Below are 69,727 nucleotides of genomic sequence, written 5' to 3' on the forward strand. Positions count from 1 at the left end.
AAAGGTTTGATCAACTCGGCCCAATCCGCCTCCTCTAGCTTCCCCTTTTCAGCCCAAAAATCCTTTGCCAGGTGAACTGAACTTTTTGGTTCGCTACCAAAGAGGTTTTTATAGAACTCTGTCACATGCGTTTTTAATTGCTCTATTTCTGTGTATACGTTCTCCCCATCCTCTAGTCTTTTTATGGTGCATTTTCTTTTCCTACCGTTCACAATACCATGAAAATACCCAGTGTTGGAATCTCCTTCTAGGAGCCAACGTTCTCCTCCCCTTTTCTACCACCAGATTTCATCTTTCCTATAAATCTCCATCAGATCCTCCTTTAATTTATATCTAGCTTGCCACTCCTCCACTTTCAGCTCTCTCACCTCCACTTCTTTATCGAGCTGCTTTAGGTTTATAAGAATATTCTGCTTCATCTTTTTTTGCTCACTCTCTATATTGGCCCCTCAACCTTTCAACTTCCTACGCAGTTCACCCAAGATCCAATGCCAGTGGTCTAGAATATACTCCTCTCTCCTTGTTGGTCATTTATTCAGCATCCAGTTTTTGAACCCAGCCTGCAGTAGCCAACTAGGTTCAAATCTAAAATCTCTAGTTCGCACTCCAGTACTTAGTCCTGAATCGAGCAAAAGAGGATTGTGGTCAGACCCCACTTTTGTAATCACCTGAACAGTTGCGAGGGGTAACATTTCTTCCCATTTTGTAGACACAAGAATCCTATCAAGGACGACTCTAATCGGCATATCTTGGTTGTTGGACCTGGTAAACCTCCCTCCAGCTCTGTGTAGTTCTCTCAACTCCATCTTAGAGATACAACTGTTAAAGGCATCCATCCACTTCTTGTTGACATTCTGGGATGATTTCTCCTCCACAGACCAGATCAAATTAAAGTCTCCTCCCATAATGATTGATTCCAACCCCTCCTCCACCATTTTTTGGAGTTCATCTAGAAACTCTTGTTTCATTCTAGTCTTAACATGGCCATAGACATTCACAGCTTCCCAGCATAGCCCGCTATCCTTATCCTTCAGTACCATGCTATGTGAGAACTTTGTCTTTACTTCCTTGATGATTTCCCAGAGGTCTTCTTTCACCCCAATCAACAGCCCCCCGAGTGGCCTTTTGAAGGGATCCAACTCCACAAGAATTGCGCTTGAGCACAGAAGGTTCTCAGCTCATGATCAGTAAAATTGCTTTTAATAGTTTCTTGCAAGAACACTCCATCAAGTTGGTATTTATTAATCATCTCCACTAACTGGGACTTCCTTTCTGACCCAGCCCCTGAATATTCCAAAAAAGGAGCTTCATGAGGAAACTGTAACAACCCCCGCCTTCCTAGCATCAGGGTTGCCTCTCAGAGCAACTTCTGGGTAGGTAATGAGATTCTCCTCCAACAAACTTTCAATAATTCTGATGTGATGTTCATTATCATTATCGTCATCGTCATCCTCATCATCTGACACCTCCTCCACTACTACCTCCTCCATAGGTCGTTTATCAACTTTTTCCTTGGCCTCCAAATTTTTTGCTTGGGCAATCTCTCTAGCTTTCAATTGATCGATGCATCTGTCAATTTCCTCTCCACCGTCCCCGAGAACAACCCTCATCTGAGCAGCAACTTGGGCAAGAATAGAATTTGCAACTTTAGAGAAGACAGCATGGGGGTGGGACATACCTTCCAAGTTTGTAGATCCCGCCTTTTTTCAGCTCTGTTGAGGATGGGAGTCTCCCCTCCCCCCGCCGTTCTGCACCCAGCTCTCGTGCCTTGGGCAGGGAGCTTTTCTAGAATTAATGACAAGTCAGCAATCTTGCCAGAGTTGAGCTCAGCTCCTCCCAGCCCCTCCTCTCCCACCACAGACTGATCACCACCCTCACCCATGACCACCTCCGATTTCTGGCTATCCATTAATACGTCTTGCTCCATCATCTCAGTTTGTGACAGCAGCCCATCACCCTCTAGCTTCATGTTAAAAGATTCATCCTTTCCCAGTAGCTTGTCCTCCATCATCACATCCTCTCCCCCAATACCCTGGGCTAAGATGGACAACCTCTATTTCTTAGCTTTGCTATCCTGGGTTTGCATTGGTTTTTGTGCTGGAGCTTCCTCCTCATGCCCAACTTGGCCAGCCTCACTGTTTCTACCCACCACTTCTCCCATGGGAGTGATGTTTGCCGATCTCTTCACCCCTTCACATCCATCATTTTTCTTCTGCCCATCCTTTAGAGAAGTAGACCCTGCACCTTTTGTAGATGTGTCAGACAAGTACTCTTCCACAAAAGGGCTATAACTGTCAGAGTCTTCCTCCTCCTCCTCCTCCCCCCCTCATCTTCTTGATTGCTTCGGTCATTCTGCATCTCTTTGTGTTTCTCCTTGTCCACCTCCACAATCCAGGTTAGTTTAAAACCCAAACCATTAAAGAACCCGGTGCTGGAGTCATTGATTTCGTTTGGGTCTTTGCATGTCACTTTAACTCTCACAGGCCCTGTACCTAACAAACTCTGTTTATCCACCAGTTCTGGATCACCAATGAGGAAGGCAGTCTCCTCAATTGTTTTCTCCTTTCTGGCGCCCAGTGGGGGACTCCCAGGATTCTGACCCATGTGCTCTTAAGCTCCTCCACACACCCAGCGGCCAGACTAGCCTTCTCCACTGTCACTTTCAGATCAGAGCTTTTGCATTGGAATTCCTGGAATTTGGTGAGGAGCGCCAAATCAGCTTTTGATGGGACCACAAACTCGTACTTGCCATTGGTGAGCTTCCTGACCTGCCAATCCCAAGTTGAGCTGATGAGATATTTTAATTCAGTTGTCACTTTGGCCACTGAACCAGTCCCCTCTCTAACTTTGCCGTGCGTTTTTAGTTTTGGCACACGGCAAAGATCTCGTTTGCCGTGTGCTAAACGTTTGCCGTGTGTTTATTTTCCTGCACTCGGAAAATGGCTTGTTTGCCGTGTGCCCGACAATTTGCACACGACAAACTTGGTGGCACACGGCAAACATGCCGTTTCCGGTAGTGCATGATCGCCCTGATAGGCTGCTAGTTGTCTTCCTCCTCCTCCAAAGGCACATGTAAGCTATAGAACATTTGACTAGGTAATCCAAAACCACAGAGCTTCAACCCTCTATTCACCTTGACTCTCGGGCAGTTTGAAGCCATATGTCCTGTATCTTTGCAATTGTAGCACAGCGGTGGATTCTTACAGTCAGATCTATGGTGGCCTTCTTGATTGCATCGATATAGCAAATGACCGGCTCTATGTGCTTCTCCTTTTTGTCCCCATTCCAGGGAAAACCCCTTTGATCCTCCCTCCAGTGACACTGGTCTCTGTAGAATATGCGCCCTCCTCTCTCCTGGTCCCTAGATAACTTGAACCTCAAATCGTTCTCACTTAAGTCTTTCAGCTCTTCAATCTCCCCCAACCTTCTTTTCTGAAATCGAGCTTAGCCATCACCCCCAACCTGAAATCTAGCACCACTTTCCCCTTCACCCTCGAATCCCCTACTACGGTACTCAGCTCTGCCCTGGCGTCGCCCCCCTGCCCGGCAGAGCCAGAGTTGCAAGACTCACCAGCACGCTGATATGTGCCCTTCCGGTCCCTCTCATCATTGCTGCGGAACTGCTCACTAGCGGAACCACGTGCAGACATCGGCGGTCTCTGGATGTTGCCTCTGCCTGGAGGTTGGCGCCGATCCATTCTGGGAGAAGCGGCTACTTCGGCAAAAGAGCGATGATCTGTTTGTCATGGGTAGGCTCTCTCAATTCTCCTCGCGGTGACGCCGAATCGCCGGATCTCCTCTCTCCTCGCCAGGAACCTCTCTCCTCGCCAGGAAGCCCATCTCTGCCGCCTCTAGAACCCTAGTTTGCGGGACCCAAAGCCATATCTCCACAGCCGGTTTGGAGTACGAGTGTGAGAACAGATCCTCCAGACATGATCCAAACTGGAACCATCGCTGCGGGCTGGGCCGCTTCTCTTGTTTTTGGGCTTCCTGGTGGGCCTCTAGATTTCCCTCCTCCACCTTCCCGCTGTCGCTCGAACCGCCCCCAGCCTGCAGATCCTCACGGGGAAGCATGTTCATCCTCTCCAACTGTCCCTGAGATCACAATCCACCCCCTCCACACCCGAGAACAGAGCCTGTTTGATTTTATTTGCTTGTCTGGTTCTCTCCTGCGCACGATCCCATTCTAGGAAATGCCGAGGAGGGGCGTGACAAGGGGATGAAGTAGCCACGCGCTTCTCCCGTGCTCTCCGTTAGCTGCTGCCGTCCCCCGCGCAAACATGTCAAATTATTTACAAACTGACTAGAATACCCTTGGCCAAAGGATCGAACCCGACTGTTCTCCCCTCCCCCACTCGAAGTCCAATTACCGGCGGGGGGAAACAGAGCAGAGCAGTGCTCTGCTTTTGCTGTGCCCCGCGGCTCGGCGCATATATGCACGATGCCGTGGAAAACATTTTGTTTTCTTTTGGGGGGGTTTGATGGGTAGCTGCTGCTAGGTGGGCCCTACAGCTCCGTGTTTCCTTGGCATGCTGCAAAGTACCAGGTGGAGGCTGCAAGACTAATCATGTATTAATTAGCCGGAATAGTGACAATATTAACTAATTCCATTTATTACAAAATGGTGACCCAAGGAGGAGGTCTTTTTTTTTCAGGTGGCTGTTACCACCGTTTGTACATCAAACTGACGGAAGTGTCAATTTTGGTGACCGAAGGAGGAGGTCTTTTCCAGGTGGCTGTTACCACCGTTAGTACTTCAAACTGACGAAAATGTTAATTTAGGGATCAAACTAAGTTGTGTGTGTCAAATAGGGAACTTCTTGAAAACAAGGGCTTAGGAAGGAATTAGAAATTTTATGTGTCAAATAAATAATTTTCTCAATAAAAACATCCTAACTCTTTAAAAAAAATGAGAGGGAGTACAAGTCAATACCTAGGGTGACGTAGACACCCCTTGGATGTATTTTGTTAGTATATGTGTCTACACTCCGATGGAAAATATAAAAAATAAATATGAAGTCAGTGATATCTGTTTGTAATTTGTATCCTAGTGTGCTAGTGGGCACATGCAAGCAATTTCAAAACTTAAAAGCTGTAGTTTTCAAACCATCAATCAAATTCAAATTCTGATTGCATGACTGTATCTTTTTTGAAGAGACCTTCAAAATAAGATTCCACTTGCATATATATATATATATATATATATATATATATATATATATATATATATATATATATATATATATATATATATATATATCGACAATATTTTCCAAAACACATAAATTTCTTTACGTATAATAGAAGAAAATACCAAAATAAATTAGTTAAAATCTCATCCGCTAAAGTTGCATATTATTGTTTAAACAATAAGCATTCACCTACCCAATAAAGTTGTTTACCCCCATCTACTAACCACACCAAATAATCTATCTTTACAACATGAGCACCGATATCCACTTAATTGAACTCAGACATGTGAAGCAACATTTTGTAACGTTATAAGCAATTTTTGCAAATATCATAAACAAATTAGTATACACTAAAAAGTATTTTCTCTCAAAAAATACATCACTGAAACATAGTAGCGTGAGATCTTATTTTGAAGCTCTTTTTGAAAAAATACGATTGTGTAATCGAATTTTAATTTCGATGCTCGATTTTGAAATTATGATCTTTTATTTTTGAAATTATATGTATGTGCATGGCTACCACCTATTTTTTTCCTCCCTCGTATACATATGCATGCATACACTTAGGTCATTCCGTTTTTCCTTCTTTCCTTGCCCCCTCATAGTTAGACTGACTTCAACAGCAAAATTGCAAATCGGAGAGGCAAATGGGAATTGCCTTCCGTGAATAGTAGTTAAAACTGTGCATTTTTTTAGTCTCTCCAACAGTTGGAGAGGCAAATGCAGTCGACGCTTCCGCCGGCCATTCGGGTCCTCTGCTCCTCCGCGCCGCTTGCCGCCCCCATGGCCACGGCCGCACAGGGGAGGGGCTGTCGTGGCCGCCGCGCGCCGCCGCGTCGCCATCTACCACTGCCTCGCCGCGCTGCACCGCCTCGACGGCGACGTGCACGCGCTGGCCGTCGCCCGGGGCCTCCTCTTCACGGCCTCCGACAGCGGCCGGGTTCGCGCCTGGGCCGCGCCCGGCTGCTTCAACCGCGGCTACCTCGACGTCAGCCGCGGTCGCGTCCCGGCGCTCGCCGCCTGCGGGGGCACGCTCGTCACCTCCCACAGCGGCGGCCTCTCTCTCTCCTGTCCTCCGCGCCGATTGAAGCTCCTCCGCGCCGCCCTCCACGCCGATTGAAGCTCCTCCGCGCCGATTGAAGCTCCTCCGCGCCGCCCGCCGCCGATCTCCAGTGGGCGGCGCCCCCGAGCTCCAAGTCCGGCCCGCCGAGGCCGACGTCGCCAGCCCAAGGCCGCGCAGCGCGAAGCTCCCCGCCCGCAGTCCGCAGCGTGGCTCGCCCGCCCAAGGCCGCGGCGGCCCCGGGCCGAGCAACCCCGCCGCCGGGGGCAGGGGCAGGGGCCGGGACGACGCCTTCGCCATGGCGCGCGGGCTCCTGCTCCGGCCGCCCCTCCATGGTCTTCGCTGCCGCGCGCGAACCTCTGCGCGAGGCCCGCCGCCGCGAAGACCTTCGCGCGAGCCTGCCGCCGGATCCTCGGGCCGAGGAGCCCCGCGCTGCCCGCCCCGCATCCGCCGCCCAGGACACGCCGGATGCATTCGAGGAGAGAGGGGATGCATTTTTACATCTCCTCTCTCCTCGAAGGCAAAATGCATCGCGCCGATTCCTTCTCTGTTGGACGCCGATTTCATGATGCACAGTACTCCGAGGTGAGGCAAAAATACGTTTGCACTATCTGTTGAAGTCAGTCTTATCGTGCCAAAAATGCTATGCAACGTATGTGTGCGTGCAGTCGGCCAAAGTCTTTTAATTGGATAGTTTTATCCAGCCACGCAGACATGCTAGTTTATGGCTGGTTGTCACGTCCGATTTTACATCTACCACAAACATATAGTGTCCTTGACCGATGCTCGCAAGAAATTAAAACAAAACAAAAAGGCCAACACTTGGCCGAGAAGGCAAATCGTCTTCCTCCTCCCCGCAATCCCAATTACGAACCCGGATGCTCAACAAATCGAGTGTGGACACTCAACTGGTGAGCCCAAGTGAAAATTGAGAGGAAAAGCGAAGAGCAAATTAAACGCTGAGACGAACAACAAGAATCGCTGCGGATCTGAAGAAGCACCCGGCCACCATGGAGGTGGAGCCTGGTAGTGGAGGTAGTAGTAGGTGTCGTGCTGCCGAGGGGGAATTGCAGGACGAGCAAGGGGACGCCTCCGTTGAGGTCCAACTCGATCTCTTCCCGGGCCCAGCTCCGCGGCCGCTGCGCGTCAAGGAATCTTCCTCGTCGGATTCAGGAATCACGTTCTCCGTTGGATCCCAGTCCAGCAAGAAGGGCGGCGGCGGTAGCAGAAGCCGAGGCGACCGGGCACCGCCGGCGACCGCCGTTGGGAAGCAGCACCTGCTCGACAAGGTGCTGACGCCGGCCGACGTGGGGGAACGGTTGGTTATCCCCGAGGAAGATGCGGTCTGTTGGCCCTTCCTGCCGGGCATCGTGTTTACCTTTGAGGACCCCAACGGGAAGCAGTGGAGCTTCCGCTGCTCCTACTCGGAGGAGCTCCGGGGATGCTACATGACCAAGGAATGGAGCCGCTTCGTCAGGGAGAAGGGACTCCACGCCGGCGACACCGTCTCCTTCTACCGCGGCCTCGGCGCGGCTGGACACGGCCGCTTCTTCGTGGACTGGAAGCTGCACGCGGATGGTGCCCACCGTCGCCCGAAGCAGCCGCCCATGGCTACCCCCAATTTGGAGCTCGCTGACCCCTGCTCGGCCTCCTCGATCAGGCGCCTCTCCCAGCAGCTTGTTCATGTTCGAACCACCATCTCACCCTCCACCTCCAGTGGAACGCAGGTGTCCTTTGCCTGGTTGACTAACGTTAGGAGCTTGGCCGCCGACGCCGAAGACTGTCTGCAAGATCTGCACTGCAGGATGATGCAGGCCGTTCTTGTAGTTGGGAGCCACGAGAAGGTGAGAAGGCCGTGTTCAGTTCCGTTGCAAAAAAAATTTCAAAAGAATCTTACTAATTTGAAATAATAAATGAAGTCTATTTATAAAACTTTTTACACAGATGAGTTGTAAATCGCGAGACAAATCTAATGATGCTAATTAATCCATAATTAATTAATAACTAGCGGATGGGTACTGTAGCATCACTGTTGCAAATCATGGATTAAGTAGGCTTATTAGATTCGTCTCGCGATTTACAGCCCATCCATGCAAAAAGTTTTATAAATAGACTTCATTTAGTACTCCATGTATATTTCGAAATATTCGATGTGATATTTTTTTTTTCATTTACGGGATTGGATCTAAACAGGACCCAAATGTGTCTGGGAATTCCTCCAAAGCAACATCCAGCAGCTTCTTCCAGTCAGCTTCCCCATTACAACTTACCGTCAAATCCATTGGTGATAAACTTGAGGGCCTCCAACATGGAAGACCTGAATTGTCCGTTGCAGCTCCTCACAATTCAAGTAAATTGATCTCGGTTAATCATTTGGTCGTGCGTTGCATCCTTCTATGTCGCGGTATCTTGGGCATTATGAGCGCAGCTGGAGCTGACGAAGTGAAGGCGACCCGGGAAATTCCAGTGTTTGCTTCTGATGATCTGACATACGCTGGCCGTGCAAATGTTAGTATGATGGACTCCCCGAAAATGCCAGCAAACGTGACTGACCCTATCTATTTGTTGCCCACATTTATCAGGAGCCTGCTGTATTTGGATCTCTCAAACTGCAGCAGCCTTGCACAGGTGCATCCTTCCCTATGCACCCTGCATCATCTGGCTGCTTTGAACCTCTCCCGGTGCTATTCTCTTCGCACATTACCGGTATCACTAGGAATGCTGCAGAAGTTGCAGATTCTTGTTCTTTCAAACTGCCAGAAACTGCAGAATCTTCCAGTGTCGCTTTGCGACCTCTCCAAGCTCAGATTGTTGGATCTGTCGGGCTGTTCCAGACTTGAGACCTTGCCATATTCTTTCGTCACGCTTCGCCAACTGGAGATTCTGAATCTGTCATACTGCAAAGGATTGAAGGAGCTTCCACAACCATTTGGCATCCTTCAAGGACTGAAGTACTTGAATTTATCAGGCTGCCATGGTTTAGACTTGGATGTTGAGTGTAAGCTGGCCAATTTGATGTGCGCGACTCTGTCACCGCATAGCAATATTCAAGGTTTCGCTGATTCCTTTCGAGATCTTAAGAACCACCTGGACATGTCAAGATGGTGGAAGAAGAGCCGGGTCCATCCCCAGTGCAACCCAAAGGTTTGTAAATCTCATCTTACTAGTTCCATTTGAGAATAAGTTGATTTTCGAAATAACTCACTGTAAAGTTATCAATCTTTTTTGTCCTTTAGGCCGTTCCATTTCATACATATAAGTGCCACGAGCAAAGTATTATTGAAAGGCTACTGTCTGTTAATTTTGATGAGAGTGTTGTCACTGGTGATCATGTAGTCATTTCTATTTGCGTAGTTGGTGAAAGCGGCATGGGCAAGACTGATCTGATTCATCGAATTTACAATGACAAATTGATTTTGGATACTTTTGATTTGAGAATATGGTTACCTGCGTGTGACAAAAAGATGCTACTAGGGAAAATTGTAGAATTTACAACTTTCTCCTACTGCTGTGATTCCCCAATGAGCGTTCTCGAAGAAATTTTAACAGAAGAACTTACTGGCAAGAAATTCTTACTTGTACTGGACGACTGTGATAACGAGAGCCCACAATTCTGGAATGAATTACTGAAACTATTTAATGTTTGTTCAAAAGGAAGTGCTGTCATTACAACTACTAAGAACAAGGAAGTCGCTAACCATATGGGAGCAACGCAGACCTATTACTTGAGTTCTCTACCGAAAGAAGACTGCTTTATGATTTTCCACAGACATGCGCTTGGTAGTTTAGATATGAAAAGTTACCCTCCGTTAGAAAGTGTTGGCTGGAAGGTTGTTGAGAAATGTGGTGGTAATGCACTGTGCATAAAATCCCTAACTGGGTTATTGTGTCATTCAGAAATTGGCTTGTCTCAAATGGATATGCTTGTTGATGGTATCTTACCAGCACTAAGACTTTGTTATGATCTTTTGCCATCACACCTTCAGCAGTGCTTCAAGTTTTGTTCCTTATTCCCCAAAGATTATAATTTTAGCAAGCATCACATCGTCCGATTATGGATAGCTCAAGGTTTTGTCTTCCCTGAAGAAGGTTGTCAACCAGAAGAGACTGGCCTGCATTATTTCGACGAGTTGTTCTGCAGGTCATTTTTTCAGCACTCTCCCTTTCATAATGATAATGAAGATAAGTTTGTTATGCATGAGCTGTTTCATGATTTGGCACAATCTGTTTCAAGGAATGAATGCTTCAGATCTGAGGAACCCTTCTGCAGTTTTCCTGAAAATATCTCCCACCTCTCGCTTGTTCCATCAGATTTTAAGACTGTTGCTCTGATTAAAGAAATTAAAAATCTGCAGTCCTTGTTGGTTGTTAGAAGATTTTTCCCAGTTGTTAGAGTTTTGCATGGTGATCTTTATGTGAAATATAGATTCTTAAGGGCACTAAATTTGAGCTCTACAGACATTCTACAGCTGCCAAGTTCTATTCGGAACATGAAATACTTGAGGTTCTTGGCTCTCAACAACACGAAGATCAAGGCCCTTCCTTTTGAAATTGGACAGGTAGACACTCTGCAAACATTGGAACTCAAGGATTGTTGTCGCCTTACTGAGTTACCAGGAAGCACAAGTAATTTGACAAAGCTTCGACATCTTGATGTGCGACAAGAACCGGGCAATATTAGAGTTAGCATGCCACACGGTATAGGACAGCTGACAGATCTCCAAACCCTGACAGTATTTAACATTGGGAATAATTTATTGCATTCTTCAATTGTGGAATTGAAGAATCTGAGTGGACTCTTGGGGCATGTCCATATAACAGGGCTTGAGAATATTAAAACAGCCGATGATGCCAGAGAAGCAAACATAGTCGGCAAGCACTTCCTAGAAGCACTGACATTGGAGTGGTCTTACAGCGAAGGAGACATGGATGATGAAATGGGAGAAGTAATTGCTAATGATATTCTTCAAAATCTCCAACCTAACAGAAACATAATGGAACTTGTCGTTCGAAATTATGCTGGAAATCAGTTTCCTGCCTGGATGCAGGACTCTTACCTTTGCAATCTCGTCTCAGTTACACTTGATAACTGCCATGAATGTAGTGAGCTCCCATACCTTGGTGATCTGCCATGTCTTAAATCTCTCTTCATACAGAGAATGAATTCTGTAGAAAGCTTTGGAATTGAGAGTAATTCTCTGGCCATTGAAGAAAACCATTCTCTTAGATTCCCATCCCTGGAGGTGCTGACTTTACGGGAGATGTATGATTTGCAGTTTTGGGTTGGCATTACTGAAGGAGATTTTCCACGGATTTGTCATCTTTCTATCAGTAGATGCCCAAAACTCACAGAATTACCTCCTCTTCTTTCTCTAGTGCATCTGTCAATACATTGCGGTGGTCAAGTGCCATCCTTTTCAGAACTCCCATCACTCGAGTCACTGAAGATTGAAGGATTTAATAAGATTCGGTCTATTATTTTCCCCCATCAACTGACAACGTTAAAGAAGTTGGAAATTAGTGACTGCAAAGAGTTGTCATCAATGAATTCATATTCCTTATCTGTTTCGAATTTAAGAGTTGTGAGGTGCCCAAAACTTGATTTGGTTGGAAGTTCACTGGAAGATCACCACAGACAGCAAGTGGACAGTGGAAGGTAAATCATTTCTCTTCCACATCACTTAAATCCATCATGTCGTTCTATTTTCTTTTACTATTCGGCATGCCATTTAACTGTATAGGGCAGTAATTCATATTGTTATATTATTATAAAAATATAAACTTCTTAGGACGCAAACATATTTTCATGCCCCTGCCCTGCTTACATGCCAATAAAGACTCAAAATATGTGTGTTTCCTTCCTCCCAAAAGCATGATGATCCACTTGTCATATTGACACTCGGTAGTACAGGTTAGAGTTCCTTTTCTTCGTTGTTGGATCAACAATACTGAAAGGGATATCAGTTCGTGAGATGCCATTGAAGCTGTTTTTACCTAAACAATGTGATGTTATGCGTGCATTCCAATTATATAGTAGAAAAATATGTGAAAAAACTAATCTGTGTTTTACCTCGTCCTCCTTGTCTCAAACTTCAACTAACTCAGGGAGAAAGGTAAGTCACGACCTCACTACCTAGGGTCCAACCATGATATTATTGTACTAGTATAGGGAATTAGAGAGGTAACAGAAGTTAAATATAAAGAGGAATAATTTAGCAGACATTGGAATTACGTTCATAGTTTGGCAAAAAAAAAATTGAACAAAATTGTGTGTTCGATTCTGAAATGGAAGCAATATTATTATCGTTAAATTGTTGATTGCAATTTTCTACTTTTCTAGGAATAATGCAGTATGTTATTTTCTCTTTTTTCTGCTAATTGTTTACTCACATATACAGGAATATTCCCACAAGGTGGTCTATGGTGCTAAAAACTGCAACATATACAGATCTCCAAGTTGACAGTTGGAAGTGGGAAAAGCATGGAGAAAAGAATATATTTGGGTCCAATCTTGCAAGGTAAATTAAACCAAGTTATAGTTTAGAGGATTATTCAGACTTTGGCTACACTTGAAGGGAGTAAATTGAACTTTTTCCTCAAAAGAAAAAAGTCTGAGAAATATCTTATTCTGTATTACCATCCTAATAGTGAATACCTTTTCTGTTACAATTTTATACTGTCTATACAAGTGCTCTATAAATGCGATGACATTTACAGGTATCTAATACAATGTCTGAAACATTTCAGGTCATACTACAGGTGCCTTCACAGAAACTCAACAGGATGTTGTGCAACGAAGATTTTGCAGCCCAATGACACTGATCCCAACATGCTGTCTGCAATGTATATATACGAGCACAACCATGAATTCCCCAATGAACCACACCTTGAACTGTCAGCCGAACCTGCAACAACACGTAAAAGAAAGGAACCTGATGTACCCAGTGATGAACATACGTCAAAGAGACAACTGAATTCTTAAGAAGATCGATAATGTAATTAATAATAAGTGCATGCCGACTGACAAGTGTACAAGTGGCAAGTCACCTGGCCCCCGAGAATGTTGTTTAAGTACTCTGAGAATTTTCTAAATTACGCAATGTCCGTAATGTCCCTGGTTTTATAACATTGTCGCGTGCTCTAAATTTATATCCACAAATGAACACTTACCTCTCCTAAGTTATTAGCAAGAGAATAACTTGTGCATAATGTCAAAAATTTCAAACACTAATTCAACAAGCGGGAATAACAAAAGCAATTTAAGTCCACGAATCATTTTGCAAACAAATAAAAAAGGTTTAATTAAGAAGAAATTTGCAAACAAATAAAAATAACTAATTACACAGCATAACTATTTTATACGAGACGAATCTTTTAAAACTAATTAGTTTATGATTGAATATTAATCATCAAATAACAACAAAATGTGCTACAATATCAAAATTCAAATTTTTTCGCGAACTAAACACAGTCTTTGTCGGCTACAGAGAAAACAAAACAATGCCGTGTTTGGATGGCCCCTGAAAAAGTTTTGAGGAAAACTTTTCGGTGCTTTGACCACTAATTAGAGGTCTTAAATAAAGTCTAATTACGAAACCACATCCACAACTATGATACTGTAGCAGTTACTGTGGATAATGAGGCCTTCGACCGTATGTTTAGGGGATGATTAGGCGTGGGTACTATAGCATCACTGTAGCCAATTATGATGGAATTTGGCTCATTAGATTTATCTCGAAAAGTTACATTCATCCATAAAAAAATTTCATAAATAAATTTTATTTAATACTCCGTACATATATTCGTCTTTTTGCGAAAAAATTTCGCGTTTTCCTCCTAACACGGCCCAAAAACCAGTGGCTCCCGCTCCCCTCATCCGTCCCCGCTGGGGACGCCATCAACTACCAGCACCACTGAGTTCAAAAAAAAAAAACACTCAGTCTTCGTCAACGCTTGCCAAGAACCACCTATCCCCCTTCTTCTTGCTCAGTCCACTGATCGATTCTCCCTATCCATCATTGCGTTGCGTTCCTGCAATGGCCGACAAAGGAGAGAAATCAATCATCCACACGCTGCGAGATGCGCTGCTTCACTTCGCCGTCAAGTCCAAGAAGCTCGCGTCGCCGCTGCTCGCGCCTTTCGGGCGCGCGTCGTCCGAGCCGGCCACCGTCGGCGACGACGAGCTGGCGGCGCTCCGGTCCAAGCTGCGCCGGATCCGCGCCACGCTCCGCGACGCCGAGCGCCTGTCCGTCGCCGACCGCTCCGTCCAGCTGTGGCTCGCCGAGCTCGGCGACCTCGAGCTCCGCGCCGAGGACGTGCTGGAGGAGCTCGAGTACGAGTCCCGCCGCTCGGCCCAGCTGGAGGAGCTCAAACTCGACCTCCTCCGCGCGGTCAACACCGGCAAGCGGCGCCGGGAAGCGGAGCTGCTGTTCGCCGCCGCGCCGGTGAGGCGGCTCCGCCGCAAGATCGACGGCATCTGGGCGCGGTACGAGGAGATCGCGTCGGACAGGAGGCGGCTCCGGCTCCGCCCCGGCGACGGCGCGCCCCGCCGCGGGCCCGCGGCGAGCGCGCTCCCCCGCGGCTGCGGCGGCGAGCTCCATGGGCGGGAGTGCGACGCCGAGCGGGTCGCCGCCCTGGTGCGCGCGCCGCCCGACGACGGGCGAGGCTACGCCGTCGTGCCGGTCGTCGGGATGGCCGGCGTCGGCAAGACGGCGCTGGTGCAGCGCGTCTGCGGCATGGAGGCCGTCGGGGCGCACTTCGACACGACGCTCTGGATCTGGGTCTCCCTGGAGTTCGACGTCGTCGGCGTGGCGCGCAAGATCGTCGAGGCAATCACCAGATCTCGCCCCGACTGCGGCGAGCTGAGCACGCTTCATGAGCTCATAGTTGAGCACCTTGCAGGGAAGAGGTGCCTGATCGTTTTCGACGACGTCTGGGATGACAATCCCAGCCACTGGGACTGCATTACGGCTCCCCTGAGCCGATGCGCGGCGGGGAGCACCATCGTCGTGACGACAAGGAGCAAGAAGGTTGCCAAGATGGCGAGCCCAAAGGTGTACCATCTGAAATGCTTGTCAGATGACGACTGCTGGCTTGTATGCCGGCGACGGGCACTGCCAAACGGTGACACCAACATTAAGCAAGAACTTGTCGAGATAGGTAAGCAGATTGTGAAGAAGTGTGGGGGCTTGCCATTGGCAGCAGAGGCAGCTGGTAGTGCCCTCAGCAATTCCATCAGCTGGGAGCACTGGAAAGAAGTACTGGAGAATGGACTGTGGGCTGGCAGTGAGGCGAAGAATCTGGTACTGCCGGTGCTGAAGGTGAGTTACGATCACTTGTCGATGCCGCTAAAGCGATGCTTTGCGTTCTGTTCATTGTTTCCGAAGGGCTTTGTCTTCGACAAAGATGTTCTAGTCCAGCTGTGGACTGCACAAGGATTTGTGGATGCTGAAGGAGACCGCAGCCCTGAAGTTATCGCCAATGGCTACTTCAATGATTTGGTGTCAAGGTGCTTCTTCCACCCGTCCCCAGCTCATGGTATCGGTGAAGGGAAGTTTGCCATGCATGACCTGTATCAGGAGCTTGCTCAGTTTGTTTCGGGCAATGAATGTAGGATGATACAGCACCCTTGTTCCATGAAAATTGATGAGAGCCTTCGGCATTTGTCCTTTGTCGGTGAGGAGTCCTATTCTGTTGAAGAAATGCACTTGAACACATTTCGTGGTCATCATGATCTGCGAACCTTCCTGTTCATTGCAAGGACAGAGCAAAACCTTGAGGAGATTACATTTAGAACAAAGATTCCTTCTGAACTGATCACGGATTTCGAATGCTTAAGAGCTCTAGATTTGAGCAACACAAACATCATGGAGTTACCGAAGTCCATAGGGAGTCTGATACATCTACGTTATCTTGCTTTGGATAACACCGGCATCCAAACATTGCCTGACTCAATTTCTGCTCTCTTCCACCTGGAGACGATCAAGCTTAACCATTGTTCTTCTCTTACTCACTTACCTCAAGGTATAAAACTCCTGTTGAATTTAAGGTTCCTAGAGATCCCACATTCAAACATACAAATGCCTTCTGGGATAGGAGAGTTGACTAGGCTGCAGAGATTACCTTTTTTTGCCATTGGAAATGAGCCTGCTGGATGTGGCATAGAAGATCTGAATGAACTGATCAACCTTAGAGGACATTTTCATATCACAGGTTTAAACAACCTGGATGGTGCCCAAGCTGCCGCAGCCAACCTCTGGAACAAGTCGGGTATTCAAAAGCTTACACTTGAATGGTCTGAACTTACCAATTTTAACAAGCCTCTTTGTGATCCACAAGGAAATGCAGTGAGAGGCGTGTCACACAGACAGGGCCCTGGATTTAGTGCATCACAAGATCAGGTGTTGAAATGCCTCAAGCCTCATTCAGATCTGGAAGAGCTCAGTATCAAGCATTATAATGGATCCTTTTCTCCGACATGGTCAGGATGGCTGCCCTTGGACAGGTTAGCTTCTATTGAACTGAAAGACTGCCACAATTGCGAAGAACTACCACCCCTTGGCTGCCTACCATCTCTTAAACACATTTTGGTACAATCACTGCCACGTGTCAAGCTAGTTGGGCCCGAATTTTTTGGCGATGTTGCAGATATTGCTTCAAGCAGTGATAGGAGAGTATGTAATGTGTTTCCTGCACTGGAGTCGCTAAAGTTCAGGAACATGAAAGCTTGGGAGGAACATGAAAGCTCAGTGAGCACTTTCCCAATCTTAGATATCTCAGCATTTCTAGGTGTAGCAAGCTCAAGCTATTGCCCAAGTTCACATCAGAACCAAAGCTGAGAATCCGGCACTGTGACCTGCTGCAAATGCAATTCTGTCAGGTAATATTCGAAACTTCAAATGACTGCTATGAGCTAATAATACACATGCTTCAATTTTCCATGTTCCATATGCACAACTCATTATCTTTTTTCATATTTCTGCAATTGTTTTTCTTTACTTCACCACCAATACTGTATTTGTTCTCATCCATGAGAACAGCATATGTCTCCTAGATGTTACATTCATTAGAACAACAAAAGTATATGAAGTGGCACCTTAGAGTTTCCACAGTCATGCATATGGATTCAATCTTATTTGGATCAAGTGGATGCAATGATATTCCAAATTTTATAACAAGGGCACAACGACCTCTTTCTTGCAAACATCAAAAGTTTAAAATCACAAATTTGATATCACTGCTAGGAGTTTCGATACAAACCCCCACAAGGATATGTAGCTATACTTGGATTTTTTTTTTTGTTATATAGCCTGTACTTTTCTGAATCTGAATGGAACAAAAAAGCATGTCAAAGTGTTTTTGATAATGTTCAGAACACATTTGTTTTTCATCTTGTTCAGAAATATCGGAATATGGTGAAGCACATACCAGCTCAAAGTGAAATTTCATATACATGCATCACAGAAGGTGACATTTTAGTTCTTGAAGCTTCCTGTTCCTATGGTGCATAAAAATAGGAAATGGTCAATGATCCACTGAATCAGGTATTCCCCGTCAGATTTTTATTTCAACACTAGGCTGTAGTTCCACTCAATATGTTCTGCTGATGTGGATTTTCATTCATAGGGTGCATGCAGTGCAAAGATGTCTGCATCAATTCAACCCTTGAGCTGATATGATTGATGCACTTCCTCGATGCATGAGACTTCCGCAAAAATTGGGCACATGTGCAGTATGAAGAAATGATTCAAAATACAGAGAAAGATGGAAATTATCTGCGTTCAGTGATCTTCATGAATGGGTCCAAGCTCTCTCGCCATGGATTATGTAGGGACAGTAGGAAGAAGGAACTTGTGGCTGTTTGCACCATGCAAACCAGCTGAGTACAAATTGTTGTGGCCACTCAATCTTGCCACCCCTACCTCTCAATGTTATGTAATTTGAATTGTTCAAAATTATGGCTACCTGCTATGCATGCAAGTTTCCTCGTTATGCCCCTTATTGTTACATTCAGTTTGGTACTTTCAACCCGTTTGAACAATTCTAAGTTTGTTTAGACTGTATACAAGAAAATCCCTGGATTTGAATTTCATCTTAGAAAAAATGAGAACCCAAGACATTGTAATTTGATTATTTGAATTTCTTTAATTACTTTTTACTGGGCCGAAATTTTTGCAATAGCAAAGCATGCAGCAAAATAAACTCACGATGACATTGAACTTGGCTATGAGGACTGCCTGCTAGCAACTGTGGCAACACCTAGCCATGGTGGGACCTTCTCCAACTTGAGGAAAAAGAACAAGATGGTGTTATGTGTGTGAAATAACCATGCTTACATTCAAGCATTGACTCTTGGATAATCATTTAGAGCATGAGTCATTAATATGAAAATGAAGGTGAAGGAGCTCATTTACTAGTACAATTAAGAACAACGAAAAATGAGGATAGAATGATTGAGAAGTAACTCAATAGTGTAGAACTCAGCATTAGGAAGAGGTGAGGAAAACTAAAACGAATTGCGTTTTGGGATGAAGTACACCGTTTAAAACTGTACAGAATGGCCCCTTTCCAAAAGAAAAAGAATACAATCAGGTTGTCTCATGTATTTAGCATTCATACCTTCACAGCTGAGTCAATACTGTCACTGACCGAATGCAGTTGTTTTTTCTTTAAAGAACGAGGCAGCTAAGGTCAAGGGACCTGTTCTACATTTTTCAGAAATGTTCTTCTAAAACTATAGAATTTCACCTTCCACTGTATAACTGCGAGAAAACGGTCCTATAAATGCCTCCTACAGATGAACTCCTGAATATGACCAACCACAGAAGTGCTGGAACACCAAAGCAGTAGACGGGTGCATCCATGAATGGATTAACCTCATATGCCCTGACGATACCTCTGAAATGCTGCAGATAAGTGCTTGTTAGTGTGGAAGCTCACAGATTTGCTTGCAGTTTACAAGTATGTGACCACCACATAATAAAATAACTCAATCAATCGGAGGGAAAAAAACAACCTTATTAGGAATTAAATAATTCCCACAAAATTATTCACCGCTCAACAAGTGCCTACCACCTGCTACTAGATTCAACATTCATTTACTCTATGCAATTCTAATGAGAAGCCATCCTCTTCGATCAGAAATTTCCTCATAGGGACCATCAAAATTCGCAGCTGCCCAAGGTCACAATCTCATGAAAGGATAGCTTATCACAATAACTCCATACTGTACTTACATTCAGAGAGCAGCAAAGAAAAGAAAAAAGGCAACGACGGCGATTGGGGTGCATGGCAAATCTTTCCATGCACAGAATAGCTATAGTATTTAATACAGCCTTTGAAAAAGGCAGTCCTTAACTTCACCATTATGGCAGAACCATCCGAATTAATCCGGCTCAAGTGCACTAACCATCACCATAAAGGTAATCCCGACTAACACGCACTTCAAACGGAGTAATCCGACAGTCCAGTCGGGTAAAGTCCCAATGAAACCACCTGAGCGGCAATCGAAACCCAAAGCTTACATGCAACTCACATGAAGATGAGTCCAGAGAGTACAATATTTCATAAATATATTACATTACTGAGTCTTAACTTAATTATTACAAACCAAGTTCGAAATCTCAGAAAGGTACGTGAAATTCAAATTTAAAGTAGTTTAGATTTCAACTACAGCGGAAATAAAGCGAGTTCTAAACGACGATACAAGATGTCATGATGAAGCCCGTACATAACATCACTCGGCATTGTCATCGTTGGCCGGAGTCGAATCCCACTCCACCGACCAACCAGGAGGTAAAGTACACGGCCAAGTCAAGCTAGCTATCTGATCTTCAAACGTATCACCTGAAAACAAAGTTGAGCCACAAGCAAGGCTGGGTATACTAATACTCAGCAAGACTTACCCGACTATGGGTATACTTAGCCCACTACCTAAACATACAAGATTTTTGGCTGGAGGGGTTTGTTTCGCCGAAAAACAACTAAGAGTAAATCCTTAATTTCCAATTTTAGCTTCAAAATTCTAATTCAATTAACCATTCTAAGTGAGCATCTATCCAATAGCATACATGGTGGAAAACAATTATTTTTCATCATTCAACCATATTCATCATCATCATTGTTCCACTTCTTACTCTATGTGGCAAAAGTGATAAGCAGTCTCATTGTCCGTGAGCGGCGAATCGATTCGAATCGAGTTTATTAATCTTGCAAGGCAAACCTAACACACACACGCATGGGGAGCGAAGTCACCCATGCAACATTTTCCCTTTCTTCTCGTTTCGCGGGACAGGCTCATCGCCCTCGACTACAAGTATGACGACTCTGCACCCGCTGACGGTGGGGTGGTATGTCCCACGCCCCGGTCCAATCAGGTACTTAAGCTTACCGATTACCATATTTCTCGATATGTGGTTAGTACGTTCAAACGCTTAACAACCACTACCACACACTGCGGCCTTAGTACATTGTCACTAAACCGACGGAGTCCCATGATCCCGCCGTGAGCCTTATGATTGCAGTATGTAGTAGACATTCAACTCCTATAAGCTCGCGAGTGACAGGAAATCACTCGACTTCTACTGAATCATTAGCTTAGCTGTCTAGCGACCTAAACCTACTAGTGTTCAAACATAGGTACCTAGGATCATGCAACTAAGGTTTCAATCAACTTCTGTAAATTTAAATGCACAAGTATATAGAAATAATAAGTTGCATAAAATTGAAAGTAATAGGTCATACTCCGGGGCTTGCCTTCCTGAGCATAGCTAGCCTTGGTCTCTTCCGAAACTTGGTTCGGGTCTTCAGTGGCTTCAGTTAGATTCACTTGAGCTTCACACTGCTCACTCTTGGACTCCGGCACCAGCTCGTACGTACCGTCAGCGAGAGTAGTCGTATCTATATAAAATGCACATGTATGAGTTGTGTGACGATAACAATTTATTATTTACTTCACTATAAAGTTGTAAAACATTTCATTTACATCTCCTTGGACAATCGTTTATAGAGTATTATCTAGATTAACTATTTCACATTAAATAAGTGAGGGTTTTGACTTTTCATAAAAGCTATTTTTCAAGAACAAACATAGATTATTCATAACTATTGCTAAAGATAGTTTCCTGTGCTGAGATTTTTATCCAGAGTACTTTGCTTAGACACAAACCTACTGTCAAAAATTTCAGACATTTTCATCAAGCAGATTAATCATTAAAAATAGTGAAAGCTGCTACTACTAGAATACAAATTAAATTGTACAAGCCAAACCATGATAGTAATGGTAATAGACCTATGGTCCAAATATCATGTTTTTCCAAGCATAGGAACTATTTTTCTTGATTTAAAGTATTTCTCCATACCAAAAATCATTTGGTCCAGTTGGGGTAAACTAAAAATTCTCAAACTTTTTCTGTAGAAACTGGGAACCAGACTAAAGGTACTGTAAAAGTTTAAATCCATGAATCATAGCAGAACAATTTGGATAAATAAAACTATTTATCCTAGGCATACATAAAGGCCTAAATAAAATCTATAGCTAGGAGTGTCAAATGACGACCAAACTTTTACACAAGGCTAATCTTCTAACATGCAACATACTGACCGAAAATGGTAGCCATCCAGTTTATAGAACTTGAGATCTAATTAAGTGCCTAATAAAATTGTATTTAATCTAGAACAAGAACCAGTGAGCAAATGAAAAAGGGCATGTAATTAAAGTTGTAGATCTAGTAACAAGGAACTCAGATCAATTGAGTTTGCATTTTTCCAATTTTTCTACAAATTTATATCGATTTTACAAGTTCGCTGTTTTTGAAAACAAAAAGAAAATAAGGATTCGCGGCTAGGCCCCTGGAAAGATTTGGGGACTCGCATCCATGCCCTTGGCCGGACATGGAGCAGGGGCGGATGGTGCGGGCCGAATTCCGGCGAGGGGCCCGTGGGGGAACAACTCGAGGAGGTCGAGAGCTACCTCGTGATGGGTCCAATCGGGGTTAGGGACGGCCGGACGCGGCCTGCCCACGGCGAGCATGGCCGGCGGCGGTGCGGGTGGTGGTGCAGCGGCGGTCCGGCGGTGCTGGGCGGTCGAGCTCGGGCCGGGGAGGTCCAGTGGAAGGTGGAGAAGGTGGCTGGGGTGTCGATTTGGGACGAGGTGGGGTGGAGGAGGGGGCTCCGCGGTGGCAGGCGCCCGGCGGCGGCTCTGTGTCGCGGCGGAGGCTCCACGGCAAAAGAGGAGGGACGAGGCCCGGCCGTGCGACTTCAGTAGGCCGGTGTGGTGGTGGTTTGGAGCTCGGTGGAGGCTGGAACGGGGCGAAGGGGTGGCGCCACGGCGAGCTGCTGCTCGCCGGCGGAAATGGCGAGGGGCGGCGGCGTTTTGGGCGCGCAGGGGCTTCGCTGGCCCTTTTGTAGCGATAGAGGGGAGGGAGGAGGCTAGTGGAGGGGCTGGGGGTGTCGGTGGCGCGTGGAATTGAAGGCCGGCCGCGGGCAGCAGCTCGGGCAAGCGCGCGTGCGCCATGGCGTGCGGCGTCGGCACGTTGTCTCGTCGAGCTGGGCAGGGGCGCGGCGAGGAGAAAGCGGCGTCGCAGGGGTGACGGGGCTAGGCGCTGGCGTGCTCATCATGGAAGGCCACGAGTAGGAGCGCAGCCGGCAAAGCGGCATTGGCGAGCGGCGGCAGGCATGCCACTCTGCTCCGCTCGTTGGTCAACTGCGTGCGTGCAGGAGCTCGGCTACCCGCGGTTGTCGTCGAGCGTCCGTCGGGGTGTGGCTTTCGGGGCGTGCAGCAGCAGGCACTCATGGACGGGCTTGGGTCTCAGCGTGGTGGCGGCAGTGGGCGTAGCGACGGCACAACGAGCGGCGGCAGGCCTAGCGCCGCTAGCGCTGCCGTGGACAGGAAAACAGAGGAGGGAGAGAGAAGGAAGGAGGAGAGAGAGAAGAGGGTCAACCGAAGTTTGACTCAAATTGATTCAATTTTTTGTATTGAAACTTGAAAAACGGTGAACATCAAAGTTATAGGAAATTTAGAGATCTACAATTTTTGTGTTGGGCAAAATTTTATTCGAGTTATGGTTTAAAAAATATTTTGAATTTCCAAAAACCGTGATTCGAATGACCTATCATTTTATGTGCAAAGTTTTGTTTTCTCCCCTGGATTCCAACTAGTCATTTGTTAATTAAGACAAGGGGAAGGTGCCTACTCAATTTCACATGCATAAGTGGATTGATTTGAAAATTACAACGATTTATATGTCACTGCATTCGTACTCTTACACATAATCACATATACGTATATGAGAAGCCTGATTTAATTGACTTGGTCATTAGATGTTAATTGCGTGTTTAAAACAGTGCTAAACACCGGAGGTGTTACAACCATACCAGAGAAAACAAAATGAGGGAATATTGATGGCCCTATTCACCCTAAACCTTGCATGAAGCAAAAGACAATGTGAAGCTAAACTCCATAGCAACTAAACTTTATTCATAACAAAAATTACTTAAGTCACTTCTGGAAGAAAAATCCAAGAGGGACCTCTAATGTCATCTTACAACTCACGACTAAGCCACTAGAGCATTATATTGGCAACACAAAAGGTATACACAAGTTCAAAATGATTCTGAAAGGTCAGGTTTGTAAATTACTCTTTCTAAACACACACATAATTTAAGGAAAGAAAATATCACTCCTTGAAATTTTATATTCTTCATAAGAGAGTTCATGAATTTGGGAACAAAGAACTACGTTGTTCTAAGGGAGATCAATAGGCAGCACATAACTTAAATTTGCATGTATATGAGTTCAAGTTGAAAGGAAAGCAAACCTTCCAATGCTTCCAGACAATTGATAGGCATAGAAGTATTAGAATCTTTCTAAACCAATGAAGCACGCCAACATAATTTGTGTACCATATCTTTTTATGGTGATCATCATCCTTCTTTGCCATCTGGGAGATATCATGACCTAGACACAAAGCTCTTTCTGCTGCTATAGCTGCTATAACAAGAAAGGCTGGCAAAACCACAAAAAGAAGATGAGGAAGAACAATAACCATCACGTCAGGGAAACCAATATATGGCCTTTTACTGGTGTTCGCAAGACACTTAGTGCTCCAGCCTTTGTAATGCAAATACATCTTATTGTGATTCTCCATAACAGCATAGCCACTAAACCATGGGAAGACGACCAAATATAGCAAATACAACAACATTCCAGACCAAATGATATACATCTTCGAAAGCTCAGCTGCAAAAAAATCAAAATTAACAGGTGAAAAGCCTCCTGAACTTCTTCTGATCATCTTTGGTCTAAGGAATTTTAACATTAATCGATTCTCAAAGAATGTGAGTGAAGTGCAGGGAACTAGAACCAATGAAAAAAGAAATGTAAGGGTAGTCCACATAATTGGGTACTACAGTTGATTCCATTGGCATCCCATTACTCTAAATTCCTTCCATGTCCAACTAACTTTTGCACTTAGACCATTAACTGAAAATGGCCTTAGTTCGCTGAGGTAAACCTCCCCACTCATGTCCACTGCTTCTATCTGGTGCCAGTACCGATCTGGTGAATCATCTAAAAAATCTCTCCAGTTCCATGTGAATGTATACATAGCTCCTCTAGCTCCCTTTCCACTAGTTCTTTCCATTTCTTTCTTTAGTACCAAATGAAAACTTCCATAATGTAATTCATATACTTTTACAGTTACAGATTCAATCTTGTATCTTGAAAAGACAAGGGCTCTCACAGTCCCAAGATGTGTGGTACTTGTCTCTTGGCAAATAAAATCAAGAGGATCTGAAGATCTCAGCATAAACCGTGAATCCACCGGAAAGGTGGGTACTACGATCACATCTCTAGAACCAAATCTGAAATCTATGTCAGCATATGAGACATGACCAGAATCAATGACTAGAATCCTCATGCTCCTGGCACTTCGCCAATCACCCATCTCCCACTCCCAAAATTCTGCTACAGACTCCGTCCTTGCAGAACAATTACCATTACTGACAGCTGTTGACATAACTTCGTGTACATCAAATTGAAAATACTGTTTAGAAGAAAATTGATGCTGCTCAGAAGTATGATGGCATTTCAGGTTTCTTCCAAAATTTGTATGAAGATGCCCACACAAGTAAGCGGAGAGTGAATGCTTCAGAAAAAACATCTCTAATATTTCTTCCTGAAGTTGTCGATGCAGAAAAGGATATAGGGAAATGTTCAAAGGCGATCTTTGTTATCTGGGAACTTGAAAATTGATTATCCTACTGTGAAAGTGCTGCATCTAAATCAGAAAGTAACTGATTTGTAGGTTGCCCAAATATATTTGTTGGGCTTCGGAGACCAGCACCCATTGCACTGTCAAATCCAACAAACAAATGCTTCCTGCCACCATTCTGCAAAAATTAAACCAGGAAAGATTATGTAAACTCAAAGCAAACCCATAGTGAACTTATACTAAACCATACTAGCAACAGTAGTCATAATATGCATCATTTCTTGGTAAGATTAATTGGATTTGGGCTGACTGGAACCAACCTGTAATGTTATACTTTGGACAGCACCTGTCCGTCCTAATCTTGCATTAATGCTGTGCTTTTTGTAGAAATCAAACATGCCACCAACCTCAGGAACTCCATATGAATCATGATTACCTCGTAAATCATAAAATATTTCCTTGTTCAGCCCACTCCTATTAACAACATCATCAATAACTCTTGCATACTCAATCCATTCAGACTCGTCTTGCCTTGACGATAACAAATCCTTGTTTTTTGCATCTGAGCATAAGAATAGAAGATAAAAGAAAAATAAGCCTTTCTACATCTGAAAGAACAGAAAATAAAACCTATATTCTGTTACTTTCTAAGCCTACATGATACATATTATTCTTTTGGAAAAAGTCTATATCACCCCCCAACCTATGGGGGTGGAATACATAACCCCCTAACCTATGAAACGGTCTATATCACCTCCTGAACTTTTCAAAACCGGTCAAATTACCCCTAAAGCAGTTTCGAAAAATAATAGTAAATCACAGGAAAATCATAAAATGAAAAATTCAATTGTGTTGGGCTCCAAATGAGTAGATCTACACTGTGAACATATAATATGGTATGCTTTAGTACATTTTTTTTACGGCTATGAAGAAAAGCATAGATCTAAAGCTACAACAAAAAAATTATACTAAAACATACCATATTATATGTTCATTGTGTAGATCTATTCATTTGGAGTCTAACACAATTGGATTTTCCATTTTATGATTTTTCTGTGATTTACTATGATTTTTCGAAACTGCTTTAGGGGGTAATTTGACCGGTTTTGGAAAGTTCAGGGGGTGATATAGACCATTTCATAGTTTGGGGGGTTATGTAGTCCACGCCCATAGGTGAGGGGGTGATGTAGACTTTTTCTTATTCTTTTCATTTCCCTTTTCGATTGACCAAATGAGCACACACACTGCAAAGTTGCCATTGATAACATAAATCGACAAAAAACATTTTTTGCAAGCATGACATTTGAGATAGCATTTCAATAAATTGAATGCACATATTAGTGCATACTCAATATTACAGAAATTGATCTTGAAAGAGGAAAAGTGTAATAAATATTCTGCGACAATACTGATGTTGATCATGCCAGAAAAAAGAGTAGTTGAAATGTCACTACGACCAGGTAAAAAGCGAAATAGAACCATTTCAAATGACATCAACTGTAGTCAGAAATGATGGGTGCCATTATTTGACAGAACAAATTGTGGACTATTGGTCAAATCAAGCTGTAAACAAGCATCCTAGGTTATAACATCATTTCAACATTGGAGCATGAAAAAGTGTAAAATTTGTTTGACTCATTGCCTGTCATAAATGGTGCATTAGTTCAAGAATAATTCTGAACTATGTTTGACACATTGCCTATCATAAATGGCACAGTTGATTGAAGCAAATTCATAGGTTTAGTAGGAACCCAATTCTGACACAAAAAATGACAATCAATGGCAAATTCGTAGCTTATCTATACTCTATGGCATGATGAACACAATCCTATTCTTTTCATTCCACTCTTTCACCCAACCCACTCACTTGACTTCACCATAAAACCTCTCTCAGGACTCACAACCCTGAGTGTTGGATTGTTGCATTGCAGCTTATCTCCATACCTCAGTGTCTGAGAAGCACAGCACAGCTCTGGGCTGCTGATTGCAAATGTGCAATTCAATGTATAAGGGCGCAATTGCTCTGCTCCAATCGTGTTCATTAGAGGGCTAGTTGGTGTTGTTTTGCAGTGCTGACTGTATGGCAATATACAATAGAGGGCTAGTTGGTGTTGTTTTGCAGCACAAAACTATACAGCATCGTGGCACCCATGGCACAAAATTGTGCCTGCTTTGTCAGATTTTTAGCAGCAACTCAAATGCACAATCACATGTCAAACTAGAACCAGATCCGAACCCCCTTGAATAAACCAAACCAAAATTCCAACCACGCGCGAAGGGAAGAAGGCAGGAACCAGTAAGCCTACCGGTGAGATCGCCGGTGATGAGGACGAGCGCGGGGTTCACCACGGCGAGCGCGTCGCCCACGCGGCGGCGGAAGTCGGCGGCGCGCTCCGGGTGGAAGGCGCTGAGGTGGAGGTCCGACAGCTGCGCTGCCCACACCACCGACCCCGGCTCGCCCGGGACCTCCACAACCCGCCGGAGGTCCCCGCCGCCGCGGGCGCAGACGGAGAGCAGGAGCGGCAGCGCGAACAGGAGGGCCGCCGCCGGCCGCCGGAGCCTGGGTAGAGGGCTTGGGATCCCGGATTGAGCTCGAGGCGCTGCTGGAAATGAAACTAATCCGAATTGCTTCCCCGTGGAGAAGAAGTGGATTGGGAATTTTGGGAAACAACGAAACATTTCGGAAGTCCAATTATTCTGATTCAAAAATTCAGCTCATTCCAACATCCACAAACATGACCGACTCTCCAATTCTCCGTGTGTGTATGAATTTAAATCCATGCACAAAATTTAATCAGTTTTAAGAACTTAGATTAATTTCAATCGTTTAAGGGGGCGTTTAGTTCCCAAAAATTTTCCCAAAAATTTTCACCTCAACTAGACACATGCATGGAGCGCTAAATGTAATTAAACAATAAAACTAATTGCACAGTTTGGATGTACACGACGAGACGAATCTTTTGAACCTAATTAGTGCATGATTAGCCATAAGTACTACAGTAACTCACATGTGCTAATGATGTAGTCAAAGGCTTCAAAAGATTCGTCTCACAGTTTCCAGGTGAGTTTTGAAATTAGTTTTTAATTAGTGTCCGAAAAACTCTCCCGACATCTGGTCAAACCATTGATGTGACACCCAAAAATTTTGATTTGGGAACTAATCGGCCCCTAACAAGAGATGCATCTTAAGTTCTGAACACCACCGTGAGGCATAAAGGATGGGCTTCTGCCTGCCACTCCTTAACGGGCTTCTCTTTATAATGTTTTGATGGGCTGAATGGTAGTCCAGCATATCAATACTGTCATTGCTAAACTATTTTGGTTACAACTTTCCAAAGAATTATATTTTGAGGGAAGGACCATGGGACACAAAACAGAACAGGAATTCCTTGAAGAAGATACACTGATGAAGCCTATATTTCTTAAATTGTATCGGGCTCAGAGAGTATATCTTAACCCTTGCTTCTGTAATGAATTAATAAAAGGCTGAAGTAATGAATTGTTCCTCGAAACAATGTTCTCGGTTTGCATTCTTGATTGTACATGTTCTAAATTACTTTTAGTTCCTCCCTAGTAGGACTAAAAGTGACAGCCTAAATTTGAATGGTGTGAGCATGGATTAATTAATTGGAGGTAAACCAAGATGAAAGAATTGATAGCAATCTTGCACTTCCTCATATCTTGGGTTTGAATTAAAATGAAGTCTAGAGAAGACAGAGACATATGGAAGGCATAATCAAGCCATGCAAGCATTACTCCCTTTCATCAATAGATGGAAAAAATCTTCTCCCATCAACATATCCATCTAATACAACACACAAAAAGAACTTGTAGAAAATAACATTATTTTATATTTCTATAGGCAATGGTCTTCTTTGATAATACCAGCATTCCACGTCATCTACAGAATAGAAATAGGGACCATCCAATCCGGAAAAGAAAAAATTCCTATTAGATCTTTTCGTTGTGACATTTCATCCTGGTCCTTGAAGATATGTCAAATCTTATCTAGGCTTGCAATCAAGTCCTTCGGTCTTAGACATCCTTCTTTCTCCAATTGATATATATTTCTTGGGCCGAAGTGATAGCTACAACGCTAGGCGCCGCCATCTTGGTGTGAGCACCTCACGTGATTTCTTCCGGCCTACACATGATTGCGACCCTCCGCCAACCCCACCTACTTTCCTTTATGTGGGATGCAGGGCCCACCTAGACCCTAGCAATAAGAGAGGCAGCATGGTATCCTCTCCTCTTCGCCCCTTGTAACAACCCGCCCCCTCCTTCTCCCCTCGCCCCCTCTCCCAATCTCAATCTCGTTGTAGAACCTTCGTTCCCAATCTCCATCAATCCAATCCTTTTCCTTCGTAGATCATTGATATCTCTAACCATGAGGAAAGCTATGGCGTCGATTCGAGGAGAAGATCGATGGTAGCGTTGGTGCAACGATGGTGGCCGGATAGATCTACTGCGACAACAACTATGGCCTTTTGATCCTTGACGGCATGGCCTCTTGATCCTTGATGGCATGGCCTCGATCAACAACGACGATAGCTTCCTTCTATGGGGTGGACCCATCCCCATCCTTTATTCAAGAAAAATTGGCAAGGTACGAGAAATTATATTTACTTTGCCTTGCTAGCATGATGGTTTGGCGCAGATGGCTTATCTCTCTTTCATGTTCTGAATTTGATGAAGATTGTGTATGGCCTTAGAATATATAATGAAATTGTAAACATGATACAAAGAGAAAATAAGATCCACTAAAACATGATTCATTAAGAGCACATTTAATAATTAATAGATCTTCCTAGTGACAAAAAAGGCATATGTGTATAGGCAAATACTACGAGAGAAAATTCATATCATGTGAATCTGAATAATATTTCTACCATGCTATCCTTTCTCCTATGTTAAAACTAGGGAGCTCGTTGATGTTGTCATGCTTTCTTTTTCTTTGATTGTTAATTTGGTTTCGCTTCGATTGTTTTGGTATCCAATAATTTTGGTTTGGCCTGGTCTCTGTTGTTAGAGGGTACTCGCAAATTACTCTCCTTTGACACCCCTTAGAGGGTACTCACAAATACACTCTTGTTTGACACCCCTTGGATGTCCATCCACCAATCAATATGGAATGCGAAAACAGGGGGGGAGGCAATATTGAATTTAGACTGATGCAATTTGTGATGGATTCAGCGTTTACTAGCACAAGTTAGTTGTGACGACGACAGTGAATAGGGCATGTGCAATAGTGACATCTTTGTTGACGTCTCTTTACATACATCAGCAAGATCCTAGGTGCAAGAATATGTTGTTTCTTCACTTAGATACATCTCTTAAATATATGTGGGCCGGGTTATATAAAAGATATAGTTTGTGACTTGTGAGATCCCTAAAAGAAACGACTATGAGACCCTATAGAGACACCTAAGACCCACAATCTATAAGTGATCTGCCTCTTAAATCATCTCTAAGGTTAAATAAAGGTTGAGAGACAAATAAAGAGTGCTTACAGGGTATTGGCATGCACTCTACCAGATTTGCAAAAAATTGCCGAGAGGATGTCAGAAGGTGGCCGATGGGGCCTTGTTTATTCGTGTAGCTCGTCTGATTTTACTATAGTTGGGAAATGTTGCTAGCTAATTCGTCATCACTCATGGCAAATGGTCCACATGCACATAAGCACTGTCGGGCATTATTAGGAGGAGAAAATAGTAACGATAGCAAGCCCCCTCGGCCTCTCAAAAACCCCTCTTGGCAAATTTTGCAAATCTGGTAGTGATGCTTCTAACTAGTCATGCTATACAACAGCAGTACAGGGTTTTTGTTCAGCCTCGTCTACAACAGCAGCATGCTTCTAACTAGTCCATGTTATACAACAGCAGTTACAGGGTTTTTGCATTGATCTGCCTCGTGTTCAACAGTAGCATGCTTCTAACTCGCTCATGTTATACAAGAAAAATAGTGCAGCAAGAAAACTTCAGATGATTATTTTTTTTTGAGGCAACAACTTCAGATGATTGTTACCAGCTAATTAAGTATGCCCCTAATTGCCAGAAAAAAAACACAGTATACCCCTATACCATATATCACTTTCATCAGATGCATTGAGCTTAAGATCATTAATCAGTTAGAAACAGTGAAGTCGTCTAAAGTTAAATAATGAGTCCAGCAATTAGTAACCAACTGTCCTGGGAGAAAACCCAGATTTTCTCATTCCATATATATTCAGCTACTTCTACTAGTGCTGAATTGCATATCTCAACATTAAAAGTGGAGCACAACAGCTAAATGTCATTGGTGAACCCATCCCACCTAGAAAAGAATGGAGAATACTCGAAATAAAACATGCTCCAAATTTACTTCAGGAAAACACCAACAAACAGGAATAAGACATTTTCAGAATCATTAGTTATGTGTTCTCAAATAACACAACATTATTATTAACCATATAATCCCAGATAACATTACAGAAGACAGTACTGTGATCTCAGATCACACAACAGCAGATACAAACGACACAGACTGAAAGTCATCACAAGTCTTCACATCAACATTAACATTGGGTTCATGACATATAAACTTAAATTAAAACCATCTGGCCATGGTTCATAAGGAGAAACAAGACCCATGACAGTGTATAAGAAGCTGGAGGGTTTATTCAAATGTTTTCGGCAGGCATGTGACATATCACATGCATATGGCCCCAAACCTCCAAACATCCGGGCATGTGAGATTAGCTTAAAAGTTGTGAGGTTTCTTGCGCTTCGGAACGAACTTTCGAGCCCATAGATGTTTCCCTCGTATCACAAACTTGACCCTCGGATGGCCAGCAAGGACGCGGAAGAGTGTGTCCTGTGAGTAAAACGTGATGTGTGCATAAAGTGGTGGCTTAGGTGCAACTGGCTCCTCCACACTTATGACTTCAACATCTCCAAAGTTCCTATTAAATCAAAGAAATACAATCAAGAATCATATTAAGGAAAGAACATATATATGTAACTCATAATAACACTAAAAAACACTTCTTTTTTTACTGATTTGTGTGATGGATCGTGGTGGAAGCTAAGAAATGATTGATTAGATGTTAGGATATATATCTTGCAATCAAGGTATGAAAATTAATCACTGGATATGATTAATAATCCAGTCAGTGATCCAAATAAACAATCCCTAGTAAACTATACAACTTGAAGTATTTGGGTTCACATTATAAGATTCTATAGCATACATGTATGTAGTTCATCCATTGATATATACTTAACAAGTACACAGTGAAGGGGCATTTCCGGAAAGAAGGGGCTAACACTACTCCTGTGCTACAGCATATAGATCGGCCCCTGCAGCCTGCCTATGGGTCATATATAGGACACTTAACTGAATTAGCCAAATTTTTGTAAGTGATCCGGCAATGTTTGATATCTCAGTTATTAGTGTTTCATTAACCGGGCACTCAGACTATAACATTTTAAAGTCATATGAACCTTAAAATTCACTGAGTAGTTATCTGTAAGTAATATTAACGTTGCAAGAATAGACTTTACCCAATGAAGAATTCATAGAGTTCATCTGCAGTAAATGGGTAGCCATTGGAGAAAGTCACGAAGAGGGTTCTCTCCTCACGTGGTACGCTGGGCTGTTGCTGTATCTGGATCTGTAACAAAATATGTCACAGTTTGGAGGAAAGGTATTAGGACTCATCAGCAAAACACACAATTGGGATAAATATTGTGTAGATCAGGAAAGTAGAAAACTTATTAGCAGCATTCTTACTGCATCAGCTGGTTCCTCCTCCTCCTCCTCCTCCTCCCTTTTGGTAAGTGTCTCGAAAAGGCTTGCCAAAGGGTATGTTGATGAGAGGCACTGTTCGATTGGATTTTCTATATCCTTGAGGATGTGAGTTTTTGGAGACGGCACCATAATGCTTCTAGAACTTGAGCCTTCCACATGGCTACGAGCACTAGTCAAAGAAGCCTTGATCTTGGACAGGAGATCCTTCTGCATGCAGGAATGATCAGGGAAATCAATCAAGTGAAACACTTTTTAATTTTCAGTGTATGTCAGACTTGCAGATCTACAGTAGTATACACTCTTACCGTGCTCATGGTCATGGGCGCTTTGCCCTTCACGTATTGTTGCTGAGCTTGATTGGCATGGCGGTAGACGTGTTCTTTTGCCGTCGCTGCTTCGAGGATATCTTGTAAGATCCTGTAGCAGACATTGTTGAGGTAGAAAACAATACCTTTCACAGCTTCTTTGCGGAAATAGCCCCCTTCCACAGATCTAGGATTTGACTGAATGGACCTAAGACGCAGAGCTTCAACAAATATTTTTGCAGCCGAGGCGATTGAGTGCAGGCGATGGTTGTCGAGTGAGTCTATGCTTGCAAGGAAGTCGGCATGGCCAATCCCTTCAAGCCACAGCCAGAAGGAGATGATCTCCATGGAAAGGGAGGACTCGAAGTGAAGGGAGAAGACCAAACGGGTGAACAACTGGCGCACAATCATATGCAGAACACTAGTTGCACTGAATTCCCCCGGCGCCATGGAAGGACAGCGAAGGAGAAGAGAGCAAGCAAGGAGGAATTTCAAGTTTTGGGGACCAAGGGGTCAAGGCCGGAGGAGAAGATGGAGTCTCGACTATAGGCTTCTTATGGTTTAAGTAGATGCATAAATGTTCACAGTGGGTTGTTTGCCATCTCTGTCCGCAATCGAGATGGCCCCACAGTGCATGACTGGAGCATAGGCAGAGGTGACAAAACAAGCATACGAAGCAAAAGCTGGACTCATTAAAGGTTGTCACATTTTGAGCACACCTGCCAAATAACTGATGAAAATTTGCATGCACCACCTTCCAAAAATTGGGCACTTACAAAGGGCACAAGGATATACATATTCTCTGTGGCGTCTGGGGGTTGTAAGAGAAAATGCATGCAAATCCAAGGTTGTTGAAAGGTCCTTCATTTGGAGAAATAAGGAAAAATGCAGGAGAGAATCGCAAATGTAATCATAAAGACAAAGTTGGTAAAAATTAATGTTCCTCTAGAAGAAGGATATCTGGGCAAGACTGGATCTGCAGAAAAGGTTTTGAACGCTACACATAAGATTAGTAGTAGTAATCATTTGAGCTAAGGCTTAATGTATAATTGAATGTATTCCTTAAAATAATTTTCTGTAGAGGAACCCTGAATTTTTTAAGAGAGTGGGCGAAAAATTTCTTTAAACTATAACTATATATCTTGATTCCGCAAAACCGGATGTGTTATGTTCATATAAAAGATTTTTGGTGCACCACAACTATTTGTCCTAACGAAATGTAGTGAGAAATTGGGATAGTGGCCGGTGCCCGGTGGGAAGATATTTGTATTCGACCAAGCTACCGTGCGATAAGCTAGTTTTGATACCAGATGATCAAAATTTTAATCACTATATATATAAGATAAGGATAAGGAAAAATTATTGGAATGGAAGGGCCATTGAAGTCGAAACTCCGACACTTTTTATAGAACTCCAAGAACTATAATGATTTCATAAGGAACAACTTTGAGCCTAGCAACCTTTTTTCACTCGGAACTCGGCCCATTAGCCTCAACGCCGCATGTTAACAGTTTAACGCACCAGCAATTATGAATGGATTAAAAACTACCTTCGGCCCATTAGCTTCAACGTCGCATGTTAACGGATTAACACACCAACAATTATATAAATGAATTAAAAACCGCCTTCGGCCCATTAGCTTCAACATTGTTTGTTAACATCATAATGTACTAACAATTATGAATAACAAAACCCGCCTTCAATTCAGCTAGGAAAAGAATCAGAAACAAAAATCTTATTCAGAAAATCCCCGAAATTAAGATACCAAGTTAATAACAAAAAATCTTTGTTGGCGTGCTACTCCTGAGTTTCTCTCCTTTTTGTTTTCTCTTTTTTGTTTTGTCTCCTGCGTATTGCCACTTGTGCAGGCGGGTGGAGGTCACGGCGGAAAGACCGGGTCTGCAGAAACTGCCGTTGCCTGAATAGCAGGGCCCATGCAGGCTAGTGATAACCGGCCGTTTCCCTGGTTTCCAGTAAAGACCAGGCGTTTTCTCTCCCAGGCTGCGTGCCTGCATCCTCCTCCGTTTCTCATCCGCTGCAGGCCTCTGCGTCCTCCTCCGTTTCTCATCCCCTGCAGCCCCAATCTCGTCGATCTCGAGAATTAACAGGATCTGCAGGCACAAACCTACACGTACGCCATGTCGTCTTCCCGCTGGATTAAGCCAGAGGTATATATGAATCATATTAGTGATTAATTAATACAGATGATCCTGGTGTTTTTAAAATTCTGTGTAATTCTGGCAGTTTCTTTAGTGTTTCCTCGTGGCGTCTTTCCTTATTAACGATGTGGTTAATTCTGCCCATAATAATCCTGCTGGAAACAATCATTTCCAACAGGAGATTTTAAGTCATTTCATCCTCGTTTAATTTCTTTTTGGGTGATTATTAATTGAGATTATTCCTTCAATTCATGATGTGCGAGCTGTCTGTACATCGTAGTTGTAATCTCTCACAAGTCACAACCACCATGCAACAAATCCACTGCAGGCCTCCTGGAATTAATAAACATGAATTTTATTTCTGTAACAAAAAAACAGAAAAGATGAATAATGATCCAGCAACGCACGTCATGCATGCGTGCATGACGACTGAATGTGCAGGTGTACCCGCTGTTCGCGACGACGGGCGTCGCGGTGGGGATCTGCGTGATGCAGCTGGTGCGCAACATCACGACCAACCCGGAGGTGCGGGTGACCAAGCAGAACCGGGCGGCGGGGGTGCTGGACAACCACGACGAAGGCCGCCGCTACTCCCAGCACTTGGTCCGCAGGTTCTGGCTCTCCCAGCGCCGCGACTACATGCTCGCCCTCGACAACAACAACCACAAAGAATCCACCAACAAGTAGACCCATCCATCCATGCTGCTAGCTGCTGTGTCGATAACGCAACACGCCGGTGCATGCGATAATGATCGATCACCCAGATAAGTAGTAGCATTAGGCCGGTCCATTAATTATATTCGTACGTGTTTATATTATTTGCACGCATTTAATTTGGGCTAGCTGTCTTGTGAGGACGACGGTCTCTGTTATTATATATGCATGCCCCATGGGTGACCACCAGTTTCATACAGCCTACTGGGATTATTATTTCTTCGATTATGTGGTTTTCTTTGGTTATTCGTCTGGATCCGAACAATTTCAATGTAAGTTAAATGTTCTGATTATTGATCGGTCTATATATAAAATGCATCCCGTTATTATTCGTTTCCACGGTACATACATTTTTAAGTGTGCAACTATCTCGGTCACATTTTCTGTTAATAAGTTTCATAATATTTTAGAAACTGCCAAGACAGCTCAAAAGGTATATATTTATATACACATATATTTGGCAGCACCCAATGTCCCCACATTTTTAATCTACAAAAACAATGTCCCCGCATTTTCCGTGATGGAAAAAAGCTATGTAGGTGCCATGGCGGGGTGTAGACGTGGCGAGAAGACGGGAGCAAGTCGGCGTGTGTGGCACCATCCCTCATCCTTCTTTTCATTTTGTCTCTCCTCTCTCTTTCTTTCTTAAAAAAAAGCGTCATCGGTTTACAAACAGTTTTTGTAATTTTCTGAAAGCTTTTCCACAGTTTGTTTGTGATCGTTTTCCTTTAAGTAATTAGTGAAAAAAGTTTCAGTTTTTGTGGAAAAGTTTTTAGACTTTTTGTGAAAGGTTCTTTAAGATTCTTTCTGGGAAAACTGATTCCTGGTGAAGATTTCTTGATGCTTACTTTTGGTTTGTTCTCATTATTCGTTTGGACCCAAACATTTGGAAGTAAGCTAATTATTCCTTAATATTCCCACTACACCTTTTACGGGTACAAGTTTTCTTTTCCTTTTTTCACGATGTGTTTACATTTTTTCCATCTCGATCTATTCCCCATCATGGTCTCATTTTTTGTTAAGTTTAATAATATTTCAAAAATAGTTCTAGCCAGCTCCCTAGTAGATATATACAAAAACATATATGGTAGCATCCGGTATCCCCCACACTTTTGGCGATGGAAAAGTTATTGATGCCATGACAGGGTATAAATTTAACATGGCGAAAAGAGGAGAACAATTCCATTTGCGTGTGTGGCACACCATCCTCATCCTCCTTTTCATTTTGTCTCTCTTCTCTTTTTTCTTAAAAAGCTTCATCAGTTTCGTTTCTTCACTGTATTTGTAATTTTGTGAAAGCTTTTCCATGATTTGTTTTGTGACCTTTTCCTTTAAGATATTAGTGAAAAGTCTCAGTTTTTTGCGAAAAGCTTTTAGAGTTTTGTGAAAGGTCGTTCTTTAAGGTTCCTTTTGGGAAAACTGATTCCTAGAGAAAAATTCTTGATGCTTAGTTTAGGTTTGTTCTTGTTATTTGTTTGGACCGAAAGTATTAAGCTAAATGTTCCAACTCTATAAAATGGATTTCGTTGTTCCCAATATAATTTTTTTACTATGCAAGTTGTTCCCTTGTCGTGAATTCATGATGTATTTACATGTTTTCCCAGCTCTTTGCCTCTATCTATCCCTCCTCAAGGTCTCATTTTTTGTTAAGTTTAAAAATATTTCAACAAACAGGCCGAGCAGCTGCCTAGACAAAGCCGACCACTACAGCAACCACCAAAAATAGAGATTATCTCCTTTTATTAGGACCCGGAAATTAATCAGTTCCCAACACTACATTAGCTCAAGCAGAGTTTAAACTCCACAGCGTCCGCAATAATCATGAAAGGGAAATGGTATTTTAATGGAAAAATTAGAAATAAATACAAATACAACACAGCCTACCAAGGTAACATTGAATCGGCCAGTATTTAAGGTGGAAAAAAACAACCTAAACAATGTCCGTGGGAGGAGAAACAATCGATTGGCGATGATATAAGAAAAAACTATGATAATGGTTAGTAATTTCAAAATAACAAAATAACATATTATCTTATTATTTGGCCAACAAACGGAGGCTCCACATTCGCTCTCATGGTCTAAAAGTTTCCACGTTAATCGGAGCAAATAAGAGAAATTAAAATTACCCACCACTGCCATTACAATAAATATTAGTCCAAAATACCCATATATCAATCTATAAATTACGCACCATTGATATTAAGTTTAACAATGAAAAGAAAATATTATATATATCCAGCGCCCAGGCCTAAGCAAGAAGGTACCTGGGGCGCCATATGACTCCATGCCCATCCGCCCCTGATGATTGATCAGCCTACGTGCAATTAGCGATTAAGCAATAGCCATTAGGGCATAGCTGATGTAGATTATAACTTGGGCGGGCGGCCGCTGTTGACAAAATCCGAGTCTGCGACCTGCTCAGCGTGAGAGGGCGCTCAACATGGTGGCAACACTCAAGGCCTGCCACCGGTTCTCGGCTGCGCCACAGTGTCAGTTTGTTTGCAGCATGCCAGGACCAATAACGACGGCAAGGCAAGGGCTCAACTGCACAAGGGAGATTACATAGGTATAAGGTATTGACGTAGACAAACTGTGTCTAGATGATATTGATAAATGATGATCAAAACCGCATGTTAAAACATCCATGTAGATGATAGATTGCTGATCAATATTACTCGTTGATATATTGCAACAGGCCGTTGATGATCTTATTTCCAAGCAAAGTGTTACCCAGTTAATTTTGCCAGATAAAACAATGTCAGCTATGGATATTTTCAGCATGTCGAAGAAGTGGACTGTTATCCCAATATTTGTGACTATGGTATTGGTTGAAAGAAGTTTTTCAATGTTGCAGTTGTTGGAGAACCCATTTGAGATTTTGAGGTCTATAATTTCTCAAGGAAGGTTAAACACTTTGCCAAATTTATGCATTGAGAAGAAATTATTAGTTGAGATTGGATATTGATGTCATCATCAACAATGGCTTCACATCGAAAACTATTTGAAGAAACTTTTAAGCTAATAATATAGTGTTTGCTATATATACATATTATGTTTATCCCGTGTTCATCGAGGCTATCTCATATATATGCATATTATACATAATGATACTCATTTTATATTATAAATACTATTATTTTCATTTAGGATAAACTCATAGGTAGGGACGTATTATTAAAGGGTACCAAAGGGAATGGATAAAACAAGGAAAGAATTTGAATTAAGATGAGAAAAAGGATTTTAGGTGGGAACAAAATTATGGAAAAAAATGAGAACAAGATTATGGAAAACAAAAGTTGACCTAGAATTTGCTTGGAAATTCAAACAGGCATACAATCTTGACTATAAGCATGTGTGCACATGTTAGACGTCGGTACCTCTGGACTCGTAGTTATCCGTAACTACACCCAAAGGAGCTGAGCAACCGGACCCCTGGGTCCGACTCCAACTCACCGGACCAACGGTCTCGGACCCGTATCCCGCTCGGGGTCGGGTCCGATGTCACCACGTGTCCCGAAGAAGGAAGCACTCAGACAAAACAGCCAGGGGCCCCGGACCTCCCACGGGGTCCCGGACCCCCATATACTATCCGGACCCCTTGGCAGGGAGGGAATAGACTTGGCCACCTACCGCATTCAATGCGGGAGGCGTTAAAGAGCGCTCTGCCACAGCAGAGCCCGAGGAGACTTTCGCCAGGCCGTACTGTTGACCGCGCGTTACCAAGGTACACTATACAGCTGCTGGCGCCACTCACGCCACGCGCGTCAGTCTGCTACACCAGTTAGACACGACAACTCGGCGACGGAGTATCATAACGCCTACACAGTAGACCCAACAGTCTACGCCGCAACCTACACTGCCCCAACGGGCGTCTCGCCGATGAGACAGGAGAAGACCCCCCTCGGCCAGAGAGTCTACAGGACGATGAAGTGTATCCGGTAAGAGATTCTACATCACTGTAGCACCACTACTGTCTAGTAAAGTATACATCCTTGTTGGGCCCACCTGTCGGGGTCCGACGCCGGTGTACGCGTCCTCCTTGCTCTATAAAAGGGAGACGCCCGTTAGAGGAAGGCTCAAGTAAAAAGGGAGACTTGGGGGCAGAGGATAGACTCATTCATTCCTAGTGCAATACACCACACAGTGGATGTAGGGTATTACGCTCCGACGGCCCGAACCACTCTAAATTCGTGTGTTCTTGCGTTCTTGCCCCGAAGCTAGATCGGCCTAATAGCTTAGCACTTCCCCGAGTACTCCCCCTCGGGGAATAGGCGGGTGCGTTCCATCACCCGGCTGTGGGTACCCCCAAAAGCCCGCGACATTTGGCGCCGTCCGTGGGGAAGATGCAGGCGTTGGCTGGATCTTCAGGCTTCTAAGGTTGAGCTCATCCTCTGCAACAACGACGAGAAGATGAAAAGAGGCATCGCGTCACCCACGCCGCATGACACGGCACCGAGATGATGATGCCCTCGGTGCGGCGGCGCGCGGCAGCGGCGCCTGCTATGCGTCGCCACTGCGACACCTCAAGGCCGGCGCGACGGCGCGCAGCAGAGATACCCGCTGTGCGTCACCCTACAACACCTCTGCGTCGGCTCAAGATTTTCTCTCAAGCAACCGCCAGGGTTCCCCGGCGGCGGCATGATGTCGGCTCAAGGCTTTCTCTCAACACGAAGCCTGGAGCCAACCACTGTCTCTCGGGGGAAGTTGACCGTCGACTCCTCCCTCCCCAGGACCGAGTCTCTCTCGGTGCTGCTGCAGACAGGACTCCGCCACCAGGCGCGGGGGCCCAATGCCAGCACCAAGGTCGAGCCGGCGAACGACCGCCCTTCTACACGCTCCGTGCTCATTCAAACGAGCACCCAGCTCGTGATGAGCGGTCATCGGGCCGGCTTCCGACGGCAGACGGTGACAGCTGGCAACGGCAGGGCCACTCCCATTCAAAGCCAAAGAATTTGTTCTCATGCTATCTGAGCATAGGACAACTCTTGTGCTGGGAGGAGCCCCGCAAGCTCCGAGGTGATGCTGGATGATGTTGTACAAGCATGTCCAGGGCGCCATCGCACCAACGACTCAGAAGAGCCCCCAAGATGGCAGCTCTAGTACGGCCAGCAACGTGCACGCCTTGCGGGGCGACGGCTGTAGGTTATCACTAGATAGGATTGAGTGTGTTTCTCCTTTGTAATGATTTGGTGCCTACGTGTGGTCCAGAGAGGTAAAGGTCCGCTCGTGTAAACCCGATCTCTGGCTTCATCGCACAAACAGGCGACACCAGCAAGTGGTCCAGAGCGGTAGAGGTCCGCCCTCGTAATCCCGACCTCTTATGTACACCACGAGTCAAGCAATAAAGGAGATTTGCTTTCTCAGTCCTATCTTTACTTTAACCTAATAACACTTGTTCGTTCAACCTGCATGTTTCTTTCTCCTGCACGGAGTTTTTTCTTTAGTTGCTAACAATCCAAATTGAGTTGCTAGCTTGTGGTCAAGTTGGGACACCCCTTCTAGCTGGAAGGCAGTTCGGACCCCTAGGGACCTGCTCAGGAGAAGTGGTGCCCGTATCCTGGGGTAGAGAAGTTCTGCGTAGCTTAGCCTGGTAATGTACCCTAAGCCTACGTACTTCACTGCCCTGTTACGAGTCTCCTAGTATCCGAGTCTGCTGTCACTAGAGGTCCCGGGCTCCTTTCTAGTATAAGGCCAGGTTTCCTACACCTTGCTACAAGGACCGGTGACGTAATTCATGGGATCGTCAGCAATGATCCAAGTCCACTCCGGTGGCCCGCTCCGGCGGAGACCGCTCGCCACGGTCGATCCAAGTCCACTCCGGTGGCCCGCTCCGGCGGAGACCGCTCGCCACGGTCGATCCAAGTCCACTCCGGTGGCCCGCTCCGGCGGAGACCGCTCGCCAGGGTCGATCCAAGTCCACTCCGGTGGCCCGCTCCGCGCGGAGACCGCTCGCCACGGTCGATCTAAGTCCACTCCGGTGGCCCGCTCCGGCGGAGACCGCTCGCCACGGTCGCTCCAAGTCCACTCTGGTGGCCCGCTCCGGCGGAGACCGCTCGCCACGGTCGCTCCAAGTCCACTCCGGTGGCTCGCTCCGGCGGAGACCGCTCGCCACGGTCGATCCAAGTCCACTCCGGTGGCCCGCTCCGGCGGAGGCCGCTCGCCACGGTCGCTCCAAGTCCACTCCGGTGGCCCGCTCCGGCGGAGACCGCTCGCCACGGTCGCCTGGAGCCGGGTCCGGGGAAGTAGTGCTAGCTCCCTGGGCGGTTCAAGGTCCGAGCAGCCGCTTAGCTCGGTTCCGTACCCTAAGCCTGCACCTTCGCCGCCCTGCGGAGAGCGCTCTAGTACCTGAACCTGGCAACAAGTGCTACGGCCTTGAAGGGGTCCGGAGCACTCGCTCTCAACATGAGCACGCCAACACAATCAGCATTGCGTCACAATAATGGCCCCACCTGCAGGTTCGTACCTCTCCCGAGGTGGGCCCGGGGGCCACTGTCGGTACCTCTGGACTAGGGTACCACCTCTTGCTGTGTCAAGACTCGTAGTTATCCGTAACTACACCCAAAGGAGCTGAGTAACCGGACCCCTGGGGTCCGACTCCATCTCACCGGACCAATGGTCTCGGACCCGTATCCCGCTCGGGGTCGGGTCCGGTGTCACCACGTGTCCCGGAGAAGAAAGCACTCAGACAAAACAGCCAGGGGCCCTGGACCTCCCACGGGGTCCCGGACCCCCATATACTATCCGGACCCCTCGGCAGGGAGGGAATAGACACCCCGCCTGGGGGGTCCGGAGCCGCCACGTGTCCGCAGACGCAGATACGCACGCGGCTGCCAAGCCTCCTCGGGAAGACTTGGCCACCTACCACATTCAATGCAGGAGGCGTTAAAGAGCGCTCTGTCACAGCAGAGCCCGAGTAGACTTTCGCTAGGCTATACTGTTGACCGCGTGTTACCAAGGTACACTATACAGCTGCTGGCGCCACTCACGCCACGCGCGTCAGTCTGCTACACCAGTTAGACACGACAACTCGGCGACGGAGTATCATAACGCCTACACGGTAGACCCAACAGTCTACGCCGCAACCTACACTGCCTTAACGGGCGCCTCACTGATGAGACAGGAGAAGACCCCCCTCGGCCAGAGAGTCTACAGGACGATGAAGTGTATCCGGCAAGAGATTCTACATCACTGTAGCACCACTACTGTCTAGTAAAATATACATCCTTGTTGGGCCCACCTGTCGGGGTCCGACGCCTGTGTACGCGTCCTCCTTGCTCTATAAAAGGGAGACGCCCGTTAGAGGAAGGCTCAAGTAAAAAGGGAGACTTGGGGGCAGAGGATAGACTCATTCATTCCTAGTGCAATACACCACACAGTGGATGTAGGGTATTACGCTCCGGCGGCCCGAACCACTCTAAATCCGTGTGTTCTTGCGTTCTTGCCCCGAAGCTAGATCGGCCTAGTAGCTTAGCACTTCCCCGAGTACTCCCCCTCAGGGAATAGGCGGGTGCGTTCCGCCACCCAGCTGTGGGTACCCCCAAAAGCCCGCGACAGACGTAAAAAAAAAGTGATACTCCCTCCCTCGGGTTCCTAAACAAGTCCATTTGAGTTTGATGGGAGAAGGCCGAAGGGAGCGCGCCAATGCGAGAAACACATGTCCCTCCAAGGGAAGCATGTTGTGGTGGAAATGGGTGTGTGCACATCCTGTAGACTGGCAAGCTCGATGAAAAATGTGATCTCGCTTTCGCTCCAATTAGACAGGCAGCCTATGTCGAGCCCCGGACAGACAACACCAAGTTGTCATGTCCTGTGATTGATAGGAATCCAATATCAGGGACCACAGGGATAACTAGGTGGATTCGAAATAGATGAAGGAGAAGTTGGATTAGGGAGGACTGGAGGAGGAAGATACATTACGCCATTATTCTCCCCCTCAGGATTTAAGCCGGGCTCATGGCCAAACACACCGCCTTGATGAGTGGCAAGTGCGGATGCGATTTATAATAGCATCCTGTATTGGCTTTTAGGATAACCGATGTTGATGAAAGATTAAGAATTTAATTATTATTATAAATAAAATTATATATATTTTCATCATAATAGAAACTAAAGATAAATAAAATGATTGCTGTCATATCATTATTTAGAGGAGATTAATAAATATAGATAATGATAGTAGAGTCATAGCAAACAAAACTATTATTCCAACAAAGCTAAATTTCAATTCCTTTTAACAATTTGGCACACTATGCAATAAATAAGATGATGCCGTTGAGAAAAAATAAATTTACGAACAATAATTAGATGTAAAAAAGTGAAAGATATATTTCTAATCTATATCAATACTAGCCGCGCAAGTACGCGGGCTGCCTCCCTAGTTTGATCTGAATCTTCACTGGCTCTACCGGATCCTTTGCCCTCCAGCTTACGGAAACCCAAGAGGTGAGTTGATGGCCGTATTCTGACAAATGGACCTCGTGCATGTGTGTCGTGGGCTGGACGCACATGAGATTGGATAGGGAAAAATTCGATTGGTGATACAAAATTGTTTTCAATTGAGTAAATACTAGTTAGAAATTCCAAAAAGATCTTGATAGAGTAAATTTCACCGGCGGTCCCTGAACTTGTCCCGAGTTCTCATCCCGGTCCCGGTACTCTCAAAATGCACGTCTAGGTCCCTGAACTTGTCCCGAGTTCTCATCCCGGTCCTGGTACTCTCAAAATGCACGTCTAGGTCCCTAAACTTGTCCCGAGTTCTCATCCCGGTCCATGAACTTGCTAATCTGTTTCATATAGGTCAAAACCTCCATAACATGCGCTCCAAACAGTACGATTAAGTGAACTGATAGGTGGGGCCCATATGGTAGTCACACCTCTCCCTTCTCCCTCCTCTCTTGCTCCCAACGTCGGCGCCCATGGCCATGGCCATCTTCAACCTTGAGAATGAGGAAGGGGGCAGGCTCGAGCGAGGGGGTCGCCGGCTCGCCGGCCGGGGCGGCGCTGTGCGGGCTCGCGGGCGCTGGACCGGGACCAGGACCGGAGCGGGGCTCGCCCGCCAGGGCGCGCCGGCGGTGGTGGCCATGGAGGGCGCCGCCCTCGGGGTGGCACGACATCCACAGGGAGCGGGGTAGCCGAGGGTCGCGTGGGATGACGGCCTTGACGGCAGCGCGGCTGGGTAGGGAGGGCGTGGGGCCGGTGGAGGGGCGGCGGGGATGCGGGGTCCGCCGTCGGCGTGGCCAAGCGGCGGTTGGGGCATGAACGAGGACCGGGGCGGCGCGGAGCTGAGGTCCATCGTGGCAGCGCAGGCGCACGGGTGGCGACGGACGCTAGGGGTGGGGTCCGGCGGCGCCCATACAGAGGGAGGAGGGAGAAGGGAGAGGTGTGACTGCCATATGGGCCCCACCTAATCAGTTCACTTAATCGTACTGTTTGGAGCGCATGTTATGGAGATTTGGACCTATATGAAACAGATTAGCAAGTTCATGGACCGGGATGAGAACTCGGGACAAGTTCATGGACCTAGACGTGCATTTTGAGAGTATCGGGACTGGGATGAGAACTCGGGACAAGTTCAGGGACCTAGACGTGCATTTTGAGAGTACCGGGACCGGGATGAGAACTCGGGACAAGTTCATGGACCTAGACGTGCATTTTGAGAGTACCGGGACCGGGATGAGAACTCGGGACAAGTTCAGGGACCGCTGGTGAAATTTACTCATCTTGATATTACGGAGATGATATTACGGAGATGGGAAATTGTATTTTTTTGTGCAGAAGACTCATCGGGACGCCTACGTGATAGCGCGCGTAGCATAAACGCCCCTCCCCAGCCCACCACGACACCGCGCGGAGGCCTTTCGATCGTGGAAGACGATAAATCGGGGCGCACCGAGTTGTTCGTTCCTTAGCTCCGATCGCACAGGCCCCCTACCGGACACCGCCAACATCCATGTTCTGTCACATTTTTTCTGTCACCTGCAATACTTATCACCTGCTATCTGTATCTTTTCTATCACATTTTTTCTAAGTCATTGAAATGTTAGTCCGTGTTTCATTTACCAGCAGATGATTTTGAGCCACACAAGATTTATCTCATCTCCTAAATTTGGGCTGAACATTGTAGATAGCAGGCCCAAGCTTGTTGCTGGTTCCCCAGAAGGATTTCCTGGTCATGTTGATGGGAAGGTTCGAGAGGCAAGGATGAACCATCCAAAGGGATTTACAGTGGATGATAGGGGTAACATCTATGTGGCTGATGCCATGAACATGGCCATTAGAAAGATCAGTGATACAGGTAAGCTAAAATGTCCTGTGGTAGTGTAGATCCATATGCTTTTGTCTGTTCCTTGTGCATCCTATGTTTTCCTTTTGGTTCTATAGCTGGTCTTGTCTAGCATGTATTCAGCAACTGGATCCAAAACTACATTCCGAAATATTAAACTGGTCTTGAGTAAATCAGCTTTGAGTCTCTGCAATGCATTGTGATGTCGGAATATTAAACTGAGTGCTAATTACTGAAAGTTTCATTTAGAACAGCCAACTTTGGGTTTCAAATGGTTTTGTCTGCAAATCAGTTCTTTAGCTGGCTTTGTTCTCTGTTCTCAACCTTCTGTTGTAATTTTGCAGACTTATCTACATTTTTAGAGCTGTTTTCAACGTCATTCAGTGCTTACCCTACAGGCAGCTCTGGAAACATATCTGGTGACTCTGTTCAAGGAAACAAATCTGTGAGAGGGCTTAGGTTCTCTGCTGTCCTATCCTAGGATATTAAGGATCCAAACGATACTATGAAATTAAACTGTGTAAATGATGTACTCTCTTGGTTTGATGATGCTTGTAAAAACTCCAGTTATGGATTTGTGGTTGGTGATGATGGGAAATTTAGAACCCGTGCTTATTTTGTAAGTATGCAATTTGTCTGTGGCGTTACCATGGACAGCTTACTAGTAAATCTAGTAAACCAATAAGATCAAACAAAAGTTGAAAAGAAAAAAAATAGGGAAAACAGCGTTCTTTTCTTGTTCGTCGACGATGCAAAGCCGTTGACCGCTGACGCGCGCGTGCCGTTCAACGGGCACGAGAGGTTGGCGTAGAGCAGCAGCAGTATACATGATGTTGGCGTGCGAGAAACGCCGCGCCCCCACGCACGCACGCGGGGAAGTTTCCGCCGCTCAAAACTTTATTCGGAGCAAGCCGCCGGTTCGGTCGTGGCAGGGAAATGTCGACGCCGAGTTGTCCTTGTTCTCCTCCTCGGGTCGGCGACCCCACCACCGCCTTGGCTGGCTGGCGGGCTGGGCCAGGCTGGCGTGCGCAACTGGGCGGCATGTGAAGGCGACCCGCGCCCGCCGCCGCCGAATCGCGAGCGATCACCGCGTCCACATGCGTGTCCAACGTGTCCCGTCCGATTCGGCAGGAGCCTTTTTCTTTCTTTCTTTTATTTATTTTTCATCATTCAAATTCAATTCGAAAAAACCCTACGAACCCAATCGAGGCCCAGGCCCGGCCCGGCCCGGGCGCCGCCTATATAAGCCGGGAGGCGAGCCAGTCCCGCACAATACGCCGGCGCTAGCTCTAGTCTTGCGAGCCACGAAAGAAAGAAGCAAACAGATCTGCCTGCCTGCCTGCCGCTTGTTCTTCCTCCCCTCCGGGCTCCGGCGATCCGATCCGAACGATGGCGTCCGCCGCCGCGGGGTCGTGGTCGAAGCGGTGGATCCGGCCGGAGGTGTGGCCGCTCTTCTTCGCGACTGGCACGGCCGTCGGCATCTGCGGGATGCAGCTCATCCGCAACATCACCGGCAACCCGGAAGTCAGGTGCGTGCGTGCTGTGCTCATCGATCAGGATGCATGTATAGATCGAAGATGATCAATTCGTTAGATCTGCTGCTCGTGCTGTGTTGCGTATGCGAAGCTTTTAGTTGGTTGGATTGGATTGGGTTGGGTTCGGCGGTGGGTGCGTGTGGTGACGATCAGAAATAAATTAAACGACCAACTGCTGCTTCCGCCGCAGGGTGCTCAAGGAGAAGAGGGCGGCGGGCGTGCTGGAGAACCACGACGAGGGGAAGAGGTACTCGCAGCACGGCTTCAGGAAGTTCATCGACGGCAGGAAGCCCGAGATCATGGAGAACCTCAACTCGTGGATGGCGGACCCGCCCAAGTAGTAGATCAATCCGTCTCCATATCTACCGCGGCCGATGGCTCATCTGGTCGGCCGCACAATTTTAATTATTCTTGACATTCAGCAGCTGTTACCGTGATTGTCTGCGGTACGTTTATTTTTGTATCACCGTAAACATACTCCTCCTATATTCTTAACAACAAGAACAAATATGTGACAGCATGCATGCTGTCATGGCCCTGGCTGTGAACGGGCATATTCAAAGTTTTTTTTTCCTCATTTTGGGACGCGAATATAATTCTTGTTGCTCTCGTTCTGAATAACCTTAACAGTTGGGTGCCTTGTTGAATCTTCTTTTTTTTGGTTAGCTAACTAGTACTGTATATGCGTTGCTTGGCCTTTCTGAATTCTTGAACAAACTGATGCGATGTGCGCGCGTGACCTTTACGAACGACGGAGCAAGTTGGAAACAGAGGCTGCGTTTGCATTGGCTACGACGGCCTCCACCGGCCGTTCGTTGCGTTGTGCCATGTGAAATGAAAAAGGCTCCGAGACGCAGTCCAGGCTGTTGACGCTCGGCGCGGCTCGCGTGCGCCCACGACGCTGCTGCTTCCGCGACCCCCTCTGTGCTAGTTTGAAGGGTAATCCGGCCGCCCAACTTGTTGCCGGGTTGGGAATTGGGCCGTTGTTGCGACTGGGCCTCTCGGTGTTGGCGGCCTTTCTCTATCTTGACCACGGCCTGCTCGCTGGCTGGGCTGAATTACGGGAGGTAAACACCAAGGTTGCCGGAACAAAATTTCTAGTAAATTATTCGTATTCGGGTTGCCGCTGGCCGCTTCACGTCCGCATCAGCCGCAAGGACGCCTGCGGCCTAATGCGGCTGCCCGCATGCCGCCGCGAGTCTTTTGCGGGCTTTGTGGCAACCCGCATCGCCGTGTGCCATCACGAGGCATGAGCTGGCTGTTACACTGGCGGCAACATTGGAGCCTGTTTGCTGGGTGCAAAGCTTTGCTTGCACATTAAGCTCTGGAGTCTGGCGTCAGTATCTCATCTGCCTCGCGTCACGTTTGATTACGCGTCGTGAGCTCGTATGGATGGTGAAGATGTCAGCGCGCGGCGGCGAATGCGCTATGATCTGGCGGCCGTTGCGGCGCCGCTGGGTACCGCGACCAGAGCCGCGTGCCCCGCTCCAGCGTTGCGGGTTTGCGGCGCAGGCTATGCGGGTTCGTGGCGCGGGCTGAGCTGGTGTGTTCGCAGCAAAGCCCGCCCCGCCTGCATTCTGAATTCGTATCCTATACATGTCTCTTGCAGACGAAAATCCTATATATTTTTTGGAAAAAATTTTCTTCCCCATCTTCCAATGTTTAAGATCTGTGCAAACTATATCGTCCGTTAGATCTATTTATCTCTAACCTTCTTCTTCCTGCTTGCTCACCACGCGCGGCCGCCGCACCTACTGCGTGCTGCTGCTGCCGCCGCCACTGCCGCGCGCTGCTGCCGCTGCGCTGCGGCAGCTGCTGCTTGCGTCTCGCGGCGTCCGTTGCTGCTTGCGGCTTTTTGCTGCTGCTGCTTTTTGCTGCTGCGGCCGCTGCTACCGTGCCGCGCTGCGCGCTGCTGTTGTTGCGTTGCCAATGCTGCTGCCCGCCTCGCGCCGCCGCCAAAGAGAAACACGAAGCTCGCTTGAGAAGAACTCTATTCAATATTTCCATTTTAGTATTTTTAACATTTTAGGTTTCTAATTTCAACATTTCGTCTTCATCATTTCAACATTTTAAAAGCCAAATGTTGAATATGTTTAACAAAATATTGAGCTGATTCTATCAAAATGTTGAACATATTTGTAGTAGATAATTGGGCTAAAGTGGGCTTTAAAGATCGATGGCTTATCTATCTTTCAGAAGATAGATAGGAGCCCCCTCCTGCGGAAGGCCGACACAATTCTATTTTGTGTACTAGAAGTTAAAATAAAATCCAACAGGGAATCCACAGATATAATTGCTATATAATTAATATGCGTTATTTTTTGATGAGTAAATTATTCCAAAGCTTATTATGACTCATGCACAACGACAACGCATGTCTATTTCGTACATCTATACATACTACAATTGAAAATGTAATCCACGAGAGAACTCACACATAAGATTGGGATATAGTATGCATTAATTTGTAGTAAATTATTATGCTATAGCTTATGTCTACAGTCTGTTTTGTATATCTATATACTACAATTAAAAATGAAAACCATGAGGAATCTCATAGATGTACTAATTAGGATATAGTACATATTAATTTGTAATAAATTATTCCATATATTATGTCTCATGAAAAAGACAACACGAGTCTTTTGGTGCAATATAATTTGGATATAGTAAATTATTCCATATATTATGAATATAATATCAGATGCAACTTAAGATATCGGTGCAATATAATGCAGCCGCGCCATAATCTTCTCTCATCTTTTGGTGCGATCCTTAGCTTCTAAGGTATTGTATAGTTAGCAAATGTTTTCACTCACTAAATGTGTATATCTTTTACATTTAATTTCTACTCAACTATAAATTGCCCTATCTTTTCCAAAATCTTATATTTGTTTTAGGTATACGGTTAACTATAATCATTGAGATCATATATCTATAATTCTTTAATTTGTTGGAAGTCTAACTATTAACTATATATTATGCATGCTATACCATAGTGGCGCTCGATAGAGGTGTCTGAATTTTCATAATGAGATGCGAAATGTCATGAACTAATATATGCCACGGGCATAGAAGGAAGGTGTCGCATGGTATATAACATGGTACTGTACATTTGTCAATGTGAAATATAGAAAGTCTAGGTGATGTAATAAGGTTTTGTTTCATGTTGTAAACGATTGAAGTTAGGTTTTCATGGTAAAACCCCGACAAAAAGAAGTGGAATTGTCATATTGCAATGCAAAATGGCCCATAAAGAACAACATGAAGTGGAGTGCTGGCGAAGGGATAGATCTACTAGCGCACAAGAGAAGACTAGGTATGGAAGATTGGTTGGGGAATAAGTTTTGTCTTGTGGCATCAGTGAGACACTATCCCAATTAGGATGTAAATTTTATTTTTCATTTCAAGTTTCTAATTCCGTAAACAATTCAAAAAAGACCAATGCATAACATAACATCTAGAGATCGCATGAGCAGAGAGGAGTGTGGCCCATGCCACACCTAATGTAGAATGGATCCATGAATCTTTCATGGAGTTCATGTGCTCTCCACATTACCTTTGGATACATGATAAGCATTCGGTGATTCGTAAGCCATTCAAAGAAAAGGAAAACAAAACAACATTGTCTTTCCTTTTGTCCCTCTCTTTGGTACTGCATTTATGATTGGGTACTCATGTTTCAACAAGAAGCCCTAGTATATTATGTATATCTATCTAGATCCTATAATTTAAAATGAAAATCCATAGGGGAACTTATAAAATATAAATGGGATATACTCCCTCCATCCAAGTATGATTGATATATTTGCACATGGCACAATGACCAAGGGTAACAAATTTGCTTATCAATCTACTCTTTATCTCTCACGAGTATTAATCTCTTAAATCTTTTTCTCCTCATTTCTGCAGTCGTTTGTCGTTGGGACTCATTGTCTCCCACGAGTTTTAACAGCTACGGACCCACATGGGGGCAAAGCCGTTGCCTCTGTGATCCATCCCGAGGTGTGCATGGCCATCGGAGTTACTGCAACGGGGAGGCGAATGGACATCCTCGTGGAAAAAATGAGGCGGAGGCAAATGCATCGATCAAAACTGAATTTTTCAATTTTTGAAATATACTCCCTCCTTCCCCGTTTATAAGGCATGGTGGAACATGACACGGTCTTCTAAACAACACTTTGACTATTTATTTATCATATATTATATCACTTTTGATTATAAACTTATAATCATTGTAAACTATGTTTGATTATGAATCCAATCATATGAAATTTGCATTATAAAAATAAAAATTTAATAGTCAAATTATTGGTCAAAGATGAGAAGATTTGAATCTTGATATACGTGTATGCCTTATAAACGGGGAAGGAGGGAGTATCAATCATACTTGGATGGAGAGAGTAGTATATTTTAATTTTAGATAGATTCTTCCATATCTTTTGCATATCAACTTGGATACAACTCAAGTCTCTAGAAATTGTTCCACTCAATAAATTCCTCTTCAACATATTCATTTATTTGAAACTGTCACCTATTCTAGCCCTACCCCACAATCCTCTCTCAGCCTTCGTTGCAGTCCCTTCCAAAGTATTGAGTAGCTAGTAGTTGTTTCACTCTGTAAATGCCCTTATCTTTTATATTTATTTCTACTCAACCGCCAACTACTCCATATTTTCTCCAAAATCCTATACTTTTTGTACTCATTATCTTTGATTTCAGGGTTAGCAAATTGTTAATGCTAATCACTGAGATGATACTTCTTGATTCTACTGTGGAGAATCCACTGTTACATCAGGATATCGTGTCGACGCTTGATAGAAATCCTGAAATTTTCATAACAAGAGGCTAAATGTCACAAACTGATGGCATGCTAGGGCACAGGAGGTAGCTAAGCTTTGGACGGTTGGAGTGGCGGCGACATTGTAGGGTGCATTTTTGTCGAGGTTTTGCTGCTCGTGTGATTAATGATTGACGTTAGGTTCTCACGGTAACGCCCGACAACACAATAGAGTTAGTTGTCGCGTCGTGATGCAGAAGGACCGTCGTACGTACAAGACGACAAGTTATTGAGCCCGTTCGGAGAAAATACTTGACCGTCGGCATCAACGAACACGAGGCGCGACACCATCCCAAATCAGGAAACCCCCAATTTCACCGCTTCCAATCCCTAATTCCGCAAACAGCTCGATTGCGTAACCATGCATATACATACCAAACTAACACCTACTAAAACATCAAACGGCTCCAATGCACCCACTGCAATGTTCTTGTGCCCCCCTCCCCACATCCACCTCACCTAGAGGTACATGATAACCATACCACCCGGTGTGCGTCACCACCCACTGAGAGAAAAGGCGAAACAGAACGCCATCGTCCGCGCTCCAGGCCCTCGCGCTTCTGCCAGCAAACATGGCTGGCTCTGCGCTCTGACCACCACCAAACACCACCCCTGCCGTGTTTCCAACAAAAAAGTCTTTTTTTTGGAAAAAAAAAGATGGATGGAAGGAAACAAACGCCGTGGAAACTGGAAAGGGCGGAAACGGACACGCTGTCCAGGCAGGCTACCGCCCGGAATCGCTCTGCCACGGCCGTCTTCTAGAGATAGAGAGAGAGAGACAGAGGAGAGGCTGCACAGAAGAAAAGAAATAAAGAAAAAAAAGGAAGCCGGGGGGCAGAAACGGAAAAGGGGATTAAATTAGTCGTAGAAGTCAAGCCCAGGAGATCCAGCAAGGCAACTCCCCCCTCCGTCCTCGTGCCCTCCCCCCCCCCCCCCCTCCCTCTACTGCCGCTGCGCTCCGCTCCTCGCCAGGTCCGCCCCCGCGCTCGACTCGCTCCTCGAAGCGAGCTCCCGCGGGGCCCGGCGCCGGCCCGCCACCTCGGCAGGAGGAGCGTACGAGCCAGCCGTCGCCGTCGCCGTCGCCGTTGCCGCTGGTGGTAGTTGGTGAGCACCTCTCTTCTCTCGCGGTTCGCGGCCCCGGGGAGGGAGGGAGGTGGCGGCGCGCGGAGTGGTGGGGGGTTTGCTGTGCTCCCGCGCCCGCGCCGCCGCTTTCCTGGGCCCCGCGCCGCGACCGCGCGACTCCGTGTTGACCGTTGCGCTGAGCTCGCTCTGCTTTTGTTTTTCAGAGAGAGGTCGCTGTCGGTCGCCATCCCGCGCCCCGCCTGCGCCAAACCCGCGGGTTCCTGGACCACACGCCGCGGAGGATCGCCTCAGGTTGGTTCCGTTTCGCCGCCCCGTCAACTGATTTCAACTGGGCCGCGGAGATTTTAGGGGGAGGGGGGGGGGGGGGGTGGTCTGGGTAGCTTGGTACATTCTTCGCTTGGCTGTGGTTTTGGTTGAATTTGTTGGTTGGGGTGTGGGGAGGTAGTCTGAGTTTCGCGGTATGGTTGCACTGGTGCTGCAATTTCTGTGAAGTGCTGGCATGGCTGAGATGTTCATCGGTTTGCCTGACCCCAGTTTTCCATTGTTGCAGGTTGGAGTGACTGGATTTGGTAGGATAACTCACTAACTCAGCAATACCGAAGCTTTTGTTGGTGTTCTGTGAGGGCATGCCGCGGACTAGAAGTGAGGGGTTAGGGTTTGGTGTGTGATACTGGCTCCTGTTTCCGCGGAAGGGGCAAGGAGCGCCTTTTGCCGTTTCTTCCAGGGAGGATCTGAATCTCCTATCCGTGTTGATTCGGCGGGTGGCGTCAGCTGTTCCGGTCTGGGTGGTAGTATGATGAAGCAGATATTTGGGCGGCGCAAGGCGTCCAAAACTGCAGATAAGGAGTCGGTTGGTGGGAGGAGGCATGCGGCGTTGAACCAGCAGTCGGGTTCTGGAGTTGCCGACCTGAGTGGCCAGCAGCAAGTTTTGTCGGGTACTGGGCATGCCTATGGTAGTGGAAACCGTGCGGGGTTCCAGGAGTCGAGGATAAATGATGCTTTGTTCTCTTCTTACTTCCGACCGTTGCCGAGCATTAAGGATGTGCCAAATACGGAGAAACAGAACCTGCTCATCGTAAAGTTGAACATGTGCTGCACCCTGTTTGACTTTTCGGACCCGACAAGGAACATAAAGGAGAAGAAGATAAAGGTGGAAACATTGATGGAGATACTCGATTATGTTAGAACAGCTAACACAAAGTTCCCTGAGATTGTTGTGGAGGGAATCACAAAAATGATTTCAGCAAACTTGTTCAGGACACTGGTTGTCCCACCCAGGGAGAAAAAGGTGCTCCAAGCTTTTGATTTAGAAGAGGATGAACCATTGATGGACCCTGCATGGCCACACTTGCATATTGTGTATGAGTTGCTCTTGAATTTTGTTCAATCTGCAGAAACTGATGCTAAATTGGCTAAACGATATGTTGACCATTCCTTTATTCTAAGGCTGCTTGAGCTCTTTGATTCTGTGGACCTTAGGGAGAGGGACTGCCTTAAGATGGTACTTCACCGTATCTATGGGAAGTTCATGGTGTATCGGCCATTTATCCGGAAGGCTATCAATAATGTATTCTACCAGTTCATATATGAAACTGAAAAGCACAATGGAATAGCAGAGCTCTTGGAAATTTTAGGAAGCATCATCAATGGATTTGCTTTGCCACTCAAGGAAGAGCACAAACTGTTCCTTGTAAGGACCTTAATTCCACTTCACAAGGCAAGGTGCATTTCAATGTACCACCGGCAGCTGTCTTACTGCATTACACAGTTTGTTGAAAAAGATGGCAAGCTTGTGGATACTATTATTAGGGGCATCATAAAATATTGGCCTGTCACAAACAGCCCAAAAGAAGTACTCTTCTTGGGCGAGTTGGAAGAGATACTAGAAGCAACACAACCTAGCGAGTTTCAAAAATGTATGGTTCCTGTTTTCTGCCAAGTTGCTCGCTGCTTTAACAGCTCTCACTTCCAGGTAAATATCATTCACCTTATCCTTGATGATTATTCCCTCTATGCAGCTTTATTGCCTGTTTCTCCTATGGTTGAATTGTTGGCTTGTTGTGTACTCTTACCTCATCAGAATTGGATTAGATATCGTCTGAAACAATCATCATATTTTGCTTGGCTAAATGTTAGTTCCATGTTAGTTTGTTATAACAGTATTACATCGTTTTCACCAACAATTCAAATAACAAATTTCAGCTGTTTCATCTATTTATTCGCAATTTGCTTCTTAGCATTAGCATTTAAAATGTGTTTGCTTGTATGTGCAGTGCATATCATCAACCTCATATTTGTCTGTTTGTTTGGTATTTGTTTTCTAGAGCCGTAAATGAAAATTTGAATTGAGAAAACATAGTTTCTTTTTGTAGACATCTTGAATTCCTAAGTTTCCGACAGCGGAATGCAGGGCCCATTCAGCTTGTGCCATTTTGAATTAATTTATGTTGGTCTAGTCAGTTTGTTCCTCACAGAACAATGTCCTTTCTATCTTCATGGATTTGAACTTAGTTACATTTTTCTAAGATTTAAATAAATAATGTTGGATTACTTAATCTCCACTTGTGTTAGGTAACCATTCCTTGGTCCAGAATCCTGTTAAGTACATTTGGAGTGAAATCAGATGGTTTTTTTAAAGATCGTTCTAGCTGCTTCATGGGATTTCCCAACCCATCGTTCGGCATGCACTCATGTCATTCTATTTCCTCCTTAAAGATGGGTTTTCCAACATTTTAGTGGCATGACGGCTACAGGGCTGGCCCAAATATGAGGCTTAGCGTAGGAAACAAAGAAGCTTCAATTTTATGATGCTTGCTGCTTCCTTAATTATTTCACAAATTTTCTACTGGTCCTCACTATCTCACAAAAAAGCATAAAATAAAAGATTTTAGCCCCCCCTTCATTTTTCTGCTTTGCCTTTGCTACTGAAAGCTAGAGGAAGCGTGCAGCCTGTCGTGAGCATGTGCCACAAAGCATGTTGTATTCCTATAATAAATTTTTGGAGCTCAGGAATAAACTTTTGCAAGATCTGTGAATAAACCCAGTGACACATAACTCAAATGTTCTTCTTTTCTTGGTGTGAACTGTGCGCTCTATATGAGATCCCTTTATTCTCTGCAGTATCATGATAAAGCATTGATCTATTGAAGAGTACGAACAAAATTACACAGATGGGACCTAGTTCTATATGTTGCACGCAGGGGCGGAGCTAGGATTGAAATGACCCTGGTGCACTCTATTGCATAAACAAAACTGATATAATTTACATGGTAAAAATTGAGTCAACTGCTAGGAATTTATTTTTCATCATGGTGCACGTGCACCAGGGAAAGTGAATGTGGCTTCGCCCCTGGTTGCACGTCTACCTGGAAGTTTCTAGATCTGTTTTTGGGAAGTGCATCAATGCAGCATATCTAGTCATTAACAGTAAATTGTAACTCATTCTGGTTTTGTATAATTTTTATTAAAAACATTACTTGCGTGTGCTGCAATATTTAGAAGTTTTAATTGTTTTATTGTATCCTCTCTGAGCATTCTAGGATGTCGTTCTTTATCATTTATATTTGACTCTATAATGGGCTAATGGCAAGTTTAAGAAAAGATGGTTAATTTTGTTAGATCCAAAGTTGTGCTATTTATAGGGTACTGCTTGAGTTTTAGTTTTATATGTATGAGGTGGGAGAACAACAATGAATTGAAGTTTTTTTTTGAAAACCATGTATACCAAATTTGAATGGTTACTGTTGACTGAGGTGTGTACTTGTGAATATAGTCAGCCCTCCAGGATTGGTAATTTATATTCATATGGAAACATGATTTATTTTTACACATTAGTCTATACTATAAATACTCATTGCTATAATTTTATGTGTACTTGTGCAATACAGGGAAAATGCTGCTTGACCTTGATACTCAATATTTATGTAGTCTTTACCATTCTGTTTTGTTTCTTCTATGGTAATTGCATATTTATATATATATATTGTAATGTGCTTATACTTTATTTAGGTTGCTGAGAGAGCATTGTTTTTGTGGAACAATGATCGCGTGGAGAGTTTGATTAGGCAAAACAGTAAGGTGATCCTTCCTATCATCTTACCTGCCTTGGAGAAAAATATAAATGGGCACTGGAACCCGGCCGTGCAGAGCCTCAGTCTGAACGTGCAAAAGTTGTTCTCCGATCGCGAGCCTGAGCTGTTTGCTGAATGTGTGCTGAAATATGAGGAAGACAAAGTCAGAGAGGAGGAGCTTAAGCTGAAGCAGGTGGCGGCATGGAAACGTCTAGATGAGATTGCATCCTCCAAAGTCACAAGTGGCGAGGCTGTCCTTGTCTCTCCACCCTTGCCCCGCCAACCTTCAGGCTTGTAGGAACTTTTAAAGGGTAAGCATGCTGGTTGTCATGTGTTCAGTTGATTCAAGTATTTGTTAATCTCGTGCAGTTTTGATAATACTTGGATCCTTGGTGTTTGCAGGTCCTTGCAGAGTCATCCGGCATTGTACAGGATTGGGTTGTAGATAGGAAACAAAAAAGGGTATATGAAGCCACCAAGGCTGGTGTGCGAAACAGAGGAAAAGAGATATGGGAAGCCAATTGTGCATCAGTTCTGTAAATCACATGCCATGGCTTCTCTCGGCATTCTGGTGGTTCAGTCTCTTTTGTAGTTTGTCAGAGAATGTTTTTTTCTTCTTCCGTATAAGATCGATTAAAGGGGAGCTGGTACATGCCTTTTCTGTTCCTGTTCTATGCTTGGATGGCGGGTGATCGGCTTATGTGATTAAAGTCCCTTAAGCTTTCCTTCCGCACTTGGTTGATAATATGGTTTTGTGATGATTGTGAATGCTGGCGGATCATGTCTCAGATCCGCGAGCAGATGCCATGCAGGAGCTGGTGTGTTTCATCCTGCTGTCTGCCTCCTTCCGGCAGAGTCGTGGTTTGCAGGGAATGGAATCACTTCAGTCAGGATGCTACAATTGCCTCCAAAGAGAAGCCATGGAGCTGCTGGCAATTTGCAGGCCTCCTTTTCAGGTTGGTTGCCATGGAGCGGTGAAACGTGATACCTGGGAAAACTGTGAGGAGATTGCACAGCGAGCATTTGCTTGGCATTGCTGAAATTCGTGCTAACTTGCTTCAAAAGTCACTGGGTATTTTGTGGAAAACTGACCCATGCACTGATGAAATACAAGGTTGCTAGGTTATATTGGAATTTGTGGCAACATGCCTAGAGCCCGCATGGTTACCTGATGCTATTGGAATTGAGTGTTCTTTCACTCTCTGTAGGCTGTAGCAAGGAGGTTGATGGACACCAAGGTCAAATCTGACACTGGCACGGCTGGTCAACGCAGCGCTCCTAATGTTTCTCCACCTCCCCATTGCTAATTGGGTCATCCTTTGCCTAACATAAACTGCATATCAACTTTTCTTTTTCATTCTAAATTTGAATAATATGATAAAAAACCCCTGTTTGCAACAACATAATTTTCTAAATAAATTTGTAAAATATGTTACAAGAGTTTTTTTGGAACTCAACTATAACTATAGAAGGATGAAAGAATGAGCAGATTTATACGATATTTTCTTTTTGAATTTACAAAATCCATAACAGACAAACTTTTCTGAAGTTTCATGTTCTTTCCACGTGTTTGAAGCTGATGCCTTGATCTTCACTTCTTCGTGTTGGATGTCAATCGTTGTCATTAGGACGTATGCTTTTGTCAAATCAAAGAAGCTGAAAAGAATATGGTCTGTTTAATAACTGCTGAATTTTCAAACAAATTAGTTCTCAGTAAAGAACACCACTATCAGGACAAAATAATGCCCGCTTTCAAATGGTCCGTTTCTCATCTCACTTTCAAGTTCTAACTCGGTTCATTCTTCCAGGTTGTCTTGTTATGAGTTATGACAGCATCAAATGATGTGATTCTAGCTATTAGTTTATTTTTTCATAAACGAAAAAGGAAATTTTGGACCTTGGCCCTCCAATTAAAACTCCGCTAGGTATGTCTGATTTGGGTATTAACAAACCCCAAATAGGCAATAGAGGAATGACATCGATACCGCATTTAAAGTTGGCCCTTCAATATGTACTCCCAACTCTATAGCTCAAGGCTGAAAATCAAACCGAGATCCGAGTTCCTGATTGGAAGATTTCTTTCATTATTCTTTTATTATCACCATGTTGATAAACAATAAATTAATCCTAACTTATTCCATGATATTTTGCTGATATGGACCTGACAGTGTCAAGGCTAATTTTAGGATGATATATACGCCCTACCTAGAGTTTAACTTGCACTCATACTGAAGTAGGAGCAGGGTTCACCAAAGGTTTGACCGGTTACCGGTCAAACCGGTCCGGCCCGGTTCCGGTTTGGACCGGTATCAAACCGGTCCAAATTCAAAATTCAAATTTAAATTCAAAAAAATGAAAAATTCTCAAAAAATTCCTAAAAATACTTCAAGGTGCGACGAATCTAATGGTGTCAAATTTTCTCAAAAATTCGTTCATTTAGTATAGTTTGCGGGGATTTGAAGTTAAACAAAAAAAACGTGCATACAAAAGTATACAAATACAATGTAAAAGTAGTACAAAAAAGGATTGGAGGGTTCATTTAGACTAAAACATGTTATACAAACATTCATTTAGTATACTTTGCGGGCATTTGAATTTAAACAAAAAAAGAAAAAAAAATTGAATTTGGCCGGTTACTAGTCAAACTGACCGGTAAACTAGTCAAACCGGCTGGTATACCGGTCTAACCAGCCGGTATACCGGTACGAACCGGTTGTACTGCGAAATTTGAATTCCACCGGTACGGACCGGTTTCCGGCCAAACCGGACCGGTCGCTGAGTAAAACCCTGAGTAGGAGTACAACCATATATTGATGGGTTCATTTAAACCTGCTTGAATTATTAACATGCGTGGATCACGCCCTCTATTATTTTGAATAAAAAAATCAGGATAGCAGAAGCTTTGATGAGCTCCTTCTTGTCAATTTATTCCTTCCTATAACTACAAGGCAGCAAGGCATGCACGATATCTCGCCCGCTTCCATTTGGATTCCAAGCTCTCAACTATCCAGCAGCCATGGCAGGAAGCCGAGATGCTTCGTCCCCTGCTTCCTCCTCTCCGTCTCTCCACGTCGTGGTGTTCCCATGGCTGGCGTTCGGCCACATGATCCCGTTCCTCGAGCTCTCCAAGCGCCTGGCGCGGCGCGGCCACGCCGTCACCTTCGTGTCCACGCCGCGGAACACCGCCAGGCTGAGCGCCGTCCCGCCAGAGCTATCCGCGCGCGTCCGCGTCGCCACGCTGGAGCTGCCGGCGGTCGAGGGGCTGCCGGCCGGCGCCGAGTCGACGGCCGACGTCCCGCCGGAGAAGGTCGGGCTCCTCAAGGCGGCGTTCGACGGCCTCGCCGCGCCGTTCGCATCCCTTGTCGCCGCTGGCCGCAGGGGCGGCGCCGGCGAGGCCGCCGACGGGTTCGAGAGGAAGCCCGACTGGATCATACTCGACTTCGCCCAGAGCTGGGTCTTCCCGATCGCCGAGGAGCACAAGGTGAACAACCATGCGATCGAAGTTGTCGAAGCTGCAGCAACTGATTAGCTAGTAGCTGCTCGATCGCCAAAAATCGATTCTTTTCGTTCGTCAATTTTGATTTCTTGTGTGCTCCTGCAACTGCAATGCAAGATCGCGTGCGCCATGTTCCTCATCTTGCCGGCGGCCCTCTTGGCGTACCTCGGCACGAAGCAGGCGAACGAGGCGTGCCCTCGCCGGACGACGGAGGACTACATGGCGCCGCCGCCGTGGGTGCCCTTCCCCTCCACGCTCACCTACCGCCGCCACGAGGCCGAGGCCATCGCCGCCGGGTTCCGGCCCAACGCCTCCGGCGTCTCCGACATGGACCGCCTCTGGCAGCTGCACCGCCCGTCCTGCCGCCTCGTCATCCACCGCAGCAGCCCGGAGGCCGAGCCGCGGCTGTTCCCGCTCCTGACGGACCTCTTCGCCAAGCCCGTCGTCCCCGCCGGCCTCCTCCTCCCCGGCGACGCCGCGCCGCCGGGCGGCGGTGGTGGCCACCACCAGCCGCTCGAGGCGGTCGCGCGGTGGCTGGACGAGCAGCCCCGGAGGTCGGTCGTCTACGTGGCGCTGGGGAGCGAGGCGCCCGTGACGGCGGGCGACATCCGGGAGCTCGCGGCCGGGCTGGAGCTCTCCGGCGCGCGCTTCCTCTGGGCGCTCTGCGCGCCGGGCGGCGAGCCCGCCGCCGCGCTGCTCCCCGGCGGGTTCGAGCGGCGCGTGGCCGGGCGAGGCGTGGTGGCCGCCGGGTGGGTGCCGCAGGTGCGCGTGCTCGCGCACGCCGCGGTGGGCGCGTTCCTGACGCACTGCGGGTGGGGCTCCACGGTGGAGAGCCTGTTCGGGTTCGGGCACCCGCTGGTGATGCTGCCGTTCGTGGCCGACCAGGGCCTCATCGCGCGGGCCATGGCGGCACGCGGCGTCGGCGTGGAGGTGCCGAGGGACGACGACGGGTCCTTCCGCCGGGACGACGTCGCGGCGGCGGTGCGGCGGGTGGTGGCGGGGGAGGAGGGCGAGGAGATGGCGCGCAGGGCCAGGGAGCTGCGGGAGGTCGTCGGGGACAGGGTGAGGCAGGAGCGCTACGTCGACGAGCTGCTGGAGTTGCTGCATCGCTACAAGTGAACCCTGATGAAGTTCGAAAATGGTGTTGTGCATGTGCATTCTTCAATTCTGATCTTTGGACATGCCTGCCGTTCTTTCTCGAGCAAACAAAAATGAGTTGTACTTTTTTTTATCGAACTTTTGCATGACAAAGACGACATGCAAAAATTGGATAAAGAAAACTTATGAAGTTAATTTTTTTGGATGAAAAAGGAGAATAAAATTTGCTAATATCAGGTATTAGTGATCTTTAAATCGGGACAACTAAGTCATAAGAACATTCTAAAATATGCACAAACAAGTGCCAGAATATGAGCTCCACATTAACAGATGTCTTTTGTACACGGAGGCACAACTTAACTGTATCTTGGAATCTCTAAGGAGAAATTCAGTGCAGAACTGCAGACTGACAGAGCCTTGATGAATGTATTATGCCACAATGGAGTTGTAAAAGTACCGCCCGAAGTGCCCATGCAAGTTCGCGGATACTAGTCATCTTCATCATGGAGTCTAAAAATTAAAGGCACAGCTATCGTTAATCATCCTCATTTGCTTCATAGGCACAATTTGCTAGATGTCGCGATCACCCATGCTTGGCCCTGTTTAGTTTTCAAAGAATTTCCTACAGTACCCGTCACATCAAATGTTTGAACACATACATGGAGCATTAAATGCAGTTGAAAAATAATTAATTACACAGTTTAACTGATTAGCACGAGATGAATCTTTTAAGCCTAATTAGTTCATGATTAGACATATTTGTCAAGTAATAACAAAATATACTACAGTACCAAAATCAAAACCTTTTCACCAACTAAACAGACCCCCAGCATCACGGGTTGTGCAACGTTTCTGTCTAGACCATTTCCACAGGATACCCCTCACGCGATCCCTCCTTATCATCACACACGGACATTGTAACACCCAAAATTTGAAGTTGTTTGAATTCAAATGGATTTGTTCAAATGGTGTTTAAATTTGAAAAAAAAACAAAATAAAACTTTTCCTCTCACTCCCTCCCTCTCCAGCCCAGCCCAACTCTCCCCCTCTCTTTCTTTTCCCGCGGCCCAAACAACCTGCACTGGCCCAACCCATCCCACCTCCTCCCTTCCTTCTCTCACTGACGTGCCGGACCCACCTGTCGGCGCCGTCTTCCACCTCCTGCTGGACCACCCCTGCCCCTCGCCGCGATCCCCGCCTGTTGCCGTTGGACGCCCCGCGCGCCTCCCCTCTTTCCTCGCGGCATTAATGGCCATAATGGCCCCGCGACGTGCACGCCCTTTCCCAGGCGAGAAACACCGTGGCAATCACCCTGTGATTGCCGGCCACCGAGCTCCACCTCCCCCGCAGCGGCGGACACCCCGCTCCTCCCTCCCTTCCTCTATAAAACCCACGCTGAGCTTCTGCTCCTCCCTTTTCGAACCCCGACATCTCACCCTCGCTCCCCCTCGCTCGCGCAGTGTCGCCGCTGCCATTCCCGACCCCGAGCTAGAACTCGACGCCGCCGCCGTCGATCCGCCGCCTCGTTGTGCCCTGCTCACCACAAACCACCACCGGAGCTCCGCCTTGAGGTGAGCAAGGTAGCCCCCTTGTTTCCTCTCTCTCTCTCTCGCCCCTTGCACCTGCAATGGCTCGTCGGAGCTCTCAAGCCGCTGCTCGCCATGGCGTGCCACCCCCGGCCACCTTTCCGCTGAACCGACCGCCCCATCATCTTCCCCACCTCCTCTCTCTCCCAAGCCTAGCCGCGCTCGAAACGGGCCCCAGACGGCCGAGTTCGACCTACTCTGGCGACCCGCCGCCGCCTCCGCCGGCTGCCGGCGCAAGGCGCCGCCCGCCGAGCCGCCCGCGCTGCGAAGCCGAGCCGCTGCCTCCCCGAGCCGCACGACCGAGCCAAGCCGCCGCCCACCTGAGCCATCCCTGAGCCGCCCGACCTGATCCGCGCCGTAGGATCAAGATCCAACGCACCATATCCGTCAGACCCGAGCCGGATCTGAGCCGCCCACCACCTTTTTGCAAAAGAGCCCCTGTGGTTTTGAAAATCAACCTGCAGTCCTGTGTACTTCAAAAATAATCTATTCTAGGTCCTTTTCTTTCTGTTTTAGAGCCTGTTCGGCTGGTCTAGGCTTGGCTTGGCTTATTACAGTTTATTTTCTGTCACACAATACTATTCAATTTACTAGCCGAGCACTATTCATTCTACCAGTCGAATAGTCTCTTAGCCCCTGACCTTTCTAGTAATAGAACCCGCCGTCCAGAACCGAGTTTTTGCATGCTAGCCCCTGCGTATAGAGTTTAATTAGGTTTTTAGCCCCTAGTTTCTTTGTAGCTAGCCCCTGGAAGTGCAAAACCTTCGCAAACAAGTCCCTGGTGCACTGTTTTAGCCATATCTATTCACATTTCAACTCCGTTTTAAGCGATTCTTGCACTCACGCGGTCCTTACTTCACGCTCTACACCTTTTTCACCTTTTCCAGTACTGTTTTTACTATTTTATGTATTGTTTCTTATTTGTATTGTATGCTTTGCTTGTGTGATCGTGTAGACAACGTGCCGTTAGAGGGTGATCAAGAGCAAGCTTACGAGGAAGACTTTCAGCAGTTAGCCGAGGAAGGCAAGTGGCTCTCCCTCTCTGCATACTCTGATTTTATCCCATTAATAGCATGTTAATTCACTTTACTTTACTGTTTATGCATAAATTTGATGGGGACACCAATTAAGGGCTTTACCTAGTCTTTTTACCTCAACCTTGGAACACCGGGTTTAATATCTTGTTGGGTAGCTTTGCTTTGTTGCTTTACCTTGGGTTGGTTGGTATAATCTTGGAAAATGTTAAATATGGTTTTATCATGGTTAAGGGTACAAGATCACTTTGTTTAATTGGAACATGGAGAACCACCCGGAAAAGCAGTACAACTACAAGGACTACATGGCTCTGGTCTTGGCTAATTAATTAGAGACTCTAGTTTGAAGCGGTCTTACCGAAAGGGAAAGAGGGACGGCTGTTGATGGGGTATAATCCGGTCCTCTTGGGGTAGTAGCCTTTGCTAAGGTACTGACCATTAGGGAGGTTTATGCTCTACCACTGCTCCGGAAACCTTAGCAGACTACTTCTTACTAGGGAATCTTTGTAAAGACCTCGTAGCATCCCTATGCAACCACACCTAAGAAAGTGTGGTATTGTGCCTGATCAGCACAGCGTGGTTGGGTCCAAAGTTCTTTTGAACTTTTACGCGACTTGTGGTGAAAGTGTACAACCTCTGCAGAGTGAAAACTGATATATCAGCCGTGCTCACGGTCATGAGCGGCCTGGACCCTCACATGATAATTGAACTTGAAGAATAATTAAATCGTGGTTCTTTGGTTTATAATGTTGGATCCTTTATACTTATGCTTAAGTGGGTTGGTATAAACTTATACCTAGTAAATAGATGCTTGCTAATAAAATATGATCAATTAAAATTTCTTACCACTGCAAACCTTTAGCCTTTCTTGTTTAACCTTACATGTTCCCCCACTTCCTGAGTACTAATCATAAGTGTACTCACCCTTGCTTACTGCTGCTCAGAAGAGAAAGTTGCTGCGAAGTCTTTCGAAGATGAAGCTGAGTTCTAGGCGTACGCAGCCCCCAGTCAATTGCCTGTGATGTTTGGAGTCTTTGTTTCTAGGATAAGCTGTATAAGTCTGATAGTCATTTAGTTGTTTTATTTCTCTTTTTTGTGATACTGTTACTGATTATTTACTTATAATGTCTCTATATGTATGAAACTTGATCCTGGCATATATATAGATATGCATTCGGTTTTGTCCTTAAAACTGGATGTGACAGACATCTTTGCTGCAAGGAAGTCGTATGAAGTTCTATTCCTTTTCATACTTATTGTCTAAAACTTTGATGTATTATTTGGGCATCTAGACAAAATCAAATCAAACAAATTTCAACTAAAGTGTTGTAGATCTTGTTTTGAAACCTACTTTCATATGAAGTTTGTCTCCATCCTAGTTTTTATGCAAAAGTTAAGAATATGCCCAAATACAAATGACGATTCAATTTGTTTGTAAAAAGATGGAAATTATCCATACTAGAAATCTAATAGCTATCTGCACCGTCCATTCTGGCACTCAATTAGAGTCATCGAGGGTACACTATACCACAACCTAATATTAGCGTCAGACATCTGACGCTATAAATAGAAAATTATTGATAAATTGTTGGTCGGTATAGTTTCATCGAACTATTGGTCGGTATATTGTGACTGTGGTATCGTGCTGCCACCCAGCCGTTGAGAAAGAAACCACGTTTTCATCCTAACAAAGTGCTTCTGCGAATATAGCCTCCGGCCGTCTGGAATCCTTAGATATCTGTGCTAGGTCTTCTTGCTAACTGGCATCGATCCACTATCCTTGCCGTCTCCTTTACAAGCTCCACCACACATATCTCTCCATCCCATTTTTTTTTCAAAGGACCACCACATATGAGCCAATTTGGATGAGTGTTATTTTAGTGATGTGTCTGTGACTTGTTCATCATCAGTAGTATGGAACTCCGGAAATAAGAAGGGCTACATAATGTTTCAAGCGGACCCCTTTTGTACCGAGCTACAAACACAATATTTGTTAGGAAAAAAAGAACTTAATACTTCTTTCGCTGCCTTATTTAATGAACGGGCACGCAACAGAGCTTCTGGTAAGTCCCTACTCCCTAACTAGAGGTGCTTTATGGTTTGAGATCCTCTGCAGTCACGGAGGCTGTGACTTTGCCACTGACATATGGGCCTGATGGCACTGAGGCCCACATGTCGGTGACAAAGTCACCGTGAAGTCGACTGCAGAGGAGTATCTCCTGTATTTTATGAGTTATATTATTTAAGGCACCATCACCAATCTATATATTATTCACACTGAGTCTCTCGTTTTGAAATGGAGTAGCCATTTGTTGGAAATAGCGAAGAGATGATGTAGACGAAAGAAAGATGTCAGGAAAACCTTTTCATCTTGCACTTTCTTACGAGAATGGAAGGCCTACGAATTTCCACCACCTAAATTCCATATAATAAGAATCAAAGGTTTCCATTCACGCCCCATCTGGTCGCCATATTATCAGTCCTTTAAGTGTGCAACATATTTCTATCTACACTACTGCCATGACCTACCCCTCAGGCGATCCTTCCTTACCATCCTACATCCTAAATCCTAAAAAAAATGCGGCGGGGGGGGGGGGGGGGGAGGGGGGGGGGGTGTGAAATGGCCCCCACTGTATTTCATTAAGAGGAAGCGGCCACGGCTTTTCCAACCGCGGAAAAACCCCCCGAACCCTGGCCCATGCCCACAAGGGTCATGCTTTGCGGCGAGCACAGCGAGGGGAATTTTTTTACCCCTGCACTGCCTGCCGGAAAATCCGTCCCCATAGGGGATCGAACCCGGCCGGCAGGCAGGGGGCGCTACTTGAGCGCTGCTAGCCAGTTCGGCCGCAGGCTCGTTCGCACCATCCTACATCCTACACAAACAGTTTTGCTGCAAGGGATATGAAGTTCTGTTACGTTTGGCAGTTGTTGTATAAAACTTTGATATATTATTTGGGGCATCTAAACAAAATCAAATCAAACAAATTTCAACTAAAATGTTGTAGATCTTGTTGAAACATACATTCACATAAAGTTTGTCTCCATCTCCTAGTTTTTATGGAAAAGTTAAGAATGTCCAAATAGAGATGGAGATTCAAAGTATAATGATAGGAAGTTACCCATGCTGGAATCTAATAACTGCCCACACTGATAATAAGTATCAGATCAGCTCTCCATTAGAGTTGGCATGGATAATCCTGAGGTATCTGCTAATGGTTTGGGCTAAGACCGGTTTTAATGGTTTGGTTTTGCTACTTGGGCTCATTTAGTTCAGTGGCAAATCGGGGGTAAGGTGTCTACCAGCCTGGTTTGGTTTGGTTTAGCTGATACTCCTTAGGGTATAACGGATCGGATCGGTTCGGAATGGGATCTTAAATGGACTCTGTAGATACCCACCAAACTTGAATTTGCAGCCGTCGGATGAAGATCCTACGGCCTGCCTTCATCTTCAACCTCCAGGCAGGAGCAGACAATAGTTCCCTCTCCCATCGCTCCCATGAGTCCCATTTGCTCTAGCTCCGACTCCATTCTGATTAATGTCTTGAATTAATGTTTGGTACCACTCCTCAATCGATCAGCTCCATCCACCGCCTCCTCAGTCCTCAAGCTGGACGACGCGGGAGGCCGCAGCAGAGAAAGGAGGGCGAGCTCCAGGAGGTGCACGACTGCTCATCGAGCATGCAGGTCGGGGTCAATGATGCGGCATGCAGCTGCGAATCGACGACTTCCGGCGGCCTGAATCGACCTCCGGCGCCTCCGATTCGACATCCGTCAAGCAGCTCAACCTGGCCTCCAAATCAACCTTCGACGAGCAGTTTGAACTCCGGCAGCTACAAACCGAGCAGATCGACTGGCGTCGGAGGGAATCAAAACTGAACCACACGCCGGCCTGATTTGTCGCGGCTGTTGGTTTGAAAACTCATACAGTTTAGTTTTGGTTCGGTTTTTAAAGCAACCAGATTACTAGTGTGGTGTGGTTTGATCCACGATCATCTAAGCAGTTGGTCTGGTGCGGTTTTGGTTCGGGTCTTAGACCATTAGCAGACTTCGGCGAGCAAACAATTGGTGGCATTAGCTGGGGCTGAATCCAAACCGGCCCTCACATTCAAATATGAGGCCATTTTGCTGCCACGGATATTTAGCCGTGACAGAAAACAAAGTAGGTGTGTGGTAGCTTGAAGCTAGAACAAAGAAAAACAAAGTTTTCCAAAACTTAAATAATTTAGTGACCCATGAGATGTTATTACAGTGAGCTATGATGTGTGGTGAAGTCC

General features: G+C 45.7%; 7 protein-coding genes and 2 pseudogenes across 9 annotated transcripts; 6 read left to right on the forward strand and 3 right to left on the reverse strand.

Annotated features, from left to right (window-relative positions):
• The first annotated feature begins 7,056 nt into the window (after positions 1-7,056).
• LOC120668229 lies at positions 7,057-13,380 on the forward strand. 2 transcript variants are annotated; one of them, XM_039948083.1, is made up of 6 exons: positions 7,057-8,096; positions 8,446-9,396; positions 9,489-10,393; positions 10,487-11,908; positions 12,651-12,770; positions 13,000-13,380. In XM_039948083.1, exons 1-6 carry the CDS (start codon positions 7,263-7,265, stop codon positions 13,232-13,234), a joined length of 4,467 nt encoding a protein of 1,488 aa, XP_039804017.1. In that variant the 5' UTR covers positions 7,057-7,262; the 3' UTR covers positions 13,235-13,380. The 2 variants fall into 2 exon arrangements, with proteins under 2 accessions (XP_039804017.1, XP_039804016.1); XM_039948082.1 differs by having other exon boundaries at positions 7,062-8,096; positions 9,489-11,908.
• Positions 13,381-14,180: 800 nt separating this feature from the next.
• On the forward strand, positions 14,181-18,420 carry LOC120668255 (annotated as a pseudogene).
• Positions 18,421-18,737: 317 nt separating this feature from the next.
• Positions 18,738-28,226, reverse strand: LOC120668272 (annotated as a pseudogene).
• Positions 28,227-32,201: 3,975 nt separating this feature from the next.
• On the reverse strand, positions 32,202-34,006 carry LOC120695137. The gene is made up of 4 exons (XM_039978446.1): positions 33,557-34,006; positions 33,234-33,458; positions 33,005-33,114; positions 32,202-32,403 (listed from the first exon to the last, which is right to left on the reverse strand). Exons 1-4 carry the CDS (start codon positions 34,004-34,006, stop codon positions 32,202-32,204), a joined length of 987 nt encoding a protein of 328 aa, XP_039834380.1.
• A 1,688-nt stretch (positions 34,007-35,694) lies between these two features.
• LOC120695933 lies at positions 35,695-36,662 on the forward strand. The gene is made up of 2 exons (XM_039979131.1): positions 35,695-35,724; positions 36,157-36,662. The coding sequence occupies exons 1-2, from the start codon at positions 35,695-35,697 to the stop codon at positions 36,400-36,402; spliced, it is 276 nt and encodes a 91-aa protein (XP_039835065.1). The 3' UTR covers positions 36,403-36,662.
• Positions 36,663-45,262: 8,600 nt separating this feature from the next.
• LOC120695138 (proline-rich protein HaeIII subfamily 1-like) lies at positions 45,263-45,721 on the reverse strand. Its single transcript, XM_039978447.1, has one exon. The coding sequence runs from the start codon at positions 45,719-45,721 to the stop codon at positions 45,263-45,265; it is 459 nt and encodes a 152-aa protein (XP_039834381.1).
• Positions 45,722-47,961: 2,240 nt separating this feature from the next.
• On the forward strand, positions 47,962-48,886 carry LOC120668288. The gene is made up of 2 exons (XM_039948085.1): positions 47,962-48,240; positions 48,437-48,886. Exons 1-2 carry the CDS (start codon positions 48,101-48,103, stop codon positions 48,585-48,587), a joined length of 291 nt encoding a protein of 96 aa, XP_039804019.1. The 5' UTR covers positions 47,962-48,100; the 3' UTR covers positions 48,588-48,886.
• A 5,139-nt stretch (positions 48,887-54,025) lies between these two features.
• Positions 54,026-58,972, forward strand: LOC120668304 (serine/threonine protein phosphatase 2A 57 kDa regulatory subunit B' theta isoform-like). 2 transcript variants are annotated; one of them, XM_039948086.1, is made up of 5 exons: positions 54,026-54,190; positions 54,373-54,460; positions 54,720-56,141; positions 58,178-58,550; positions 58,642-58,972. In XM_039948086.1, exons 3-4 carry the CDS (start codon positions 54,963-54,965, stop codon positions 58,535-58,537), a joined length of 1,539 nt encoding a protein of 512 aa, XP_039804020.1. In that variant the 5' UTR covers positions 54,026-54,190; positions 54,373-54,460; positions 54,720-54,962; the 3' UTR covers positions 58,538-58,550; positions 58,642-58,972. The 2 variants fall into 2 exon arrangements, with proteins under 2 accessions (XP_039804020.1, XP_039804021.1); XM_039948087.1 differs by lacking the exons at positions 54,026-54,190; positions 54,373-54,460 and adding an exon at positions 54,527-54,627.
• A 2,233-nt stretch (positions 58,973-61,205) lies between these two features.
• On the forward strand, positions 61,206-63,064 carry LOC120668330 (putative UDP-rhamnose:rhamnosyltransferase 1). The gene is made up of 2 exons (XM_039948088.1): positions 61,206-61,720; positions 61,853-63,064. Exons 1-2 carry the CDS (start codon positions 61,256-61,258, stop codon positions 62,852-62,854), a joined length of 1,467 nt encoding a protein of 488 aa, XP_039804022.1. The 5' UTR covers positions 61,206-61,255; the 3' UTR covers positions 62,855-63,064.
• Positions 63,065-69,727: the final 6,663 nt, after the last annotated feature.

The sequence above is a fragment of the Panicum virgatum genome, chromosome 2K, assembly GCF_016808335.1.
Source record: "Panicum virgatum strain AP13 chromosome 2K, P.virgatum_v5, whole genome shotgun sequence".
Lineage (NCBI taxonomy): Eukaryota > Viridiplantae > Streptophyta > Magnoliopsida > Poales > Poaceae > Panicum > Panicum virgatum.

Coding starts and splice junctions, on each gene's coding strand:
- LOC120695933 (XM_039979131.1), top strand. CDS start 35,695: ATGTCGTCTTCCCGCTGGATTAAGCCAGAG. Junction 35,725..36,156: donor CCCGCTGGATTAAGCCAGAG/GTATATATGAAT, acceptor CTGAATGTGCAG/GTGTACCCGCTGTTCGCGAC.
- LOC120695137 (XM_039978446.1), bottom strand. CDS start 34,006: ATGGCGCCGGGGGAATTCAGTGCAACTAGTGTTCTGCATATGATTGTG. Junction 33,115..33,233: donor AGGAGGAACCAGCTGATGCA/GTAAGAATGCTG, acceptor ATTTTGTTACAG/ATCCAGATACAGCAACAGCC. Junction 32,404..33,004: donor CTCTATGAATTCTTCATTGG/GTAAAGTCTATT, acceptor TTGATTTAATAG/GAACTTTGGAGATGTTGAAG.
- LOC120668288 (XM_039948085.1), top strand. CDS start 48,101: ATGGCGTCCGCCGCCGCGGGGTCGTGGTCGAAGCGGTGGATCCGGCCG. Junction 48,241..48,436: donor ACCGGCAACCCGGAAGTCAG/GTGCGTGCGTGC, acceptor CTTCCGCCGCAG/GGTGCTCAAGGAGAAGAGGG.
- LOC120668330 (XM_039948088.1), top strand. CDS start 61,256: ATGGCAGGAAGCCGAGATGCTTCGTCCCCTGCTTCCTCCTCTCCGTCT. Junction 61,721..61,852: donor CGATCGCCGAGGAGCACAAG/GTGAACAACCAT, acceptor CTGCAATGCAAG/ATCGCGTGCGCCATGTTCCT.
- LOC120695138 (XM_039978447.1), bottom strand. CDS start 45,721: ATGGACCTCAGCTCCGCGCCGCCCCGGTCCTCGTTCATGCCCCAACCG.
- LOC120668229 (XM_039948082.1), top strand. CDS start 7,263: ATGGAGGTGGAGCCTGGTAGTGGAGGTAGTAGTAGGTGTCGTGCTGCC. Junction 9,397..9,488: donor ATCCCCAGTGCAACCCAAAG/GTTTGTAAATCT, acceptor TTTGTCCTTTAG/GCCGTTCCATTTCATACATA. Junction 12,771..12,999: donor TTTGGGTCCAATCTTGCAAG/GTAAATTAAACC, acceptor GAAACATTTCAG/GTCATACTACAGGTGCCTTC.
- LOC120668304 (XM_039948086.1), top strand. CDS start 54,963: ATGATGAAGCAGATATTTGGGCGGCGCAAGGCGTCCAAAACTGCAGAT. Junction 56,142..58,177: donor TTAACAGCTCTCACTTCCAG/GTAAATATCATT, acceptor TACTTTATTTAG/GTTGCTGAGAGAGCATTGTT.